General features: G+C 32.8%; 4 protein-coding genes and 1 pseudogene across 4 annotated transcripts; 2 read left to right on the forward strand and 3 right to left on the reverse strand.

Moving 5' to 3' along the window:
• Nucleotides 1-9,239: 9,239 nt before the first annotated feature.
• LOC114425898 (probable membrane-associated kinase regulator 6) lies at nt 9,240-10,807 on the forward strand. Its single transcript, XM_028392877.1, has 2 exons — nt 9,240-10,013; nt 10,283-10,807. The coding sequence occupies exons 1-2, from the start codon at nt 9,356-9,358 to the stop codon at nt 10,294-10,296; spliced, it is 672 nt and encodes a 223-aa protein (XP_028248678.1). The 5' UTR covers nt 9,240-9,355; the 3' UTR covers nt 10,297-10,807.
• Nucleotides 10,808-29,335: 18,528 nt separating this feature from the next.
• On the reverse strand, nt 29,336-36,618 carry LOC114368319 (S-type anion channel SLAH3-like; the record flags this gene model as incomplete). The annotated part of the gene is made up of 4 exons (XM_028325629.1): nt 29,336-29,871; nt 30,261-30,292; nt 31,514-32,284; nt 36,484-36,618. Coding segments are annotated over 4 exons (1,278 nt in total), but the record flags the coding sequence as incomplete, so codon positions are not given.
• Nucleotides 36,619-37,893: 1,275 nt separating this feature from the next.
• On the forward strand, nt 37,894-38,740 carry LOC114425906 (protein spotted leaf 11-like). Its single transcript, XM_028392885.1, has 2 exons — nt 37,894-38,144; nt 38,396-38,740. The coding sequence occupies exons 1-2, from the start codon at nt 37,906-37,908 to the stop codon at nt 38,496-38,498; spliced, it is 342 nt and encodes a 113-aa protein (XP_028248686.1). The 5' UTR covers nt 37,894-37,905; the 3' UTR covers nt 38,499-38,740.
• A 1,100-nt stretch (nt 38,741-39,840) lies between these two features.
• LOC114368320 lies at nt 39,841-45,087 on the reverse strand (annotated as a pseudogene).
• A 9,235-nt stretch (nt 45,088-54,322) lies between these two features.
• LOC114425905 (S-type anion channel SLAH3-like) lies at nt 54,323-58,951 on the reverse strand. The gene is made up of 6 exons (XM_028392884.1): nt 58,697-58,951; nt 57,626-57,767; nt 56,957-57,430; nt 55,525-56,295; nt 55,080-55,111; nt 54,323-54,993 (listed from the first exon to the last, which is right to left on the reverse strand). Exons 2-6 carry the CDS (start codon nt 57,758-57,760, stop codon nt 54,612-54,614), a joined length of 1,794 nt encoding a protein of 597 aa, XP_028248685.1. The 5' UTR covers nt 57,761-57,767; nt 58,697-58,951; the 3' UTR covers nt 54,323-54,611.
• Nucleotides 58,952-60,948: the final 1,997 nt, after the last annotated feature.

The raw sequence follows: 60,948 nt of genomic DNA on the forward strand, positions 1-60,948 counted from the left end.
AGAAATAAATGTACGTGAAATTAAAAATTTAAACAAAATTACAATTTTTCTAAAATGTAAAGATTAAAATCCCATAAAAAAAGTAAGGGGACCAAATCAGACACCTGTACCGACCTGTTAGAGATAACAAATCTACTCCATCTAATAGAGTATTTGCCTAACCTGAATTTTGTTTTTGTTGAATCCTAACCTGATTTTTTTATTCAGTTTCCTAAACTGATTTATAGATAACAAATCTACTCCATCTAATATAATATACAACGCTTGGAACACTTTATCGTTTCCAACACTGAATGAGTTCACGCTGAAAGAGCTTTGAAAACCCTAAAACTAAAACTAAAACTAAAAAGTGGGAGTTTATCACACTTGAAGCATCGTTGGAGGCACACCTCATCTCATACTTAAGCAAACTAACACACAACACAATGTCATTGTCGAGGTTAATTAAGGTTTCCTATCTCTCCCTCTGTTTACATGCCAAAGTTTCTTCCTTCCATTCTTGCAAGGCCCTACTCTAATCCCCAGTCTCAGTCCTTATTTATTCACAATGTTAATGATAGTGTTTGTCTTATTCAACACATGGTTCATATATGCATATTACCCTACCGTACTACTCGGATTTGGCATGCCACCCAAGATGACCTCCTAAATGATGAAGACTTGATCATTTTAAAAGTAAAGATAAAAAAATGTGAGACCCATGTTAGTTTTTAAATTTTTTTTCTTGAATATTAATTTTCTCAATCTAACCAAACCACTCCTTAATAACACTTAAATAAAAAAAGTTAGGCCCACGGGTTGGAAGGTCTCTATTCATCCCCCTCCAATAAGCAAGAGGTAATCCAATATGATTTCTAACCCTAATCTCGATACTGCCGTTTTACGTACCTTGCAGGTACCCCAACTGCCATGCACGTTCTGCCAAATTAACCAGAAACACCACTCATTATCCCAATTAAACAAGATTTTGGGATCCTTGTAAAGTTGAATCGCTACTCAACTGCTATTTTCCTTTTTGAACCTTGTTACCTTGAGCATCTTGATCAATTGTTTAGAAAGGGAAATAGCAGTTGAGTAGTGCTTCAACGAGAAGTTACCGGCTTTAGTATTTATCTTGTTTTCGTGCACTTTGTTTTGCCAGATGAAGGTATGCGATTTTGTCTATGATTCCTAATACAATAACCTACAATTCTATCATTCATGCTTTGTGCAAATCTAATAGAACCTTTTATGTTTGAGTGATGAGATCAATATGCGAATATAATAAGCTACAGTTCTATATTAGATGCTTTGTGCAGAAACGATCATCTATACAAGGCTATTGGATTATTCAAGAAAGTTAAAGACTAGGGAATTCAACCGGCTATGTACACATACATGATACTTATCGATGAGTTGTGTAAATGTGAAAGACTTCAGAATGTAAAATTGGTTTTTCAGGATCTAATGATTAAAGGCAACCGATTAATGTCTGTCTAGAGATATAAGGTTGGCTTAGTGGTAAAAGGAGACGGGAGGGAGGGATAGGTCATGGGTTTGAGTCCTCCCGCTGACAACAAACTAACTTATTAACAACTAATATTTGCGGATCTAAAAAAAACTAAGTGCTTGTCTGTACTCTGTAATGTTATGATTCATGGGCTTTGTAAAGAGGGATTGTTCGATGAAGCATTGGTCTTGCAATCTAAAATGGAAGACAGTGGTTGCATCCCTGATGCCACAACTTTTGATATAAGTATCCGTGCTCTCCTTGTAAAAAACGAGAATGATAAGGCAGAGAAACTTCTTCATGAAATGATTGATATTGGTAGAGGCTTATTGCAAAAGTAAAGAAGATGGACTGTGTAAATGTGTAATGGCTTACTGTCACTCTCATTGTCATTAAATGTTATACATGTTTTAAGATCATTTTTGATTTTGTAATGATAGTAGTGGTCAATTTTTGGATATTACATAACTATTTTTTTCTCTTCTCATTGTACTGTAGATCTGATTCATCTACTTTCAAGGATAGTTTCAGTCACTGGTGTAATTGTTTGTGTTTTAAATATCAAACCTAGCTGAAACGACATGATTATTTGCAAATTTCTCTTTTTAAAGAAACAGGAGATTTAAGATTTAAAACACCAGCGTATTTTGTTTGCACAATCCAAATTGTCTTAGGTGTAAAGTTGCTGACATTTCCCTGGATGTCATTGCTGCATAATTAATTGGAGCCTTTTCAAGTTCTATGGTTTATTTTGTTGGTGATTATTCAAGGAATGTGTCAGTTTCAGGTGTTATTCAAGGAACGTGCTGCACAATGAACTCAAACTATTTTAAAATGCAATTGATGATTCTGCATTCAATTAATTATCATCTGACTTTTAGTCTTTTACCAGATCAAACGACCGAACACATGAGATATAATCACCAGATCAAAAGAATGAAGACGAGATATAAAGAAGTGGTTTTTCTTTTTATTCACGGAAGATTTAGATGATATTATATTAAGTTGTTTGTGGATGCTTTTATATGATTTTGTTTTGCATAAATATGTTTACTTTTTTGTTCTCATTCCTTTCCATGATTTCATCCTGTGATTTAGCAGAAAACGTTTTCCCCTGTTGTCTTTGTCCTAAAGTTTTGGATTCTTAGTTTTTTTATTTTAAAGGAGGTGGACATGTTGTGTAGTGGGAAATTTCTCATTTTGATGATCGAATACAAATCTATCCCCTAATGATCCTTACTCTCAGTCTCTTAATCTGTGATTGTCGATCACTCATTCCCTCAGTTGTTAAGTCTTTAAATCATGGATTCTGTTCAGTTGGTGGAGATCTGTTGATGTGTCTATGCCACTTGTCAATGAAGCATTGCTTGTCATATGCGTAAAGATCCTCGGGTCTTATTGTTGCATGTAGAAACTCTGAGGGGTTTAGTGTTGGCAATTTTCAATAAACCTTATACAATATCAAATGAACATCAAAACACATTACGTCAGATTATCAAGAGATTTTAAGGAATACCTGAATTCATAGAGCTTGATTAACACGCAGCGGAATCTGGCAGTGGTTACGAACAATTGGTTTAATGACCTTCCTCAACTAAATCACCTTCTTTCTTATGGGACCTTGTTTTCTCTTCAGATGGGGAGAGGAGAAACTGTTTGTTGATTTGGTATATTGGGAACCATAACCATCCCTTATGTTTTAAACCTATTAGGATTCCTATTATCCCTTAATGGGTCAAACTGGTTTCCGCAGTTCATATCAATTTTCTGGCCGGGCTCACTTGGCCGGGCTCACTTAAATAGATCACTTTATATTGAACCTAATATAAATGTTATAATATAACATGTAGCCCATATTAATTAATTAGGAATTATAAAATTCCTAACATTTACATCATTGAGGTTGAAGCAATTGATGATTGTTGACCAGTGATCTCCGTAGATATTAGCTAATACCTTCCGTTACCCCTCATTAGGCTTTTAATATGTGGACATTAATTCCTTCAGTCTGCTGGCCATATCATACGTTGATTTGGTCCTCTGTTTTCTTAATATATTTGATATGATGAGTTAAGCTGTTCCAAAGAGAAAAGATTGTCATCAAACAACTAATCTTCACCGGTATTTAATTATGCTGATTGATTTCCCCTTTGCTTGTATATAATTTATTTATAAAATCAAATGATTGTGGTTATTGAAAGGGTTCTAAGGTGTTGAACTATGCATATTAGCTGAAGGGTTCAATGAAGTTTGTATGTGATAGTTTTTATATTTCTGCAAACAGGATGCATCTTGTGTTATTGAATATTTGACAATGGTAGTAATGAAAGTAGGCCTATGCATATAATGTGAGGCATACTTCTAGTACACTGTCAAATAAATGTCAACCCACATTTCACTCAAACACTCATAGGCCCATTATAAAGGTTTTTAGGAGGAAAGCAAAGAGGTTGCGGGGAAATGGAAATGGGCCTAAGGATATAGGCGTGTGAGTGAATGTATGAGAGGAGGAAACATGTTGCACAAGGGAAATTAGTGGGAGAGACACGACATAACAAAATTGACCTGTTGCAAGGAGGGAATGGGTGAGAGGATACAGGAAGATGGAACAAGGAGAATGATTATTTTAGGATGTGAATGTAACTCAGAGGGGGGATTTCATGTTGGTAATGGAGGTTTGGTTAGGCTGTTCAGAGGAGAGATTCCTTTTCTCAATCTATTGGTGTTACTTGTTAGCATTCGTTTTTTTTTTTGTTTGTTTTTGTTTTTCCCTTTTCCATCTTGTAAGGAGTTTGCTCCTTTTTTTTAGTTACTCCATTACCTAAGTTCTAGTGAGTTGAAAATAGACTGGAGCTAAATTGGGTCTAAATTGAAAACCTATGAAAGGAGCTGTTTTTTCCTATTACACAACTTGTATTTTTCCTCCTTCATTCATGATTGACTAACCGGATTGGCTTGAGGATATCAGTATTGGATTTTTCTTTTCCTAATCTTACCGGATGTAGCAGATGTGTGAAATGACATAATTCAAAATTCAAAATCTAATTGAATTCCCTAAATGATGCCAAGTGATAACAATATAAAATTCCTTATCTTTTTGTGTCATTGTATACGAGATAATTTATATGTTAGGTGCCCCTGATTACTCCAGCTTTGAAATTCAGATTTTGGGAAAATTTATTGCATCTGAATGTTATTGTTACAAATGCTGAATAACATGATTCTATTGTTAATAAAGCCCCATTTTTTAATGACAAGGTTCAGTTTTGCTGTTCAATAGTTAGGATTGAGTTTTGGACAGGTTGGTTATGATTAGGATATATATTAAATGGAAAAATTACTGAGTGTAAAAAAAGGTAGAGACACCATATTAAATTTAATGTAAGTCATTTATCAATGAGTAGTAGTATAACACAAAAATGATTGTGAAGCAAGTTACAGATTGTGTTAATGATAGGAAACAGGTAGAGTTATGCATTAATAGTCTTCTAGGAAACAAGGGCATGGTGTTACATTTTTCTAATTTGTATTATTGTTGTTTTATCCTGTTGGTTGATTGCCCAGAATGGCACTATGGCTTGCATCATGTCTACAATTACAAAAACTAAGTTGGTTTGTGCAGGTTGTGCTCCTATGGGTTGCCTCATTTTTGTTGGTCAGATTTTGTGATACTGAGGGCAAACATCAGTGTATGAAAAAGAGTCTTTCATACATAGGGCGAGCTTTGTGCACTAATCGGCTGATGTTGATGAAGGTGTGGCTAGGATTACAACACTTCATCTTTGCCTTGCAAAGTATCAACCCCTTGCATCTAATTGTTTCAAATTTAAACTTGATGTCAAGTGACAGTTTGATGTTAGTTTAGGCAGCTTCATGTTCTCCTTTACAATTAGCTGTCACTAGTGAACCTAAATATTTTGCCGGTTCACTCAACTATTCTGTTACCATCTCAATTGTAGAGCAGCCAGTTGTGGCACACAACCTTTGCAAATTCCCTCTACAGTTTTATGTTTTGGTTCTCTCAGTTTATGTTATGCCATAATAAGGAAAGAGATTGGCTTCATCGGTTTCCTTCCTCCTTTAACTAAGTACTTATCTATGTGCTGTGCTTTGTTAGTTAGCTTAGCAGCTTTTTTTTCCTTGACACATTTTTATAATACTGAGGCTGCTACCTATTGTTTTTCTTAGCATGGTCATGGATTTGTCGTCATTTGGTCTAGGAAACTGTTGCCACCAATGTTGTTTCATAGATGTTAAATGCTTTTGTTTTACTATATCTCATGTAATAATACTTGATTATTTTCTTTTCATGCTGCCATCATCTCTGCCTTCTCAGCCTGCATTGACCATGATTTCATTTATAAAAGCTTACACTTAAGTTACCAAGAAAATTAATGAATTTCCATTTCCCACTACTTGACCAATTAACACGAGGAAGACAAAAGGATTTCCATTTCCCATCACTTTTGACAATATAACTTTCTGGCATCAGGGTAATATTTCCAAAAATGTTTGCAGGGATGGTATAATATGAAACAGCATTCATAATTTGTACTTTCTAGAGTGTCATATAAAATCTCCTAGCAAACTCTCACTCAAGCTGGTTTGATTGGAAATTTAAACACCTATGATTGACATAATTTTTTTAAAAAAAAGAAAAGAAAAAAAGAAGTGGTATGCTCTAAAAGGTTAAGGATATTTCTGAAACTAAAATTTGTGGCTTCATTTATGCAGTACAAAACCATTTAAATATAGGGAATGTCATTGCACTGTGACATATTTTTCCTTGCTGGCCCCAGAGAGTGTGTGACTCGTTGACAAACAGTTCAAGGTGTGCTAGCTGGCTTGATTCTCTTCTCCATTTGAAGTTTATCCTTAACTATATATATTCTTGCAGTTAAATTTTCTTTCGTACTTAGGTTCCTTTGTACTTGCATGAATGGTGTAACGTCTTTTCAGAATTAGACTGCATTAATGAGTGATGGATTTAGCAGCCAATACTCATTGTCTTCAATGGGGACATGGGAAGGGGACCAATTGGTTTCAAGTCACTCTGTAATCCTTGCTTAGTGGCTTTTGTCCCCAAAACATTTGTTGATGTCTACCTCTTTATGCAACATCCCTGGGACCCTTGTCTGCTCCTATTTTAAAATTTTCCATAAATTGTTTTTTTTTAATTTAGCATATCAGGTAGCAGATAATTATATACTAATTTCTCCATATACTGAAATTCATTTAAAAGATTTATATCTCTTAACAGATGTTCTTCTATACATATGGATCTGGGAATAGAACTTCTGACTACACACTTAACAGACATAATTATCTGTCAACTACACCACACCATATTAGTATTTATTGTAAATTGCTTGCCAAATCTAATTAGTTCATTTCTTGATGAAAAGGACAGTTTCACAATCAATGTTTTAAACTAGAGAAGATTTGTATGCAGCACCACACATGGCTTGTAGTGGATGAAAAGGCCTGGAATTTCCTTACCCTGAAAATGATCATGATATTTTTTTAGTTCATATTTCATATTTCTGTTGAACTGATTCAAGGGCAACAATACAGCTACGTGTGTCTCTAGTACTCTAGTGGTAATGGTACCGTGCAATTTATCCATTTCTGCGCATGCCTTGAGAATGAGAACACACCCGTTGTCCTTTTTACATTTGTTTTTATGCTTAAGTTGTAAGTACTATAGAGTTTTGTAATTGGTTTCTAATTCTTATTTGTATGTTTTTATTTGGAAAAAATATACGGAAGATTTTTTGTGTGGAGATATACGTAGTATATGTAGGGATTAAGCAACATCGTTACATATTAACCGCCCTCAACACATCATTAATCGGTTGAAGGGTTTATCGTTTGCAAAATCTTTGAGATAATAGTTTTATTTCCCCAAATATACATGCAAAATTAATTTATTCTTTCGAAGAAATTTGACATTGATTTACTTCTTCAATTAAGGAAAGTGTCATCAAAATCATCTTTCGATGTAGGAGCTTCTAATTGTGGGACTCAATTTATATCATATTCTATGATTAATGAACTAAACTGATGTGCTAACCTTTTTTTTCTTCTTCAGAAGATCATACATTCATGTCAATTTATCATCCATGTGCTGCATTAAATTCAACTTTATTTAAGGCATCAAATTGATTTTCTTTGAATAAAATAATCTGTTTGTTTTGTTTTGTTTTTTTCCACTGTAATTGCGTTTTACTTGAAAGGAATATATATTTTCCTTTTTGAAAAACTTTAGAGTGCATTGAATGTCGAGATGTGGCACGGAAATTTAAATCAAATTGACGCTAAAATGTATGCTTGCACGGATATTTAATCAAATCGACGCTGAAATGTATGCTTAATAATTTTTTTTTTGTTTCTACCAATTTTGTAAATTTTTTTCCTTATTCTCTCTTGTAGCCATGTCATCACTATTCTTATACTGCAGTAATTTCATTCTTTGATACCGTACAAATTTCAAAGTCAGATAAATTTTCAAATAAACTTTTTTTGAAGGAAAACTACAAGAAATTTTCCTATAAACTATTCACACCCGAAAGCGAAATGCGATTTTGACTAGTGACACAATTTACAAGACGCGTTTAACGGGAGTCAATTTTTAACGTTCACCAAACCATGTTTAGTCTGTGATACAATTATTATACAAACGGAGCCTTAATAAATGAAATTGAAAACTTTTCTTTGAATGCTTTGCTTTATAGTTTGGAGACATTTTGCCCCACTAGGCATAGATTTGCCTATGGAATATTTTGACAATAGGGCTTACTTATAGCATAATTTCTAGATATATTAGGTGTCGTGTCTTAATTAAGACTCTAATCTAACGTATAAAAAATTGCATGACTCTTGTAGACATACGGAACACCGCTTTATTTTGCGTCTTCCATGAAACAATTATTTTGTCTAGAATATCTCATCCATATAATAATGGTCCAATAGAATATGGCATATCAATGTCCTTTAGGTTACATGCACGTAATGAATATGGTACCATGGGATATTTTATCACTTGTGCTCAACCTTATGTTGCAGCAGTTGGGATGTGATGATCATCGAAGTGATGAAATCACCCCTTCCAATATGGTCATATCCATCCAACTATAAATAAACACTACACAATAAGACAACAACCAAACAGGGCACACTTTGCAAAATCAACCAACATGGTCCCTATTGTTTTCACGAAATTGGTTTGTAACACAACTTTGGAGGATTTTGAACTAATTATTCTTTTCCTTAAATTCAACATGTGTGGTAACAAAGATTCCCTTTCCTTACTTTTTGATTTTACTGAACAGAAAAAGCTGTAGGGCTACACTACACATTCTAAAGCACAAGACTAGCTAGTTAGTTCTGCTTAATTTTTTTTCTAGATTCTTAATGTGCCACATCTGAATAACATGCATGATTCATGAACCCTCTTCATGCTTTACATAAAATATAGTTTGATATGATAAAAAATTAGTCCCAAGTTCTAGAAACATAACCGTCCAACTCCCTTTGTAAAATTTTTTTAAAGCAGCAAATAATTAAAAAGAAAGGGTGAGGTTAACTACTGATGCAACAAGACATTATGGGTCTAGTGGGGCTCACATTTCTGTTTCTTTTTTTTTCTTTTCTCAATTGCAATTATTAAATTTCATTGTCTCTTGCCAGACAGCCATATACTCAATTGTTGGAGAGAGATGATAGATTAAGGTATACATATATATATACACACACTGAAGTTAGAAGATATGCTGCATAAGAAGAGAGGCTTAAAGCTTTTTCTTTACACTGTCCAAATTGTGAATTATTTCAAGAATTCCTTCCACACCTTCAAAGTTACAAGCCATGGATACTTCTCATCCTCTTTCTATTGAAAGCTTCTCTTACAGCTGGTTAGTGAACCTGAAGCCATCACTAGAAAGCCTTGATGGCTCCCTTAGAACTTCCCTTGATGCTTCTGATGAAGCTTCTTCCTTCATTGAAATGGACCCAAGAATGCCACCTTCTAAAAGATTCTTCAGAAACTCCCAAGATTTCAAATTTGACTTCCCAATTTCACAATCCCCTCTCACTCTTGTTGATGCTGATGAGCTCTTCTCCAATGGCTACCTCATGCCCCTTTTTGTTGAGTCATTGAAGATGGAAGCATTTGAGGCCTCAGATGCCAATCCAACCCTACCTTCCTCATCACATGTGCCAAAAAGTGCGGTTCCAAATGGTCATTCTAGATGCCCTTCATTGAAAAGGTGCAGAACATTATCAAGGAGAATATTTCGCAAGTACCTCAACTTCTTAAGGCCCTTGTGTAGAAGATTGAGGAGTGGCAAATCAGGCTCAAAACCTGAATCTGTTGTTAAGAGAACTGAGTCAGCAAAGAATAGGGGATACTATTCTGAAACATCACCACGGATTAGTGTAGCTTATTCTGCTGATGACTGGCGCAAGTCCTGTGATTCTGAAAGCTCAATTTATGAAGCAGTTCTCCATTGCAAAAGATCCATTGGTATGTACAAATTCATTGTGTATATGAATTAAGCATATGTTGATTTTCAAGGTTTTAAATTGCGGTTGTGGTCGCGGTTTCATCGCGGTCTTTGACACGGGAAATTGTGGCTGCAATTGTGATTGTGATGAGTCAGAAAACTTTTACATTGTAAACAAAATTTCGGTCACAGACCATTTTTTAAAACCTTGATGTTGTGTTCCCTTGGATAACATTTTGTGCCTTTTTTGTGGAACTAACTTGATCAATTGACACTTAATTTATTGCAGAAAGAATGAATTAAGGATGCTGCAAAAGGGTTGCATTTGGAGATCAAAAAATGAAAAAGAAAAGAGAAGATAAAGGGAAAAGAGAGAGATGATCAAGGCTAAACCACCATGAGCAACTCCTCTGCTCCATTGACCATTATCCTCTGCTTGAATGATAAAGGAATGTTAATAGGAAATAAAGATGTGGTTGGCCAGGCATTTTCAAGCTTTATGATCAAATCCTGAAAGAAGAAAAAAACATAGTACAATTTTGTCTGTTCATCTAATTTAATATGAGAAGGAACACTTTTACTACAGATGAGAATCTGCCTCCTATTTCAGTAAAGTTCTTATTCAACTGATTTTGGAATCAGAAATGTGTGCTACAAAACAAATTATGTACATATGATTCTAATAACTTGGTATATATCTTATCTCCTATGTTATTGCCTCCCTATTCCATAAACACGATCTATGACATGCCTTGAAAGAGAGGGTTTTTGATTTTCTCTTTCTCCCTCTCTTTCTGTCTCTCTCTTCTTGTTCTCTTGTGTGTGCTGGGTGTGAATAGACGGTAAGAAAATGGTAAGAGGGAAAAAGTTGAAGAAAGTGAGGAGTTTGAAAAATCCTCTGCAAGCTTGACAGGCTTGTCACTTATGCAAATTTCAAGGTAATGATGAAGAAACGACACTTAAGGAGACAAAATCTGACGACAAATGTGCGGAGCCATTGAATTCTATGTGGACACTTTTAGCACAAATTCATAATAAATCTAATGATGTAGAAATGAGTGATTTTTTTTTAATTTTCTTTTATTTGTATACCCTCAATTATTATTATTATTACAACGTTAATTTGAGAAATTGAGTGTTGTTTCTAGCAAAAAGTTGCAACAGGGAAAATGTGGAGTGAGTGTCTATCAAATTAATAGCCTTACAGAGTGACGGATCCATGCTTTTTCTTGAGGGGTGTACTTGCATCTTTTACTTTTAAAAAGTTAAATATAAATATATTATATTATATATTTTGTTATTCCTAATTTTATATGTTTGGATATCTGATTCTAATTTTTTCCTCTTTTTATGATAATAATAATTATTACTTTTTAAAATAAATTATCTCCCTTCTAGATCCGCCACTAGCCTTGGATAAATTATTAAATTTGTAGATATTTCTTACTATTACAAGTTTAGCTTGGCCTTATAGCTGATAATTTGTGTTACTTAAGCACTTGAAAGTACACATTCACACAAACTGATTCTGAAAAGGTGATAATTTCATATCCACCCGGGTTAAGGATTATCTTTCACAAACTAATAAATCAAGATTTGAATTTCCATTGAAAAGGATATTTACATTGTTTAGTATCGGTCTACAGAGGGAGGAATATTCAAGCATAATCTTTTCTGATCTGCATGTGGTGTACTTGGAGGTACTCTGACATTCAAGTTAATTAGAGTTTGTAGAAAGAGGTTAAGAGCATAGAAATTAGATAATATAGTTGAAACCTCTATGGCTTATATTTATATTCTTCTTCTATAGGTTATGGGAGTGTTTCTTATGTAATTAGACATGAGAAACTTCTCTAAGCTTAAATTCTGTAATTTGCGCTTGGACCGTGTCACATCTCATGTGAAAATCAATGCAGAGTCAAAAGATTCATGACCTCTACAATGCGTTAGACTTTGCAAGCCCATGCTTGGGCTTGCTGGTATTAGAACAATGTATTAACATTATTCTTTATTGAGAGCCTAAATTCTCTTGATGAGATTCAAGACAATATTTAGTATTAATTCTATGTTTTAAATAGGATTATTTTTTTTAGAGATTTTTTGTGGAAAACTAAAAAAAGGACAAATTTTAGGTCTTAATTTATCAAATGTTTAGTAATACCATATAAATAATCTAGTTAGAAACTAATGTAAAATGTCTAAATGATATCATAAAATTATTATTTTTAGCTATCATTTACTGTTAGGAATAAAACAATAAATTAATACTTTTGAAGATCTAAACTCATTTTGAAAGTTTCATATTTGAATTAAAATTAGTTTCAAAATATGTTTATGTAATGGTGACGATAGTAATTTCAGTGGTGGTGACAACAATATCAATGTTAGTGTTGATGATGATAATGATGTTTGTAGTTGTAGTGATTATGATAATGATTATGAAAATGTTAATTGTCAAATGTATGGATAGAATATTTTTTTAAAACTAAAAATCAAATTCATATTTTTTTTATTTTAAAAATGAATATAAAAGTACTTTAAAATTGAGTTAAGAATCACCTTGGTTCATTTTTGCCAAATAAGATTTGTTTTGGATATTGTATTTGAAAATAAAAAATGAAATATTCACAATCACCTCAAACAACCCCTAAGGTTTGAATTAGCCAATTATAATTAGCACCAAATTGGGTAATGAGAAATGCTAACAACATATTTTCTAATACAATCTTTTGAACACTTTTTAATTTTTACTATGAGCTAAAATTTATCAAAAATCTCAAATTTTGATAAGTCTCACTTCTTATTTGATGATTTCTCTCTTAATTTTATAATTTTTTAAATAAATTTAACCAATAATAGAGCTTATATTAGAAAGAGTGTGTTGTTAAAATTCCTCACCGAGAATTTGCCAAGAATGTTTTTAATGCAAATTTTGGTTGAGTGATGCTTTTTTTTCTTGTATATGGAGATATATTATGTAGAAGAGTTTGGTCAATATTTCATTCACTTTTATGATGAAGTTTAAATATATTTTTTTATCTTTAATGAATACTTAATTTTTGCATTTGTTCCTTAATAAATTTTTGTTTTGGGTGCCTATTAAAATAATAATTTTATTTTAGGTCTTTGATATTTTGTTCTGATCCCTGATAAAATAGCGAATTTTGTGTTTGACTTATGATACATTAACAAATTTTGTTTTAGTCTTGACTAATTACAAAAGAATTTTTTTATTAGGAAACAAATACCAAATTTGCTAATTTATCAAGGACCAATAATAAGATTATTATTTTATTATAGACTCAACATAAAACAAATTATTATTAGAAAATAAAAATAAAAATCAAATATTTATTAGGGATAAAAAAATATATTTAAGTCTTATTATAAATTTTTATGTAAATAATATTGTAAAAGTTTTAAACAAATAATAAATTCTTAAAAGATAAACTAAATTATTCTTTTCTAAACTAAAGATAAATATAAATCAGATGTTCTGAACAGTGGGGGATGCTTCGTCTCATTAATGTCTGGTGTCCCCAATTCGCTGACTACTTAGATGAGAGACTTACAAATAATGAGCTCTCACATTTAGCATATTCATGAATTTGAATCCAAGTCATATATTGGCCATGGGTAGATGGCTATGACTTGTGCCAACTTAATTGTTGGACCACTCATGGGAGAATAACGATGTGATGTTGGTAATTAAAAATATGCATGAATTAGTAACAAGTGTTATAAGCGATTGGGGTTGGGGGTGGTGCAAACTTTCATGAATTAGTTTTTAGGTTAAAAACAAGTCTTACAATCTTCCACGATGCGTTTAGGATCGATTTTTCTTCTCTAAAATGTGGGAAAATTAATAAAGGATATTATAGATTAAAAAATTAATTGTAACACTCAACGTTAGAGGAAGAGGTAAAAAAACAAACAAACAAATTTTAATATATATAATTATATTAATAAATTATAAGACTATAAATTCTTTTATATAAAAATTAGAGTTTACATATATTTTCAAAAGATAATTAATGAGAAGGAAAGGCCATGATTCCCTAAACGTGTCCCCCTTTAGATTCATCCCTAGTGCTAGGTTAGGTTTATTGCGTTGGCTTGGCATTTAAGTTAATGTTTTCTTGTGTATAAACGAGCAATCATCTAAGGTTTCAAGAAAGCACTTTGTATTAGTAAGAAATTACAAATTTGAGTAGATAGTGACACTTGAATATACGAAATCAAAAGTACTGCATGATGAATGTAATCCCTAATCAGGAAATGTTTTCTCTTTGGATGTTTTAGGTTTTGCGCGCTAGTTCATATTGTTTTGAATCGTGCTTTTTTAAAATCAAAAGTAGCTAGCTACCATTGTGAAACATAAAGCATGGAACCATGACAAAGCTTTTTATAAGAAAAGGTAAAATTTAATTCCAAATGTATAAGATGGTTTGATGCATGAAATTTGCATTTACTAACTAACTTCTAGTCACAAAATTAAAATAAAAGACATATAAAAAAGTGTGGTCTTTCAAAGATAAACTGTATACTCGTGTTTCGAGCTAAGTTTGAACCTATTTATCTCTTGAGGGCCACGTCTCATCATGTATGTTATGCCTCATTGTGAGTGATTCTCTCATGGACCATATATTGTAGACCCCACCTCATGCATTTATCATCACTTACACTGAGGGTTGTGAACGGACAAAGTATCAGTTTCTTGTGCCCAAATTATTTACAGTTACTCTGCCTCGGAAGCATTATCAGTTTGAGTAATGCTATCAATGGAAAGATGTCCATCCAACAAACTACATAACTGAATTTGATAATACATCCAATTCAAAATCTTGTATACGAATTACTGTTTATAACACTACAAAATAAATTAACATTAATTGCAAAACAATTTATATGTAATTTTTAAAAAGTTGTCACTAAAAATTTGTGCGATAATATTAGGAAAAAGAAAGTCATTTTTGTTATTAAACTTTGTTACTATTGAATTAACTTGTTACAGTAATATAGTATTACTTAATTTGTACTAAGTGTGGATAATTCAGTTAGTTAAACAGGTTGTAATAAACCTTCTAACATCTCTTTCGTAATTCTTATAAATAAAAAAATATATATCTATATCTAATGTGAAACTTCTTTACTCACTTACACTTTAACATTTTGGTTTTTATGTGAAATTAATTTAAGAAAATTTACAACTATTGTATCAGTTTTGTACTATGATGAGAGTGATGAATGGAGATTACAAAGCAGTTGGTACATACAATACTTTGTGTCCTCTGAAAGTTAGTAGCATACTGCCATATAGATCAAGTACAAGCCATTCTTATGTGTTGGGAGCACCATACAAGTATTAGTTACTAGTACTACCTAATGCTGAGATGTAACCAGCAATTATGCTTCTAACAATGAGAGTCATTATTAGAAATGACAATCATAATGGAAAATGCTAGGGAACCCCAAAAGACAGGCAACTTCCACAACCACATCAACATGTCACTGTCTAACTTAAACCTGTATGCATAAAAGGCAGATGCTGCCTCTTTGAAATGTAAAACTGAAACTGTTAAAAGAATAGTGAAAAAAAAAATCATCGTTCATGACTGAGATAGCTAGCTAGCTCCACAGTCAAAAAGGTTATCTAGTATTACTATATATTATGTGAATGCCACTTTAGTATTCTACAAGCTGATCCAATTGGAAAGGTCTAAGTTGTAGGCATCCCTTTTGGTTTAATTTAACTTCACCTTAAAGACTCATTCATTCTTGTGCTGGTGAAAAGACATGATTAAAAACACAAAATGGTCCCAAAAGTTATGGGCCCAACAAAGTGATGGGTCTTGAAGGCTAAGTGTTTCATTGCCATATGGAATCTAACCCAAAGTTTTTGCTGGGACAATGTTAGCCATTGATAGTGGTAAGGGATTTTGGCAAAGAGCTACAAGTTCATCACATGCCAACAGGAGTGAGAAGGGGACATGGACAAGATGTGCTAGGAGAAATGCCAATGCCTGATAACTCTGCCTTTTCTGTTTCTTTCTACTTCTTTTTGTCTTCCTCATTACATTTTATACTTTGCGGTGAGGAAAGCACAACAGTACCATTATCACATTGTTTTTCTATTGTTTCTACATCAGCTTTCTGTGGGGGACCAGAGCTTTTCACATGATGCATGTTCATGATATTGATCCTTCCACTATATATGGCTCTTTGCAAAATTATAGAAATCATATATAGCTGCATCTTTCACTAAATCTAAAACCATAGATTCTCCAATTAATTAAGGCAACAAGTAACAATATTTACTTGCTATATGTAGAACAGTAAAAGTTGATCTAGCCAAACAAAAATTGAAAGGGTCTACTTAGGTTAACTGAATTGATTAATCTGTAAAACATGAATTATAAGTGTCCAAGTTTGATCTCTTACATTTCACTCCTCCCCTTTCTCACTTCCTTTTTCTTTAATCTTTCCTCTTTGAATGGCCTATATATTATGAGCCTCAGGAGAAAAAACAAGGGATAAAATAAAATGCATGTTTTCCTTTTGCCCTACATTTAGGGTAAAAGGGATGAGCAAAAGTTTTATAATTAATCAGAAAGAAAAATTAATTAATTAATTAAAAAAACAACTCTTTGTGCTTCACTTTTACATTTGATCTGTATGTCATGTACTGAGTTTATAATCACCTAGAAAGTTTGAACTGAGTCGATGCTATTATGAGACTTTTAATGATGAATGTCCGAAAAAGTGAGAGATATGGGGCTCAATTTTGAAAACAACCATAAGGATAAAATATGAACATAGGTTAATGAGCTAAAATAGCTCTCCCAATGTTAGTAACAACATCAGCATTGTAACAACATAAATCTAAGAATTTATGCCTACGAGTAGGAGAATGTAGATAAGGATCCTTTTCATTGTTTAGGCATGATGATTACTAGGTAAAAAATTATGTAATAATTAACTCAAACCTAACTTTGAGACATCGAGCCGACACAACTTCAGATTGATGCTGACAGACTACGTTTCTTGTGGCATAAAGATGCTACTGAACATAATATTAGGAATATGATGGTTAATTGCTGCCCCTTCCTTTAAAGTAATAGTTGTATTTTATATATCGTGTCTTTTTTTTTCTTTCTTTCTTTGAAGATTCGTGAATCTTTGTCTAATAGCTAAACAACGTTTTTCATTGAAAGTAGCAAAGTGGATAAGAAAAACCTAACAAATTGTATGCCCAATTTTCATGCATGCAATTAATCGCATAAACATTATCATATTAAGAAAATTGGTTAGTTCATGCTTGCCATTAATCACATATACATATAGAATCTCCAATTAATTAATGCAACAAGTAACAATACTTACCTGCTTTAGACTAAGGCACCTTCCTTTCACTCCATAAAACAATACAAAGAAAAAAATCAGTGTGACTAAGGTCGTATTGTATCATATGACACTGTTCAATTGGTGTATTCCACCACAATTGTAGATTTGTAGTCTAGTGTTGTTATGGTCATTGCTGCAATTGAAATATATGTTAGAGCCAGTGCCAGCCACAATATGTGATGTGATCTGCAACTTAATTAAAAACACTTTTGATTAAATATTCCTGAGAGAAAAATCTCAATAATCTTTAGTATGTGTGATCTATATGCTACATATATACAAAGGTTATGATCATACTCAAGGGTATATAGCATCATTGAAGATCCTTGAAACAAAACATGTCATGAACTTTGGGATTTTAGGGGTTGTATATTTCGAGAAAGATTTTCTTGTTTTTATTTTTAATTACTAAGGTAATACCCTCTTTTCCTTCTGTTTTCTATTTTCAAGGTAGCATATTAGACCTCGGTAATTAAAAAAGAGAAAACTAAAAGTGAAAATATATACAAAGTAATTTTTAAACCGTTCCAAATGATCGATCTCTTAATTTCCTCTCTTTCTTTCTTTCCATTGAAACACGAATTTGACATGTCCTATATATTTGAGGTTTTAAGTATTTTCCATACAAAGAATTGAAAAATAGTAAAAAGATTAAAAATTAAAACACAATGCCCTCTAAAATTTATACTATGTATGTATAAGAGTTTTCTGAGCTATTAAAAATTTCATGTCCAAATCATTCACCATTTCGGACTACTCATGTGGCTTATCTTTAAGCATTGGTAGAGCACAAAGATAGCTAAATTAATAATTACGGATAAAATGTATTTAATTCACTAGTTAGGGGAAGAGCACTATACATCGACCCTTATAATCTGTGGTACGTGACTCAAAATCACTAAAGGCACAAATGAGAAGGATTCTAGTGCTGTTGTCATATCTGAATTCAGTTATTATAACTGAATTCAGTTGTCATAACTGAATTGGTCTTGACACCAAAGTATAACCTTTGTTCCTAGAGCTAGCAACTAGAATATACATACTCTTGATCATGTAATTCAAAGAGAGTTTTTTAGCAGAAAAACAGAGAGGGAGTTCAACAGAAAGAGAGCTAGGAGATTGAGGGAGGTTTTGCTAAGAGAAACTGAGAGAGATCAAGTTAGTTGTTGCCTGTATTGAACTTGGAATATTTCATGATCAATGTGATGATGATGAACTGCATTTCTCGTGGATGTAGGCACATTGTCGAACCATGTAAACTCATGGTATAGATTCTTGCTTGTTGCTTTGCTGTGTTTTCTATTTTTCTTTGATCTTGTGCAGGTTCCAAAGGTAGGAGAAAAGGTAGAAGAACCAACAAGTGGCGCCGTCTGTGGGGACAAGATCAAGAAAGATGGGAACAACAAAATATAATATTGAGAAGTTCTCAGGGGAAAATGACTTCGGGTTATGGAGGATCAAGATGGAAGCAATCTTGATTCAACATGGCTGTGCAGAAGCTCTTAAAGGAGAAGAAAGGATGTCTGAATCTCTAAGCTCAAAGGAGAAATAAAAAATGATTGATAGAGCCAGAAGTGCAATCATTCTATGCCTTGGAGATAAAGCATTAAGAGAAGTTGCAAGAGAAAGGACAACAACCTTAATGTGGCTGAAACTGGAATCCTTGTATATGACAAAGTCTCTTGCAAATCGGTTATGCTTGAAGCAACAACTATATACCTTTAAGATGATAGAATCAAGAACAGTCACTGAGCAATTGGTTGATTTCAATAAGATCCTTGATGATTTGGAAAATATTGAAGTAAAGCTTGAAGAGGAGGATAAAGCTCTTTTGCTTATGAATTCCTTACCAAAATCCTTTGAACATTCAAGGATGCAATCCTTTATGGCAAAGATCAAGACATTACCCTATAAGAAGTCCAGACCTCAATAAGGACCAAGGAGGTGCAAAAAGAACAAGACTCCAAATATGAGGATAATGGTGAAAGCCTGAATATTTCAAGGGGAAGGAGTGAAAAGAAGGGAACAAGAGGAAAAAAGTCCAGATCAAGGTCAAGGGATTCAAAGAATGGCCAAAAAAAAAATTTCAAATGCTTTAATTGTCACAAGACTGGTCATTTCAAGAAAGACTGCCCAGACGGGATTAAGAAAGGATCTATGGACTCTACTGACATAGTTGAAACCTTTGAAGGTTATGAAAGTTCAGGTGTTTTGTAGCTTCAAATACCAAGACACAAACAGAATGGATTATGGATTCTGGATGCTCATATCACAGTAGCCCAAGAAATGACTATTGTGAAACCCTGGAACTAAAACCAGCAAGAACTGTACTGCTAGGAGACAACTACCCTTGCAAGGTACAAGGCATTGGAACTATGAGACTGAAGATGTTTGATAACAGAGAGTATCTATTGAAAAATGTAAGGTACATTCCAGAACTCAAAAGAAATCTTATTTCCATAAACATGTTTGATGATCTAGGATATTCAACTAGAACTTTGGATGGTGTTCTTAAGGTTTCAAATGGATCTTTAGTCATTGCCAAGGGTAACAAGAATAAAAGTAGTGGTTTGTTTATTCTTGAAGGTTCCACTATTATTGGACATGCATCACTAGCTAGTAATACATTAATTGATAAAATAAAACTTTGGCATTTGAGATTAGGTCATGTTAGTGAACGGGGATTACATGAAATTGAGAAATAAAATCTGTTAGGTGGCGATAAACTAGATAAACTTGAATTTTGTGATCATTGTGTGCTTGGTAAATCACATAGAATAAGCTTTGGCACTGGTATTCATGTTTTATCTAGGCCTTTTGAGTATGTGCATTTTGATTTATAGGGACCATTTAGAGTGAAAATTCATGGTGGAAGCTCATACTTTCTCACCATCATAGATGATTTCTCAAGAAGAGTATGACTGTATGTTTTGAAAAATAAATCAGAAGCTTTTCAAATATTCAGAGAGTGGAAGACTCTTATTGGAAATCAACTTGGTACAAAACTAAAAATTTTAAGGACTGACAATGGCCTGTAGTTTGTTTCAGAGCAATTCAATGAGTTTTGCAGGAAAGTAGGTATCAAAAGGCACAAAACAATCCCTCACACACCACAACATAATGGATTAGCAGAAAGAATGAATATGGCCATTTTGGAAAGAGTGAGGTGCATGTTGCTATGTGCAGGACTGCCAAAGACCTTTTGGGGAGAAGTTGCAAACACAACAGCCTATGTGATTAACAGATGTCCATCATCAGCTTTAGACTTCAAGACACCAATGGAAGCTTAGAGTGGTGAACCACCTGATTACTCAGGATTGAAGGTGTTTGGATCACTGACCTTTTCTCATGTTAAACAAGGAAAGCTGAATGCAAGAGTTGTAAAGTGTGTGTTCATTGGCTATCCTGAAGGAGTTAAAGGGTACAAGTTGTGGAAATTGGAACCTGGTGAGACAAGATGAATCATCAGCAGGGATGTAACCTTTGATGAAAGTAGAATGACAATGCTAAGCAAAGAGTAGAAGGATAACAACTCAAGTAGTGAGAGTGCCAAATTTGAGGTGGAGCATTCTGAGATTTCAGATCATGGCAATGGAGATGCTATTGATCACACTGATCAAGCAGAATCTGGAGATAATGAAGAGCTGGGTACTCAGCATGACTTGTCCAATTATTAATTGGCTAGAGATAGAGCAAAAAGGGTGATAAAGCCTACGTATGGTCATGTTGACATTATTTGCTATGCCCTGAATGTTGCTGAGGAGATTCAAAATTCAGACCCAAAGACCTGGAGGGAAGCAATTGACAGTGAAGACAGCCAGCTATGGCTTCATGCAATGAATGAAGAAATAGAATCCTTAAGAAAGAACAAGGCCTGGATACTTGTGGATCGACCCAAGAAGCATAAGGCTGTTGGATGTAAGTGGATTTTCAAGAAGAAAGAAGGTATTCTCGGAGTAGAAAGGCCTAGATTCAAGGCAAGATTGGTAGCAAAAAGCTTTACACGGGTTGAAGGAATTGATTACAATGAGATTTTTTGACCAGTTGTGAAGCATTGCTCAATAAGAATCATGCTAGATCTGGTAAATCAGTATGATTTGGAACTTAAATAGCTAGATGTTAAAATTGCTTTTCTTCATGGAAATCTGAAGGAAACCATTTACATGAATCAGCCTGAAGGTTTTGAAGAAGGGGACAACAAGGTGTGTTTGTTGAAAAAATCTTTGTATGGACTGAAGCAAAACCCTCCAATGTGGTATCTGAAGTTTGATGAGTTCTTGATCAGGTATGGCTTCATCAGAAACAGGTATGACAGCTGTGTATATATCCTGAAAAGGAAGAAAGAGTGTGTTCTCTACCTTCTCTTGTATGTGGATGACATCCTCATAACAAGTGCTAACAAGGAAGAGATTAGACAACTCAAAGAAAGCTTGAACACAAAATTTGAGATGAAAGATCTAGGATCAGCTAGAAGGATACTCGGGATTGATATTCATAGGGATAGGGCAAAGGGTGAACTATTCTTGTCCCAAAGCAATTACCTCAAGAAAGTGGTGGAAAGGTTTAGGATGCATCAAAGCAAACCTGTTAGCACACCACTTGGCCATCATACAAAGCTATATGTTATTCAAGCACCAGAGATAACTGAAGAAAGGTCTAAAATGAATCAAACACCCTATGCCAGTGGTGTTGAAAGCATAATGTATGGAATGGTTTGCAGCAGACCTGACTTGGCTCATGCAGTAAGCATAATAAGTAGGTTCATGGGAAATCCTGGCAGTGCACACTGGGAAGCTTTGAAGTGGACACTAAGGTATCTAAATGGATCTTTGAAAGCTGGATTAAGGTACAAGAAGACATCACACGAGGTAGCAATCACAGGCTATGTAGATGCAGATTTTGTAGGAAATGTAGACACAAGAAAGTCCTTAACTGGATATGTGTTTACTTTGTTTGGTACAACAATCAGTTTGAAAGCAAATCAACAATCAGTTGTTGCTCTTTCAACAACTAAAGCAGATTATATGGCCCTAGTTGAAGGAGTGAAGGAAGCAATCTGGCTAAAAAGAATGGTAAATGAATTTGGAATAGCACAACCTTCTGTTACAATTCACTATGATAGTCAAAGTGCCATTCACTTAGCAAATCACCAAATTTACCATGAGAGGACAAAGCACATAGATGTGAAACTACACTTCATCAAAGATGTGATTGAATCTGAAAAGGTAAAGGTGGAGAAGGTTCCAGTAGAAGAAAACCCTGCTGATATGTTCACAAAGTCGCTATCTAATGTCAAGTTCAAGCACTGTCTGGACTTGATCAATTTTGAAGATGCCTAAGGAGATTTAGTAGAAGTGCAGCCCTGAATCACAAGATAGACACTTGCTGATTTGGAGTCAAGGTGGAGATTTGTGATATGTGACTCAAAATCACTAAAGGCACAAATGAGAAGGATTCTAGTGGTGCTGTCATAACTAAATTCAGTACGTTGTCATAACTGAATTGGTCTTGGCACCAAAGTATAGCCTTTGTTCCTAGAGTTAGCAACTAAAATATACATACTCTTGATCATGTAATTCAGAGAGAGTTTTTTAGCAGAAAAATAGAAATTGAACTTGGAATGTTTCACGATCAATGTGATGATGATGAGCTGCATTTCTCGTGGATGTAGACACATTGCCGAATCACGTAAATTCAAGGTATAGATTCTTACTTGTTGCTTTGGTGTGTTTTCTATTTTTCTTTGATCTTGTGTAGGTTTCAAAGGTAGGAGAAAAGGTAGAAGAACCAACATAATCTCTAAAGACGATTTTAAAAAAATGTTACATATGAATACCCCATGTTCTGTTTGACATCTAGAAAGGGAGAAAAAAAAAAGAATATAGATATAATAAAATTCATGATTTAATTTGATGATAAAAATGATAGAATAATATTTTAAATAATAAAATATTTAAATATCATTATTTTTTTTATAAGTCGTCATACTAGATAGTTCCGTAGCCATAAATTAAACAAAATATCTTTTCAGGGAGAAGTTTTTAATGGATGCATGTAATATAGAACGATACAAGCCAAATGCCAATTACAACTAGTATGGATCATGTTCCAAAACTTTGCCTCTTTATTCCTATAAACGACTTGGTGCATAGATAAGTATGCAGAAAAATATATAGAGGACGGAAATCTGGTTACATATATGCCTGTTGTCGGAAGCAATTTTCCGAAGTATTAGAAATATCTTGATAAGCATAAGGCAATAATATATCTCATATGTAATGCAAAAAGTATATAGCTCTGGTTGTTTTTGGTATGAGCCCTAAGTATAGTCACACTTTATGCCGTGATTAATAGGCATATCCTATCAAAAGGGCACAGCTTCTTCTTCTTCCACCATTGGCACGGGGCTAATGACAACGATACTCCTTTCAGTACTTTCGGTGAGCCATTGGTCTTATATGCATGAAGCCATGCACTCACCTACGGAGGCATGGACCCTTCCCCCTCTTGATCCAGTTTTGTGGATGAATCTGCAATTTCCCTTTTGACAAGTGTGTCACGACGACGTTTTTGCTTGGATTTCTCATTTAAGTACATACATTTGGCTGTAGCATGTAATAAATTAAGCAAAATGTTACTGATGAACTTTTATTTCTTCACGTTGGGAAAACGGAGTTCATTGCATCCAAATTATTTGTTCAATTTTACACGAACTGGTTTCAAATGTAGTCTTGCAAAATCATATCCAACATTGTTAAACGTCGATGGAGACCGTACTAGGGAAAGGAGTGAACAACAATCACGTACTACTCTGATCACGCGTGAGGCAGGATAGTTGACAATCACGTTTTTTGCATTGGAAGTACTATTTGCATTGTTTCGTATATATCATATCCTAAATTGGTGGGAGAAAGGAAAACGAATGAACAACAAAAAGTTCGTAAGCCCCATCGATCCCTTCGAGTTTGCTTTTTGCTTGGAAGGTTGTGTATGAATTTCGAATCAATTTGTCACCCCTTTGGTAAACGTATTTACCCTTAAATGCATAATAATTTGCCACCCGTTTGCATCTGCATAATTATTCTATAATTATTCTATTTGATTCAAATGAGATTATTTTCCATAAATAATACAATTAGATTTTACCATAAAGAAATATTTAATATATAATATTAAGAAAATGCTTAAATTTACAAAGGATGACCGCACAAACACTTACGAATGTTTTTAATTGGTTAGTTATTTAACATTAAATCATCTTTTGATTTTCATCAAATTTAAATAATTTCTTGCTCAACTTAAAAAGATTTACACATGTACTTTCGTGCATAAAGGTCTTCGTACTAAATAGCAGCCCTCATAATATTATTGATGAAATAATTTAAAACAATTTATACATAAGTTATTTGTTCAATACATTCAAAGATGATATTACAAATAAAATAAGTTTAATTGCTTTCATCATTTATACAGAAGTTATTTTTTTTTTTACCTATATGCATAAGTTATTTGTTCTAACCAAATGTAGACGTTAATTTTGTAAAAGAGAACAATTAAATGTGTTTAAATTAAAAATTATTCTTAAAATGCGTATTTTCAATAAAGTGTTATATCTTAATAATTTTAATTATATTATCTACCTTAATTACAGTAAAAGTAAATCGTGATTTTAAATTAAATAATTTTACTTTCAATATAAAGCGTTGAAGAATTGTTATGCTCAAAATATTCCTTTTATAAGATATTTATGTAAAGAAATTAACATTACTATAATCATATTCATCAACAAAATTTTTGTATATGAAGTTATAAAACATAAAATAAAAATTTATTTTATAATCAATATAGTCACTAATTTAAAAAATAGATTTGTTATCTATAATCATCTTATTTCACACTCGAAAAGAACTATCTTTTGATTGTAGATGATATTTGTTGTCTTTATCATTAAAAATTAAAACAATTTTAATTTGTTATATTATTAATAAAGTAATTCATAATTATTTTGTGATGAAAATATGTCAATAAAATAAAAATAATAAATTTATTATATATTTATGAAAAAATTAACATTATTTTAAAAATATTAATAAAAAAATTGACGTGGAAATACTTTTAGGAATATTATATCCACTAAATATTGGACAATCCTTGCACACAAATTTGTTAGCAAATCTTATATGGAGAAAATAAATTTTTTTCCTTTCTAAAATAGCTTTAAAATGAAACTTTTACTGCAACGCATAATATTTTTCAATTTTTTTTTGAAGAAATAAAATTGTTTTAATAAATAAAAATTGAATTAAAATGAAATATAATATAAATTTTCAAAACATTGACACGTGCATTGAGCTGGACAAAATAATAATAATTTTGATAGTTACTAAAGTTCCTATATAATAATAGATTATTGAACTGCTATCCTTTTATGGTGCAGTTGTGTAAGTATTTTTTTTCCTTATAATGTTTGTGTTTTGTAGATTATCACTTACTGATAACTCTATTAGTCTACCTTGACCTTAGGGTGGACACTAATTTGATTAGTCTCTAATTGGTGCCGTGGATTGTGATAGACTAGAAAACAAATGGGATTGTCGACTATACATCTGTGGTTTAAAATATTTTGAAATTGCAATGTAAAAGAGGTTCCGGGTCAGTCCAATGAAATCTATCCTTTCCAGCTATTTATTTATACATTAACACCTTTTTTTTTTATTCTGTCATGCTAAATGACGATAGAAAAGCAAATGAATGCAAGCATGCAACAGAAAAAAGAGTAAAAGCAAATTAATCAGTACTTCAATTGCTGCAATACCCATGACACATGCATGTGTGTGAAACTATCCTAACAAGCATGAAACAAATTTGTACAGTTTTGGCTAAACATATATCTTAGCTAGACAACGAGCTGAGCTTAAGAATAATAGACTACTCTGATCACGCGTGTGGCAGAATAGTTGACAATCACGTTTTTTGCATTTGAAGTACTATTTGCATTGTTTCGTATATATCATATCCTAAATTGGTGGGAGAAAGGAAAACGAATGAACAACAAATTGGTCGTAACTCCCATCCCTTCGAGTTTTCCTATTGCTTGGAAGGTTGTGCATGAATTTGGAATCAATTTGCCACCCATTTGGTAAACATATATACCCTTTTCTTTTTGGAAGGCAAGCATATATTATTAATTAAAATATAAAGTAGGGCATACATCAAAAGCAAAAATGTACAGTGAAAAACTATTCTTTTTGTATCCTATCCAAAAAACCAGATCACCAAAAAGATCAGACTCAAACTACTAATTAGTTAAAAACACTCCAATGGATTAACACACTATGAGGAATAGAATAAGCCCGATTTGACTCCACCTTTGTACAAAAGCCATTGTCACGAAATGTTTTTTATGGAGTTCATTGCACACTCCACCACACTCCACCGTGGTAGAACCTCCCCTAAACACAATATTGTTCCTATAGCTACGGCAATGTCCAAACCGTGACATGCCAATTCAGCCTTGGATATTTTGCGACAATCCTTTACAAAATGTCCCATCTGATCATATAGTTGTCTAATTATATTTGTTGTGGCAATATACCATGTCAATCCCCATCCATCTAAAAACATCAGTCCATACTGAGTCTGCAAATGGACAAGTGAGAAATAGATGTTTTACCTCCTCCACTGCAGAATGGCAAAACATTATGGAATTCATGGTTTTAAATTGGAGCCACAGTTGCGATTGTGTTGTAGTGAGCCCAAAAACCTTTATATTAATATACTGCTGATACGATCATAATTGTAATTGTAGTGCGGTCACGTTATGATTGTAATTGCGGTTGGAGACCACTATTTGAAACCCTGATGGAAGCCTTTCTTTTTGCATGTGGTTACCATTTCTTGCTCCTTTTTCGGCTGATTTATTAGTCGGATATGTTCGATAGGATCAAGAAGGAAACCTTGAAACAAGAAATACTATAGCTAGGTATTAGTCTTAGGTCCGTAAAAGTTCAGACACGTGATAATAATAAATATCCAGAACGGGTTTGTTTCACCACTGTGATGTTCCATTTTGCTTACATATATATGGACGTGAACATTAAACTTTTTCATATATTGACGTGAGGCATGGGCCTAACTTGCATGACAACGATACCTTTTATTTTGGTGCCAATGATCGAATTTGAAGCCATGCAAGCACGGAGGCATGGACCCTTTCCTCTTTCTATCAAGTTTTGCCGATGAATCTTCAATTTTTCCCTTGAGCTTGACAAGCATGTCACGACAAGATTCTTTCTTGGATTTCTCATTTTCATTCATACTTTTGGCTGTAGCATGTAATGAAGCAAAATTTATCTGAAACAGTTGATTTCTTCACATTGGGAAAACAGAATTCATTCTATCCCAATAGTTTGTTCATTATTACAAGAACTGATATTTTAAGATTGTCCAATATATATCCTCGTGCAAAATATATGAAACAATGTTATAAAGGTTGATGGAGACCAGCCATGAGTGTTTTAGTCGATTTCATTGATTTTTATCAGCTTGCTTTGAAATTAATTATTGTTGAAAGACCGGCCGGGGGCTAGACCAGCCATTAGGAAGTTGGAGTTTTTTTTTTCTTCTTACTTAATGATATTATTTATCTTTAGATATATGTGCAATATATATATAATTCTTCAATTATATACACCATGTTAAGCCCTTATCCCTATCTTATAAAAAAAATTATATACAATATTAACATTGATATATTGTGTCAATAATTTGAGCTGACCCAGTTTATGTCCCATATGTTGTTAGATCTTATTTTGATCGAGTTCTAGAATATGCGTTTCTATCAAAATTTCTAGTTGAATTAGGCTGAAGGTTAGCAATAGATTGTTTTAGGTAAACTATAATTTTGATTTCTTATAATTTTAAATATGTAACTTTTTTTAATTTTCAAATTAAGATATTTAATTTTTTTTAAATTTTTTTAAGTCAATAATTTTAGTCATTTATTCAGTTAATTATTCAAAGACAAATGTTGATTTTCACATGAAAAAAGTATAATTTAGTCAAAACTTTATAAAATAAAATAATTATATTATTCTATATTTTTTTTTCTTTTTATGTTATTTTATTTTTATTATATTTTTAATTTCTTTCTTTCGTTTATTTTTTATATTTTTCTTTTTATGCTTCTTGTTTTCTTTCTTTGTTTTGTATTTTTCTTTGTATTTACACTTATAAGACTATTATACTGTTATTATAATATGATATACAAATAATAAAGAAACATCACTAAAAAGATATATAATATTGTAAACAAAAATATTTATTTATATGTAATAACTATAGCTATTCGTTATCTACTGCAAATAGTCTTTAAACAAATGATCTTTCAAAATAATTTAATTTTTTTTGTCTTAGATAACAAATAGTGTAACTTTTTATTTATGAAACTTTAAGTCCAAAAGTATTATAGAATAAAATAATTATTAATTTTGTCTGTCTACTTCTATTAATACGCATACAAATAGCATTTTGACAGTATTTAATATTTTTTTATATAAGAGTATATTATATATTATTGAACAATATGAAACCAATAAGAAGGAATGAGAATGAATAATTATCAAATAAAATGATTTATAATAAAGAAATTATATTATAATAGTATTCAAATTATAATTATAATTGTTAAACAAATAATAACAAATATAAATAATTAAACACTTTTTTTTGGTATTTTAACAGTTAATTACAATAATTATAAAATAAATAAATTTTTTCCACAAAACACATTCTTGAAATGAAATGAGAAACTTTAATTATAATGACTAAGCTTATAGTTAGGAATTAATATAATATAAAAATTATGATTGTACATTGTATTGATAAATTAATATATATCAGCTTATTAGTGTATAAGTAAATCATTTTAAAACATGCATGAAAATCAATGCGATCCGTGCAATTGTACAGATACCTGCTAGTTCTACAAATACATGGTCACCGGAGTTACAGTAAAAACTGCTACTTCTGTTTATGCTTAATGAATGATTATTAATTAGGCAAGCAACTCATAACATTCTTCTGTCTTTTGAAAGACACATTACTATAATATATAACAATTATCCTCTGATAGATTATGGTGAATCCTCTGTGCCATTTGGTAGTGAGGTAGTAGAAGCTTCTAAATCAATTTTATCCGATGAGTTCACAAACTTCAAGTAATTTTCAATCTCTACGGAGTCATGGCTTCTGTTTCCAAGACCTAGCCACTTCTTTTCTGGCCTTCTCTTTCTATGACTTATGGCAATGGCATGGTCATTGGGGAAGAGGTCTTTGAAGACGAAGGCATGCAATATAGTTGATACAAGCATTACTGCTACTATGAGTGTGGAGACGAGACTCAGTATAACACACAGCGTCTTTGTAACTGTATTTGTCACCTCATTTGCGTATCTTACTGTTGCAGATGCTGCACTAGCCATTGGAAATGTATAGGCCCACCATGCAAGCGAGAATCAGTACAATATATAACATCCAAATTATTTTGTCAGAAAAATTCAATAGTACTCTCTATGTTTTTATATATAAACATAAAAAAATGATTAATTTAGTTGATAGTAACATTTTTATCTTAAATTTATATTTATTTTTAAAATTATTATTGTCATTAATCTTCTAAGGATTTATTAATATATTTTTTCTTTGTTTGAATGAAAAACATTTCTAATCTAAAGATAATTAATACAAAGAATAATATAGATTAAATATTATAAAAAATAAATATGATTTTAAATTTAAATCTTATAAATAAAAATAGAGAGTATAAAATAAACAATATAAGATAAACAGGAGATGTAACATACGTGAATCCTCTGAAAAAATTGATCCGGACTGCCTGCAAAAGCATATGATACTACTAATTAGTAATTTGGATATCAGAAATCTCTATTTATTAAGAAAGCATGTGAAATTATAGAAGCCTTGTTGACTTATTTAGAAATGAGTAAATAATTTATGCATTTAGTGTATAAGATTTTCATTCCATCACAAATTATTATTTATAATAAATTTTTTGATTTATATAACAAAATTACGTAAAAATTCATCTCAATAATAATTTTAATTAATTAATAGTATTTTTTTGCAATGATAGTACATAGATATTAAAGTCTTTAAAAGTTTGTCTTAATTATTATTATTATTATTATTATTATTATTATTATTATATGTTGCATTTTTCTTTTAAAATAATTCACGTTCATCATTTATTTTTATGTACAAAACTACAAATAGTTCAATCAGCACCTTTAGAATAACAAAGGGTGTAACAGTAGGGTTCGAAAACGATATTAATGTTAAATCAACTAACCTAGACTTTTTTGTATAAATATTATTTCCAGGGATCGATCTATATGTACATGTGAGAGTCGACAAACGCATCCTCTTGTATTAATAAAATCACATATATTTATTATAAAATTAAATATTTTGCATTTCTTAATTTTATATATTTAAATCCCGTAACTTGTTTTTATGTGAGGACATAAATAAATACACCTTTATTTATAACTATTATAAAGAAATTAACATCATTTGGTGTCTATTTTTTTTTAACATTTTTATCCTTAATTATTAGAAAACATTACACCATTTATTTCCAAGTCCATGAATAAAGTGCCTATTTTGCAGTAATCTTAAACCTTTATATATATATATATATATAATATTTAATCCAGCATGTTAAATTTATCAATTATTTATTATTTTTTTATAAAATTATCATTCATTTCTCTTTTCATTTAATTACTTTTCATCAAAGAGTAACCAATGTCTAAAAATATAATAATTTAATTAACTAAAAATTTTATAAGATAAAAATAATTAATGCACTATACTTTTATAAGATGGTCTTATAAAATATGCAAACAATAAAGTGAAAATGGTTTTATATATAAAGACAAAGGTAACATATTATTAGATTAAATTTTCTAAACAAATAGCCTCCCACTTACCTCGGATCTAGATCCGGCGCTGATTATTTCTAACTTTATAATTACTCAATATATACACTTCTATTTCAAATAAAGAATGATGTAAAAGAAAAAGAAAAACTTACCAACGACAAATAAAGGAAGAGGCCAATGAAATAGGCAATCCGTGACCCATAATCAAAAGAACCCTGAATGGTTGCCCATGCCATGGAAGCAACAATAGGTGGTGCAACAAACATAAAGAACACAGGATGGAGGTCTTTTGGGAGGGTCTCATTTGTTGGAAGTCTCTGGTAGAGAGTTATGAACACGACTACGTAGTGGGCCAGCCCAATAGCAAAGAAGAAAATGGGCCCTTCTTTGAGGCCCATAGAAGCCCCAAGTAATGCCCTCACAAAATTTCCAACAACTGATAAATAGTTTGTAGGATTGGCCACCTTTGAGAGCCTCCTTGAGCCCCCAGACATCCACTGTCCATAGATCTTAAGTTCAAGACACAATATTGGTGTCATTAGAATGTACCAAAGAGCATTGGGCAAGTCTTTGATCACTGATGGTGGAACCCCTTGGGCCAAGAACAAGAGAGCTATCCATGGTGCAAAGAAGTAGTTAACACGGATTGGATGGTAGTACTCACGAAGAGTTGCTTCAAAGTAGAGGATGATTTTCAGAAGATAGGTGGTGAAAACTGCGATAATAAGAGCAATGGATATGAACCAGAATATTAAGTTGATTTTGAGGCTTATGTTAAGAAACTTAGTGGAAGGAGATGTGGCAATTGCTTTCCATAGAATTGTTTGGCTGCCAACTCCAAGGCAAATACCAAAAGATGAAATAGGGAACCGAAGAATAAATGGCCATTGCCTGTCCTGTGGAAGCACCGTCTCTTCTGAAGCCTGTTGGAGTAGAAAAATAAATTTTTACAAATTATATAATCTTCAATAAGCAAAAGCAACATGTTGTGTATGACTACAAGGGTGATAATGTAAATTTGTATCATGGTTTTTTTCTTTATGAACTGATATAATCCTATTTGTCATATCAATAATAGAAATAATCACTCTGATCCTGAAGACATAGTTACAATTGTCGAACTTGTTAAATCTCGTATTTGTGTGTGCGCGTGCAATTACTCTGTTTTAGAATTTCGATTGATATTGCTAACACAACCATTGATGAGGACATGACCAAGAGCAAGGGCAAGGATCCACTTGAAGGACTTGGAGGACCTATGACAAGGGCTAGAGCAAGGAAAGCCAAGGAAGCTCTTCAACAAATGCTGTCCATACTATTTGAATACAAGCCCAAGTTTCAAGGAGAAAAGTCCAAGGTTGTGAGTTGTATCATGGCCCAAATGGAGGGGGACTAAATGACACCACTTTGTTTCAATTTTAGAGTGTTTAGTTTGTCTAAATAATGACCCAATCCTTGTAAAGTTGGCTGACCAAAAATATGTTTTGGGTTAATCAACTAAAAGGGCTTTAGTTAGGTTTAGTTCAAGTTGTAATAAGGGCCCAATTGGCAACCTAGGCATCAGCCTTTTGGGAGACCAAATGGTGGCTGACTTGTTGGCTGTTGGGGGTGACTTTTGGTTGCCACAATTTCAGTTACACTCAGCCATTAAGTTTTTTTTTTTAATTTCCTAGGTTAATGGCATTAAGTTATTTTAATTCTAGGTTAGTGGGTCATTACTAAAATTTGCTGTAAAGCTTCTATATAAGCTGAACCATTTTATCAATAAACACAAGTTGAGTTTTATTCAGAAAATTAGAGTTTATCTCTTTTATCTTAGTGAGAGTGATTCTCCTAAATTCTTGAGTGATTCAAGAACACCCTGGCTGTGTCAAAGGACTTTTACAACCTTTGTGTGTTGCCCTCACTGGAAAGAGTGATTCTTTCCTTCCTTTCATCTTCACCCTTGTTCTTTTAAACCACAATTCCAGAAAATCCACCTCTGCCCAGAATTATCTCGTGGCCATAACTCCCATTTTACGTACTCAAATTAAGTGATTCTTGAGCCTAAATTGACTTTCAAAACGAGACCTTTCACCTCGTTTTGGAATCACCTCATTTGGAGCCCTGTAGCTTCCGTTATTGCCATTTCTATATTTCTGTCCATCCACCACTTAACCTACATTTTACCATCCCATTCATCCATTTTATGCCAAGAACCACCTTATTAAGACCCACGAAATTAACCACCTTATTTTCCATCCTTTCCTTAATCAATTTCCGCATTTTCCATCAAGGTTTAATCCTAGACGATCCTAAGTCAGCCCTTGTGTCATGAGGGTTCATATCAACCATACTATGAAATTATTTGGAAGAGGAAAACAAAAGTCAATAAAATTAGGATGTTCAATAAGTAAATGTTGTGTTTGATGCAAATGAAACATGTCTACCAAAAGCTTGTTAGTTCAAATTGCATGACATTTGAATTGATAGAAAGAAGGTATGCACATACCCTGAGAGTTTCTAACTCTGGACCTTCCAATGCATCGTAATACCGATGAATAGGTAAAGGCCTATCAGTGCTCCTGGAGATGTTGTTACCATCTTGTGGAGTTTCTCTTTGTCACTTTCTTCGTAGAATTAATAGTTTTCTGTTTAAACTCCCAGACCATGTTTTGAAAGAGTCAAACCTCTTGTCCTTGAATGCTTTGATTTCAGGATGGTTGTTTGTTTCATCTCCATTCTCTGCCTCTTGGTGCTTATGGTCATGGCTTTCTGGCATTGGTTGAGAGTAACATTTTGATGGCTGTGGATGGCTAGAGCTAGCAGTTCCAGATTGAGAAGAGGAAATGGGAATACCATCTGTAATTGTGTCCAGTGGTTGAAGCTGAGCTTCTTCAGAACAAAGTGGCATGCTGATAGAAATAGATAACTTCCTTTGATGATGGATGACTGCAGATTCATCATGTTGTCTTTCTGGTGAGATTGCTTCATTTCCCTATTGCAAACATGGGAACAGTTTGATTTTACTAATCTCTTGAAATATAAACATATAAATAGCAATTGTAATAAATTGCTTCGAATTTAAAATAATATAGAGTTGTAGACACTCTAAATCCTACATGCCATAAATTAAAAGGAACTCAATTTTGTAGGTGAAGTACTAAAAAAGTGTTAGGGAACTAGTATCGGAAGCTAGAATTCGAGGTCTAGCACCTCCAGAATTAAGGAAGAAGCAGAGCACACACAAAGAGGAAGAAGCTTGTAATTTTTCTTATTGCCTTTGCTTGTTATTACATGGTTTTTATAGAATTCCTAATATGGAATAATCCTAGGAATATTACAATAACCGTTTTATTGATAAGAATTGCTCAGCAAGATCACAATTCCAAGCAAGGCGATCTGGGAAAGGATTTGCAGAAGCTTCTGTTTTGGCAGGATTCTTCAAACGAAGTCGTGAAGGTAAGTGGGCCTCTTCACCTTACGTTTGGGCTTTACTTCGTTATGCACCCCCTGTTTTGTAATTCCCACCTCCGAGCTCATCTAAGAGCTCATCTATTGTGGGAATTGGGAACTGGTCTTGGACCATGACAGCATTGAGGGCCCTGTAGTCCATACAGAACCTTCAGCTCCCATCATGTTTCCTTACAAGGAGGACGAGTGAGGAGAAAGGGCTTGTACTAGGTTGGATCAGTCCTTTTTGAAGCATGAGGTTGACCTGGTGTTCAATCTCATTTTTCTAATAATGGGGATATCAGTAGAGGCGCATATTCACGGGTTCTGATTAGGGTAGTAAGTGTATGTGATGATCGGTTTCTCGAGCTGGTGGAAGGCCCTGAGGCTATTGGAACAAGGCTGAGAATTGGTCTAGTAAGTGTTGTATGGGTTGGGGTAATGGTGGTGAGCTCGTGGGTGATGTGTTTTCAGTGAGGATGGCTATATGAAAGTAAGTGACAGGTTCGTGTGTCTGGTGAAGACGACGAAGCTGATGATGGTTCAAAAGGCCCAATTGAGCTTCACTTTCCCCTTTTAATTGGACCAAGCGGTGCTGATAGAAAAATTGCATGCTTAAGGAATTATAGTCCACGAGAATGGGGCCCAATGTTTTGAGCCATTGCACACCCAACACGATGTTGGCTCCGACAATAGGTAGAACATAAAGATGCACCAAGAATTCAATGTTCTGAATTGAAATAGGAATAGCTTCACAGATTGTAGTGCATTTCAGGTGATGACCGTTGCCCACCATAACTCGCAGTGGCGGTGTGGAACGGCAAGGTAGTCCCAATTGAGAGACCAGTGGCTGCTGAACGAAGTTATGGGTGCTTCCTCCGTCAACGAGGAACACCAGAGGATGAGCTCGTATGATACCTTCAAAACACAGCATTTCGGGAGCAAGCATATGATACCTTTTGAAAATTAAAATGAAAATTTCAAGGACTAAAACATCTACTTATTAATTATAAATTATAAAGACTTTAAAGAATAAATTTAAAAATTATAATAACTAAATCAGTAATTAAACCTATTTTTTTTTCATAGAAACTATGTCCCTCGTAGGTACAAAAATCCAAAAGGCATTGCGAAATATGTAGGCCCTAGGCAGTCATATACAAAATAAATTTTTCTCTAATAGAGAAGCCTCCCCTCTTCATGAAAGGTACTGGGCTATGTTTGGTTTTCCGTTCGAAGTGCTTCAAATTCAGTTCGGAGAGTAAATTCAGTTTGTTTGGTTACACTCCATAGTACGTTTACATATTAAAAATTTGCATAAACTCAGTTTGTAAAATTTCAATCCCTTCCATCTTCTCTGAAGCTGTTAACATTAGTCTATTTTGGATGAAGCCATAAATGCAACACTGCCCAGCTATTAATTCAATTCAATTCCTATTGGTCATGGATTCATATTCCACGTGATAGGGCCATCACTGAATTATGGTGACATGAAAATCATACAAGTCTTTGAAGAAAAGAAATCAAAGGCTAATGCAACCTCAAAAATTCCAACACTATACACAATGCATACTTCAAGTTTGTACTACTACAACTATATGTACATAGTACATAGCTGGATGATGAGGAAGTTCATTGTGCATGGGAAGGAAACACAAGAATTAAAAGAAAAAGGAACAAGAGTCATAACCTTAAAGCCTTTTTCTCTTATCTGCCAGAGGACTGGTTGTAGAAAGCTTGGACACGCTTTGTTAGTTGATGAGCAAAAAGATAGAACTTGAATATGAACAAAACTATAGAATTTGAATATGAACAAAATTAGAATTCACGAGACAAAATGCACCACATGCTTAAAACAAATGACGGTGGTCCAAGATATGGCCTAAAGTCCATAGGATCGGGAAGATGATATATATATATATATATATATATATATATATATATATATATATATATATATATATATATTAAGGCTTTGGTAGGGCAAATGTACTTTGCAGCCGTAACCTTGAAAGGTTGGGTCCTCATTTTTTATAATCATAGCTATTCATTTGATTGAAAATGACGAATCCAAGGAAAAGGGAAAAGAACCATTAAATATTATTGTAGGACAGGTAAGAAGGTATATTAACTTTGGAATTACTTCAAATCATTAATTAATTGCCCGAGTTATCATTTTCTGGATGAACAACAGTGTTTGACAAGATATATAAAAAGATATTAAGTGGTGCATTCCAGGGTGCATGGTGAACGACGATGATAATATTGTTAAAAAGAGAAATCCTAGCACATTTTAATTTGAAACGCACTTTTTTAAATGTGTTTTTGAGTTCAAAATTATCGTTGTGACACTTAATATGTAGAGAAACTAGCATCACTTCATGTGTTTTCAATAAATTGTGTTAAAGATTATTTTTATAGTATTGGTTGTAAAATGTATATCTATAAATTTATAAGTTATAAGTGAGCCAACATATATGTATGTATACATGTAATAATTTACTTGTGAATTAGACAATAAAAAATAAAGATGTTTCTGGGTGGTTGATCATTAACAGCCTCTATCGTGAAAAGAAAAGAGTTGAAGTTCTTTTAACGTACGACCACAAAAATTTGGCACTAGATTTTCCCGTAAACTACAAACAAGTCCTTGGATGGAACAATATTGTAAACCATTAACTACATAAAATATTAGAAGACAAAAGAGTAGGGTGATATTCTCTCCCCGATTTCCCTCCCCAAACCAAAACAAGTGGACAAGAAGAAATGATGCCAAAAGTTAAAGGAATGGAGATTTTAAAACGTTGTTTCCGCGTGTTACCACTACTGCAAAAGCGCCTTTTCACGTCCTGGTATCTACATCGGTTATCAAAAACCGATGTAATACATAATGCGGTGCTATTTTCATAATTTACGCCAATTATATTATGCCGTCAACGACGGTTTTAGTGAAACCGCCTTTGATTTTAATCTTACTAAGGCGATTTTATAAAGACCATCTTAGATTCAAGTGATTCTTAATTATTTTATTTACTGAAAAATTATTTTTAATTATAAAAACTCGTGTTGGACACTGTTCCCATCTTCGTAAACCCTAAATCCCCTTTTATATATGCAGTTGGCGAAGAAGCGAGCCGACAACCTCGCTCTGATCGACGAGTCCGGAGCGGTGGCGGCTCTGATTCCGCTGCTCTGGTGCAGCGATTCGTGGACGCAGGAACACGCGGTGACGGCGTTGCTGAACCTGTCTCTTTTGGAAGAGAACAAGGCGCTTATAACGAATGCGGGTGCGGTGAAGTCGCTAATATACGTGCTGAAAAGAGGGACGAAGACTTCGAAGCAGAACGCGGTGTTAGTTTCTTGTTGATTAATCTCTCATTTTTCTCTTAATCTTTTTTTTTTTTGAAAACTTTCAGTTTTTTCATAAAAGGCTTGGTCTTGGTGTTAGTTTCTGTTGATCATTAGTCTCTTTTATTTTTCTCATTTTTTTTTGTTTTGAAAACTTCCCGTTTTTGCAAGGAGGTGGTTCATCAAATAGGAAGCCATATTTTAAGCTGAAAATATTGCTTTAACTAATTATAATTACCTTCAATTTTTGCAAGGAGGAATGACAAAAGCATAAGAGAGACCACAAAAGAGGGCTTCATTTTGAAAGAAAAATCTTGGGAAGAAATGAGCAGGTTAATCCTTAAACAAAGAGGGTAGAGTTTTCTTCAGGTTTTTCTTCAGGTTTTTCTGAATAAATTTGTAAATCCTGGAAGGTATCGATTATTGTCTGTATGTTGGTTTCATCTAACAAAGTTGTTGGGTATTGCAACGGTTTCTAATTCTATTTAGTTGTTCATAAGTTCTCGAGGGAGTTGTGTCGTATTGTAAATTTTCTGATGGAATGATGGAACAAAGACAGCTGATAATATTTCTTTCTCAAATTGAAGAAATTCAAGCATATAATGGCCATTATCCCGGATAACTTTTATTTTGTCTTTTGATTTTAGATATACTTTTAAGATGCAAGTATATAAGAAAGATAAAGAGTAAAAGATACAAATAATTATATACAATCACATAAGATGCCAACTATTAGATTTCCAAATAATGAAAGCGTAGATTTTATGGAATGAGCTATTAGCAAATAGCAAGCATATTAAAAGATGGAGAAAGTTTGAAGTAAGCTAGCTCCAGCAGCCAAAGTCAAAGGATTAGCACGATTTTGATTTTCACATTCAGTCCTTAATCTTATGAGTACTGCAAATACACGGCTGCAATTGTTGCTAAATTTGAATTGCAGGGGTTTTAGGTTTGAATCTTAGGATTTTTATCTATAACGGAAGACATGTTTTAGCACGAAATTGAAGGTCTCTTTTATAGTGTCTCTCAAATTCACTTCAAGGTGTTGGAATTTTCTATTCCAATAATTAATGTGGACTAATATTATAAGACAATTATATTAGTTATTTATCATTAGTGTGTTTTATTTTATGTGATCAAATTAAGTGAGCAGATATCAGTATTGCCTCATTAGGGGATAATGAGAACCTTATTAGGTTAACACACTATAAGAAGACTATGGTCCCCAATATACCGAGCCGTCACATATAGTTTCTTTTCTCCCAATTTGAAGAGAAAACAAAGGTCGCATAAGGAAGATGTGATTTGGTTGAGAAAGGTCATTCAACCAATTGTTCGTGACCGCACTGCGTGTTGATCAAGCTCTATGGAACCAAGTAATCCTTAAAACCTATTGATAAATATGTTTTGATGCTCATTTGGTATTTTATAAGGTTTATTAAAAATTCCAACACAAGGTCCCTTCCTAATCACAATTTTTCATCTACAATCATATATAGAACTCAAGATCACTTTAAAAATGCGAGATTTATTTATATTTTTATTTATTTATTTATTGCTATTTATTTCCATTTTTATTATACATGTCAGCAGCGACGGATCCAGACAATAAATATCAGTGTGGCTAAAATATAAAAGAAATTATAGACTAAAATATATTGAAAATAAGAAATAATGTTGTTTAATTAAGGAAATGTATTTACAATAAAAATCGTCTACTATCCATTTTTTGAAAATGAGCTAAAATAACATCATTGTTGATTGTTCCAAGAACATCTCTTTCTATAAAAGTTACAAGACGATTATTTAACCATTGATCATCCATTTTGTTACATAGCTGACTCTTCATAAACTTCATAGCTGAAAAAACACGTTTCACACTTGCAGTTGCTACCGGCAAGACTAAAGCCAACTTCAGAAGCCTATAAACTATATCAAATGTGTTGCACTTTTTTGTTTTCACAAGCTTTGCACAAAGGTCTGAAAGTCTTTTTAACTTTGCAAATTTTGGATCACATCAAACATTTCTAACATAATTATGAAGCTGATGTCGCACCACCACTTCCGGCACATCTACAAAATCATTAGGATAAAGTTCAATCATCCTCAACAATTTTTTCACATCAAAAGCTTCAAATGATGATGAGGGACTCAAACATGAAACACATTGTAAAAGTTCAATATTATCTTCATCAAACCTATCATTGAGCTCATGCAACTGCAAATCTAAAACACTAAATAAATAATCATGCTTATAATGATGCAAATCAGAAACACTAGAAGTGGTAGCATGTCGTCTAGATTTCTTCCCTTGCACATACAGTGCATCCAAATCAGACACATCAATATTATGCTTATTGCAAATTTCCATAACCTTAGATATAAGTTCTTCCCATCCATCATTCCTCATTTCTTGTAATTCTTCTTTGGTGGCTTTGACAAGTGATAAAGCATTCAAAAGATCTTGATCACGCTTTTGTAGCACTACACTTAAATCATTTGTAAATCCTAAAATCTCAACCATCAGGTATAACATGAAAATAAAATCAAAGGACTGAAGCACATCTAGCAAAAGCATAGTTTCACCATATTTTTCAAATGACGTATCTTTCCTGACTTCTTCAAGTACCTCAATAATGACATCATATATAATCATCAAACTAGTGAAAGTCCTAAAGTGGGAACCCCAACGAGTGTCACCCGCTTTAGTAATAGATGATTCTTGATTTAATCCACTATCAGTCTCTATCTGACCCTCTTCAATCAATTTAGCAAATTGAGATACTTGTTTGTCCCGAAGCAATTCTTGTCTCTATCCTTTTGAATCGTAGGAGCATTCATAAAGTTATTACCCGAAGCACAACCTATTACATTAGCTATCTCTGGGTTATATATTTATTTCATTAAAATTTTATTATAATACTATATGTTTATTATTTTAATATCATAACTTAGTGCTGATTTATAACTACGAACATGTAGCCTTTGTAAAAAAAACAAACTAAGAACGTGTAATTATAAAAAAAAATGTTATTTTTAACATTATATTATTTAACATTAGTAAATATTTAATATTTAAACAAAAATAATAAGTATAAAAAATTATCTTAAAAATTAAAACTAATGATTTTTGTTATAATTACATGTTCTTTAGGTTATTTTTTTATTTATCAATTAGCATAATAGTTAATTTTACTAAATATCTTTAATTTAATAAACTAACTTAAAAAGTTTTAAGTTAAAATTATAATTTCAAAAATTCTAGTGTGGCTATAGCCACACTCTGCCTCAACGTGCGCCCGCCCCTACATGTCAGGGGAAAAAGGATTGGATTATTTGTTCGACTTGAAATAAAAGAGTCAATAGTTTAATTTAGGTATAATTTTTAAAATAATAATTAAGAAAAAGTCAATAATTTTCAATTATATGTAATCTATAATTTTATGATAGTAAAATAAAAAATTATATTATACTAAATGAAATTTCAAACACGGTCACATCAGTTAGTGCATATTTGTTTAAGCGTTAGAACATCCATTGAGCGATGTTTCATGCTTTCCTATGTACCAAACTAGTTTAGTATCCTTGCATACGCTCGGGTAAGCCGTGAAAATTGACAGTATAATTAGATTCGTGTGACTATAACACTCGACAATATTATGAAATATTTAATTGGAAACTAAGTAAATGAGAACAAAAATGAATATGACTCAAAAAATTTATGATCAACACGTGTAAACTAAATTGAAGGTCTACCATAATAAAACAAATATTAGATAAGAAACAGTCAATTAACAAAGTCATAATGTTAGAGACATTGTTTGTAGGAAAAACACGCCCACAAAATAAAGTGTCAATTTACAAATATTTACAAAAGTCAGAATAATATTGTTCTTAATTTATAAACATGACCAAAATAAAACATAGTTAACTGTTGGATAAGGGAATTTGAAGACAATTTCCATGCCAGGTTCGAAAGATTGTGTTTCACAAAATATTTTCCATCCGGCTCCAATTTTAACTATCTTTCTCCAATGATTGTAAACAATGCGGCATTCCGGAATGTCTTTCAGATTCAAATGAGTGAACAATTTGTCTTTCATAAAATAATACATTCTACTTGGAACATCCAGATATTAATAATAACATTATGTGAGAAATAGAAGAAATTTAAAAGTTGGCAGATAAAGGTTGGCTGATTGATTAAGTAAATTACTAAGTAACTTACCAAGCTGTTGCAGGTAATTTTGTACTAATTTAGAAGCACGTTGGAAGTGGCAAAATTCGGCACTTGATGGTATAATGAGTGCCATTTTGGGAACGATTTTGGATGGCTACTGGTTTTGAATATAGTCAGCAAGAACAGACTTTGACCATAATGGGTTAACATCACTTTATGATCTCCGGTCAGTTGATAGAAATCCCTCAGCGCTGTCCACCTTGATACAATGGCTTGCCATTTATAAAATATCACAATTGTAAATTGATGATACCTTGCAGATAATAGCCTCAGAAGTCGATTATCATGTCTAAAAATGAAAAGCTACACCATTACAATGCCATAACACAAAGAGGATTTGATACAAAGTCAACTTTAACTTACACCACACCTGCTTAAGACACTAAGTATAAACATTGCATGAAGCATACATGCATTCAATGTAAAACTGAAACCTCGTGGTTGAATGATCTTGCTGCATCAAAATATTAGTTGATTTTAATTAGTCATACAACAATGATGTTTTAATTCAATGAGCAACAACAAACTCTTACACTGTCAATACAATATTGAACATAGTAATTAAAAAACATAATTATTCTTAAACTGAAACCAAGTAAATAAACCATATCTAAAGAACTCATGTTGCAAGCTTAGGATAATGAAGTTGTGACAAATTTTGTCTTCAATGAAATTGTACAAAAAGTAGATGTCATGAAGTTGTTACAACATATAATGTAGTTAATAATCATGCAATTAACTTCAAACAATCTTAATCTGATTGCTTTGGAAATGTACTAATGTCAGGACAAATGGTCATCACATACGCAACAGAGGTATAACCATCCTAATTTACTCACTTACATGAAGCTTGTCATGTTCAAAATATCACATATGCAAATTGATGATACCTTGCAGATAATAGCCTCAAAAGTTGATTATTATGACTTAAAATTAAAGGTTGCACCATTACACTGTCATACCATTTAACCACAACACAAAATCTAATACAAAGTCACACTAAACTTGAGTTACACAACATTTGCTTAAGACACTAAGTATAAACATTGCATGAAGTATAGATGCATTCAGTGTAAAACTGAAACCTCGTGGTTGATAAGCATTAATGCATCAAAATATCTGTTGAATTTACTTAGCCATACAACAATCAAGTATTTATTCAATGAGTAACACCTAACTCTTACACTATCAATACAATTTTGCACACAGTAACTAACAAACACATGTAGTCTTAAACTGGAACTGCAGTAAATAAATCATATCTAAAGAACTCATGTTGCAAGGTTAGCAAGATGAAGTTGAGGTGAATTTTGTTATGTATGAAATTATGCAAAAAGTATATGTCATGAAGCTGTTACAACTTGCAGATTTGTTAATAACCTTGCAGTTAACTACACATGATCTTAATATGATTGCTTTAGAAATGTATTCATATCATCACAATTGGTCATCATATACGCAACAGAGATATAGCCATGCTAATTTACTGGGTTACATGAAGCTTGTCATGTTCAAAATATCACATATGTAAATTGATGATACCTTGTAGATAATAGCCTCAGAAGTTGATTATCAGGACTCAAAATTAAAAGCAACACTTTACATTAGCACAAGTTTTGTCGTTAATAACCCTGCAGTTAACTACAAATTTTGTAGTACTTCCTTGAAAACCATATTGGTTGTTGTATTTAGTGGTTTTCGTTCTTTATCGTGAATAAGAATTTTCAATCCAATTTTGCTCTGAACTCTTAGGAATGCCACATAAAGCTGACCATGGCTGAAAACTGGTTGAGGAAGATATAATCCAACACACTGAAGAGATTGGCCTTGAGATTTATTGATTGTCATGGCATATGACACAATAAATGGGAACCGTATTTTAGTCATCTTGATAGGCCAAGGAGATTGAAATAGTGATAATGAAATTCGTTGAATGTAAATCAAACTTCCTACACTTTTTGCTAAAATTATTCGTGCCCCAATAACATGGTTGGCCATTCTAGAGATAATCAGCCTTGTCCTATTGCATAGGCTTTCAACTTGATCTAAATTCTGAATCAAACTTACAGGTGTGCCTGTTTTCAGCCTAATTTTATGATTAGGTATTCCTGATGTCATCAATGAATGCAAAAATTCTGGTGAAACTGATTCAAAGCATTTAGTTGTTGCAACATTTGTCATGTCAATTGAGTCACAACTAAAATATTCTTTCTCTTCACCTGGGATGATGTTTAAAATATAGTCATTAATTTGGTCTACCACCTCATTTGTTGCAGTAAGTATAACTCTGAATTTGAGAAATTCCTCATCTTTATACTTCTTCTGGATATCTGGGTAGGTATGGTTGACAATTGCTTCAATAGGATCGATGAAGTTTGTTATTAAAAGATCAGGTGGAATTTCTATCTCATAACACCCATCATCACCTTTGCCAAGTTTCCCATCACCAACATATATTAGCCATTGGGAAAAGCTCTTGATTTCTTGTGCATTTCTCAATGTGAGGTTGGATTGCAAACACATATTTTTTGTCAGCTTTAAGATAGTACAGTAGTCCCACAGGTATAAGGCATTTATAATAGCATGCACTATGTTTGATATACTTCCTCTAGGTATGATAGGAAGAATTTTCCTAAAACCACCTCCAAATACAACAACTTTTCCACCAAATGGAACATTGTCAGAATTAGACACACATGATGTCATTCAATGTTTTATCTAATGCTTCAAAACAATACCTACGAGCCATAGGAGCCTCATCCCATATAATCAACTTGGTGGCCTTTAACAATTCAGCTTGTTATGTACCTTGGTGGATATTACAGGTTGAGTTTTCTAATGCAGGCACATGAATAACAAATTTTTTATGTGCAGTTCTGTCATTTGGTAATAACAATGAGGCTATGCCACTTGAGGCAACAATTAACACAATATCACCTTTTGAACATAATGCAAAAGCTAATGTCTTCCACATAAAGGTCTTCCCAGTACCTCCATACCCATACAAGAAAAACATTCCACCAGCCTATCTGTTGACAACATTGATGATACTATCAAAGATATGTCTCTGTTCATCTATATTTGCATACAACAAAAAAAGGAATGTAGCTACTACATGAACCATCATTGTTTCTATTGTATTGATATTACATAGTCAATTAAAAAGAGCACTAGTTTTTGCTAACCTATTAGAGAAGCAAAGTATATTTCAAAATCATGTTGTAATTGAGTCTTGTCATAATTTTGTTCAGCATATATATATATATATATATATATATATATATATATATATATATATATATATATATATATATATAACCAAAATGTGACAACACCACATGTCTTGGAAAAGGCATGGTTGGATAATCCTTTAATGATTTTTTGTTGATTGTAATATCTCTTCAATCTCTAGCAATGCCAAATTCTGTAACTCTTTTGTTTCCCGCTATAAATCTTTGGACACAAAAAAGAAATTGAATTTTTAAGTTTTCAACAATAATTGTAATTGAAAAGAGAAGTCATGGTTTAATCTTTGTTACCTGGTATGTTTCTTATCCTTCTCTGATGATGAAGGATACCATCCATTAGGCACTCCCATGTTTCAGACCATACATGATTTGGTCTCTCAATGATGTTTGATAACAACATTGTTACAAACAATATCATAAGGAATTTGCCATAACCTCAATGGCATGCTTTTCTTAAAGCCTCAATATATTCCTTATCATCAACCAAGAATCCCATAACAAAGCAAGCTTCTCTAAATGTATAATATAGTTGACCATTGATTGTACAAATTTTTTCATAAGTGGTTGGTCCTTTAACCACAACCAACATCATCCTAAGATAATACAATTCTCTAGTACTTGGAGGCACTCAGTTAAGCTTTCCAATTGTATAGCCTCTTTTACGTGGCTTCCAACATCTTATTTTGCTGGTGTATGTAAATTGTTATGAATTGCAGATATGTAAGATCTTTTGCTTGTTGGGAAATGTTGTTAGCTTGCAGCCAAGAGGTAAACATGGACTCTTTAATGGTTGGCTTGGACAACAAAGCCTCAATGTCATCACCATCTTCAAATATTACTGAATTATCGCTAGGCAAATGAAAGTACAACCTTTCAACAGCAGGTGATCTCTTGTGAATCTGGAATGAAAATATTCTCCATCAAGCTTCACAAGGAGAAATATACATACCATCAAGATAGTGCTTAATCTCATCAACATTTTGTTCAGTTGTTCCATCGTCATTTTGGATAGGCACAAGAGTCGCGGTTATGTGATCATAACCTTTATTAATGTACTTGAATAAATACTTGATGGACATTAATTGATTGCACCATTCTATGTTGAGGTGAGCCTCATATTTCAACAATAGGTATGAATTGTATGGTACCACATATATATTGTCTAGTGCTATGTCATTATTGTCAATATATTTACCATCATTACACCTTCTATAAATAGGATAGCCCTCTTGGTCAACAACAGTTTCAGCTTGCCTTTTTTTTGGGAAATATCTAGAACACTTTCCATCTTTCATGCATGGCAACTTTCTGTTTGCATGACCACATGGACCATACATCATATGTTTCTTGACATACTCATAGAGTTGTGGTTGTTCAATAGGATCTGGCATCTCAACTGATATGACGCCATCAATATCTGCAGGAGATGGATACTTGCTGGCAACATCCAGAAACAACAAGATATAGGCATATGGAAAACCTCTCTTTTGGAATTCAATCATGTAAATATCTATAATTGTAAGATGGTTAGATTAACCACAACTATACACACAATGGTCAGTTTAGTACTAAAAGCATTAGGAATGAACAACTTACATGCAAGCACATTGCCTAAAACTTTTCTATCTTTTAAGTTAGACATTAGTTGTTCTAGATTGAGTTTAGAATCTCTTGTTACTATGTCTGGCCAATCCTCTGCAGTTAATTTAAGAGCTGAAATAGACCATTGAATCTCAGGCCAATACGGATTGCAAGTGAATGTTAAGAAAAAATCCAGAAATCCAACCATGCTACATATGGCCATTCCATCAAAGAACAATTGATCCATATACCTATGGCTACCAATAAAAGATGAAGGTAAGATAATACGCTTTCCATAACTGGCATGCTGATTTTCAACTGGATGTTGTGAGTTTTTCAAAGTATTATATTTAACACAACACAACTTCTTCATATGAGTTTTGATAAACAACAATCGTTATGCTTCCATCATTGTGTAACCATTAACAATAAATTGCTGAAACAATCTTCTAGACCTCGATAAAGTTTGTGTTTCACCTTTTCTAGACTACAACCTAAAACACTAGAACTCTCTAATAGTTAGCGTGTTTCTCTTCCTTTGATGAGAATCATCCATATCTCTATGTTTGATATCACTACAGTACCTATCTTCATCATAAGAAAATAATAGAGGATATTACAATCCAAGATAACTTGGATAAAGCTTGTTGATTTTTTGTAATCATTCACTTTGCTTTTCAAGTATTATGTCTCGATTGATAGGTTGACTTGCATCACCAACAATAACTGGAGCCACCTCTCAAACTATGGGCAAATTATAAATCCTTCCATCCTTCTTCTTGTTTACAAGCAATTGTAGGTTAAGATTCTCTGTCTGATAGTTATCATATCTGTCTTTTGCCATCATAAAAGACTTAGCATACACATTGTATTCATCAAGCATATCTTTTAACTTCGACACAAGTTCTGAATCAAGTATATTTTGCCTTGCACAAATACAGAAAATGTCATGAGTGATATAAACTAAATAATTGGGTCCATCATTTACCTGTGTGACAACTGAATAAAAGCAGACATATAGCCATTCAAAGCAAAAAAAAAGTCAAAAAACAAAATTTTGCTAACTGCACAAATTTTGTTTTCAATTTCATTTTCTGTATCATATATATACAACTGGGCAAATTTTAGTGGTATCCCAGGCATTGGTAATAGGCTTCCAATCAAATGACATGATTGTCCATGAATTTTGTAAATTGTTGGACCTTTTCCTTTGAGTAGATTTGTACCTATCTTGGCCCCAGGCGAGCTGAATGCAAACATAGTAGTTGTTGCAAAAGCATTGCAGGATTCTTGAGAAAAGGAAGTTGTATCCTTCCCATGCTGCAACAAAGACTATATTTGGGATTAGCTTGCTTTCTATTTTTCCTCGTCCTTTCTTGATACCACATAGCAGCTTGGCAATATGCACATGTTTCAGAAGGGTCGCCTAGATCAACATATCCTAAAAAATAAATGTTATTTAGTTTGACATAAATAACATTGTGGTTAAGCTAAAATTTCTGCATGTTGACAGTAAAACCTGTGTTAATGTCATTAGCATAATTATCAACACAATCTGATAGTTCATTCTCATAATCTAGTACACTGTCATTTATTTCTACATAACCACAAACAGTTACATGATTCTGATTATTACTTTATGTGTAATTTATTTGGTATAGTATTTCAAATTATTGTCACCTGCATTTTCAGTACTGTTATCTGAAGAGGCTTCATTAGTATGATGAAGTGGATCATTTGTGTGTTGAGGTACAAAGGAATGATCATGGATTTCATTATCTAGTAGTCCAGTAGAAGTTGAAGATGCAACCACAAAGTCATTGTACAAATTACTACGAAGCCTACATATGTTATTGATAGTTTTCCTCTGTCTGGTTGACACGTGTTTACTGTTTGGCTAAGTATTAGTGATATCTGCTAATGCTATTTGAAAAGTTCGTTGGTCGCTTCCACTTGTTCCAGATGCATTAATAGTTCCTGTGACATTCATAACAGAAGCTTAGTCTTCATAGCATATGTAGCAATACCACTTATAACAACAGTGCAACTTGAGGATATTAGTATACACATGCAAAACCTATATTTTCATTGAATATGTATGCCTTTTTGGCTCTTTCATTCTGACTTCTTCTTAAACGCTTTCCTTGCAATATTAGTTTTCTTTTTAATCTTGCAGATTTAACAGAATCTCTTGTGTTAGAACCCTCTTCTTCCATGAATCATTAACTGGATATGAAAGTGCTTCAATAATAACCTGAAGATATCTTAGCAGAATATGATAAAATGAAAATGTTAATTCGTATTTGAAGATTGCCAAATTTTTTTGAAGTTATAATACTTTAATAATGAGCTGAAGATGTTAGAAGAAAATCACTATTACATCAAGTCTAATTCACCTACCAACTGTGACAGTGATTTAAAAAAATTGCCGGGAAAAATGATACACGAACTCTACTAATTAGAAAATATTGTGCTTTTCATTAGGATTTTTGATGATACAATGGTTAGAATAGAAAAAGGTGACTTAGTGGAAGACTTAATACTCTTGATTGTTATGCTTTCGTAGGTAACAACACCTTTTTGGTAGATGGTAGACATAGTATAGCTTATACCTACCTTGTAGCCACTTGTTGGCAGATTATGACTATTTTTTTATTGCCTACAAAATACTATAATCACATCATAGCAAATTTTAGACATATCCCATCCAATTGGTAATAGGCTGCCAGAATACTTAAAAACAAACCTTCTATTGCTTTTGATAATAGCCTCCCACGAGTCAACTCCTAACTCTTTCATGATTTCTATTGGACACTCATCTACTTTGCTGTGATTTGTTTAAGACCATTATGTTGAAATTGATTTGGTTTTGTCCAAAAATTACTTCATACAAAAAATGAGTTTTTTATGCTTCTATAAGATCTGCAACACATGTTTTAGAACAGAGGCTAAAATGTATATAGGCTACAAACAATTGGAAAATTATGCTCTTTTATTTTTGTGGAATTGACAAAGTTCAATTTAAAGCCATGCTTTGTTGACCTAAATTGTCCAGTATTCTTTTCAACTTCAAGATTTTGGTTCATATATGTCTTACCCACTTTAACAACATCATTCCACTTACCAGGATCAACATTTTTAATTTAAGAAACAATCTTATGAGTCTATGCAAATATTAAAAACTGTCATATTAGATGGAAATTATTTGATAGTGACTCATTTTGAACATATCAAATTGCCAAGGATTTCGAATTTCCTTTTTCATATTGTTTAGGAACACTGCATTACATTTGATTTGAACAAAAAACAAAAGTAATATCCCAAAATTTACAAAACAAAGCCCGAGTTTGAGCACAACACAATTTACAATACTTAAGAAGATGTCGATTCATCATAATAATCTTTTGTAGCCTGGGGTGCAGCACTGCTACTTTAGCCAAAACCTTCATATCTTAGGTCCTTCTTTTGCTTTTTAATCCATTCAATTAACACTATAGGTTGTGCAATAATCATCTTAGTATTTTCAATTGATGATATTTGTGCAAACCATAAAGATTATAAATTATATTGACCTTATATGTAGGAAGTCTCTTTGATAATAACATAATTAGATCTTCATCCTCTGATATTTGTGACACAAAATACCGGGTATTGTTCGGCATAACCTTAAATCTAAAAGCCAATTTTTTGCCCAGTATCCTATCAATAGCCTTCGGAATGTCCTTTGGATCAAATTCACCTTCCTGCCAAGGATTAACATCAAGTTAAAATTCAAATATATAAAAACCACAAGTTGACTATGATGATTAACTAAAGCTATTAGATTATAGTTTAGACCTGAGCAATCATCTGTTGTTTAATCTCACTTGCACTTTCATTAATGAGTGCATTGCACTCACGATCCCATAAAGTAAAGTTAGCAATTTCATTTAGTTGTCCAACTCTCACTTCCAACCAAAACCTATATAATATAACATAATTTAACTTAAGTTATCATAAATCATTTAATGACACATCAATTGGAAACATATACATAACATATCTAACATAAGAAACATAAGGTTTAAACACATAACCTGACCATAGTTGTTGCATTTTCATTTCCACAACCTTGACAAGTGTATGGAAATTTCTCACATTCCACTTTCTTGTTACATTTAGGACAACTCTCATATATACAACCATTGCCCACTAAGAACTTGGTTATTGTGGCAACAATCAAACAAACACATTCCTAGCAAACACAATATATAAAATTTTTAACATCACATTATTCTTAATCGTGAAAGATACTGAGTCTTCAAAATCAATCCTAGCAACCTTTAACATGTACCTTTTTCAACTCACAAAGTTCACTCAATGATTTAACTTGAGCATTATAAAGAAATCTATCCTCTAAAGTAGTTTGGGAAGAATAAGAGATTTGACTCAACCTTTGACTGCAAGTCATAAGGCTTAGCTGACTCTGATCTAATCTACAATAGAGAAAGAAAAAGGATGTATAAATATTGAACAAAGAAAGAGGAAACATAATCACTACCCATTTTTATTTTTATTGAAGAAAGAAGTATGATTCATAATCACTACCCATTTTTATAATCTTCAATGTCCTTTAAATCTTCATGAATAAATAGTCTAGAACCATACATTGAATTTTGAATGGACATTGCATAAGCCCCTACATATGTATTATGATTATTAAGGCAATCACAATATAATCTATAATTCATCTACATATATCATAAGTGAAATAATGACCTCGTGCTTCCTTAATTTTTGCCAAATGAAGCAAAAGTATAATTGGTCCATTTTGATGTTTGTCCAAATAATCTTTCAGCATGAATGCAAAATCCTCCCATAGAATACAATTGACAATGGTGCCACTACTAGAATAAAAAAAAACATAACTATAGTCAATGAAATGGATAATTATAAATATTTCTATTTAAGATTAAAATAACAATGATAGAAAGTACCACTTATCCTTCATAGTGAAGACCACCTTTTTGGGGTTTCCATCCAGGTTCCATTGCAATACATCAACTAACCACCGATAACATCTGTCCATAAGCTTAGTTTTATTAACTTTTGAATACATGACAATGGGTGGACTGAATAAGAAGTAAGTAATAAACATACCTATTAAGTAGTTAGGAGTGACATTGCCAGTAAAAACATCATCAAATTAATAGTGTAAAATCATACACCATTTCTGGTATCATTAGAAAATCCTGCTCTTTTACTTTTGTGGAATTGACAAAGTTCAATTTGAAGGTATGCTTTGTTGGCCTAAACTATCTAGTATTCTTTTCAACTTCAAAATTTTGTACCATATATGTCTTACCCACTTTAACAACATCATTCCACTTACCATGATCAACATTTTTAATTTGAGCAACAATCTTATTAGCCTATGCAAATATTAAAAACTGTGATATCAGATGACAATTATTTGACAATAAACATGAATAATATATATTATACCTTCTCATCCATCAAAATCATTTCAATGTTAATCCTTACAGCCCTTTGAATAACCCACAAGTTAATCACACGTACACTAATTTTCCAAGTCTCATTTTGAGCGGTAATGTCCATAATGGAGTTGAGCTTACGTTCCATGATGAACTACTAACATAGATAACCATTAAAACATCAACCATGCATGCAAATAAAACGAACTTTTTAAAAGGAACAAAGACATGAAGATGAACACTAAGATAGTGGATAAGCTACTGCAAATAGAAAGGTGGCAACATAGAAACTAAAAAAGAAGGTTGTGCATAGAGCATGAGCAAAGATATATAGAAAGAAACTTACCAAGTGAAGTCAATTTCTTCAACCAACACAGGTGGACAACCTCTGTACACTGGAGAATGAAAATGCAGGATTTTGGTTAGGTTGCGGAACATGCAACTGGAATGCAAAAATGAGAAAGAACCTTACCAAGTGAAGTGAACTTCTTCAACCAACATAGGTAGAAGTGAGGTAAAACCGGAAGCTTGCGGTTAATGCAACTGGAATGCAGGAATGAGGGGAAATCAAAAGCTTGCGGTTTATGCAAAAGGAATGCATAAATGAGGTGAAATCAGAAGCTACTCACATTTGTCGGAAATCAAAAGATATTGAACAATGTTTCATAGGCTTGTGTCTGTGACAATAGCTCGGTGATGTGAATCAATCAACTCAGACTACAAAATTGGCATAGCCTGGAACCTAGACGAACCGTAGCCTAGGCTTTTGAATTTGAATTTGAAACTAGCGAGAAGCCCATGCCGATGCACAGGCTCAGAAAGGGTGGAACGAAGAAGCAGCAAAAGCAGAATGCGATAACCTTGTGCAGAAGTTGATGGAAGATTGAGGAAGTGTTAACACGTGTCACGAAAAAATAAAAAATTGGTAGAAATGGATAGTGTTGGACACGTGGAGGAAGCGATCGTTCTTTTACTTTTAACATATAGATATTAGAGGAGGAAAATAAAATTTTCCGGTCAACATAAAATTAACATGTATTCAAACACTCCAAGTGACCTGGTACCAAATTTGTTTTTATTGTACAACAGTTTTTCTTAGTAAACTACATTAATCATCTTTTAGATTTCGTGAAATTAAACAAATTTTCAGTACTTTTTTAGTAACAAAGTAAAGTTTTTCATACCAAGGGAATTAGTATAATATATAAAAATCTATTAGTGTATATCTTTTAAAAATTAAGAGTGTAAGAATAGATATGAGTAGGGACAGGAATTTGTGTAATTTTACGAAAATTAAAAGAGTAGTTAATATTATTTATTTATTTATTTATTTTGAGGAATTGATTCGTAATTTGATAAACCCCATATGTTATATCTGAAAAGTGTGAGAAAATATGCTTCGATCATGCTATACATGCATTGAAAGCATTTTTGGTCCAATCTGATTATATCCAAAAGATACCACATATGTCCTAAGTGGATATGCAAAGATCATCCTTTGCCATTCATTGGCCCTTTGGTCCCGTTTGGAATAAAAGAAAAATCTTCTGCCATTCATTTTCTTTGACTCAATCATACTGATTATTTACTCATTTAGTAAAACAACTCAATTATTTTACAAAATAAAAAAGTGGGAACTGTTTCTAATGATACTGATTATTTACTCATATAGTAAAACAACCCACTCATTTTACAAAATAAAAAGGTGGGAACTGTTTCTAGTTTCTACAAAAAAATGCTCTTCCTAAACCCTAAACACACTCATTTATACACAAACCTTCATATTCTACTAAATACTATGCATGGTCACCGGAACAGTCAAACGCCTACTTCTGTTCCTCACATGTGTGACTAATGAAGATTATTAGCCAAACAACTCATAATATTCTCTTTCGAAGGACACATTACGATATAATAACAAATATACTCAGATAGATGGTGAATCCTCTGTGCCATCTGGTAGTGGGGTAGAAGCTTCTAAATCAATTTTATCCGAGTTCACACACTTCAGGTAATTTTCGATCTCTTTGGAGTCATGGCTCCTGTATCTAAGACCTAGCCACTTCTTTTGTGGCCTTCTCTTTCTGTAACTTATGGCAATGGCAAGGTCATTGGGGAATAGGTTTTTGAAGACAAAGGCATGCAATATAGTTGATACAAGCAGTGCTATTACTATGAGTGTGGATATGAGACTCAGTATGACACACAGGGTCTTGGTAACTGGATTTGTGACCTGATTTGAGTATCTTACGGTTGCAATTGCTGCACCAGTCATTGGAAAAGTATAGGCCCACCATGCAAGAGAGAATCTGCGGAATAACATCCAAAAAAAATTGTCAGAAAAGTTCTATAGTATAAAGCAAACATTATAAGAGAAAGAGTAGATGTAGCATACATGAATCCTCTGAAAAAATTGATCCGGACAGCCTGCAAAACATGTGAAACTACTAAGTAATTTTGATAACAGAAATCTGTTAAGTGTCTCGGATGTCAAATTTATACAAGGCCATGTTTAAGAATATACATGAAAACTTAGAAAAAATGATTATGAACATTTGAAAGGGCTAATAACATTGATTTCTGTTGAGATTAGTACTAATTAATTAAGTATACTAAGAAATTTAATTGAAATATACTGACATGTAAAGTTGTTTACAGTATCATCTATATCTAGTCATGATTTATTATATAACTAAAACATGTTGACTTTTGTAATAATTTATTACTTTAAAAATCATATCGTAGGTGAAGTTTAATTTTCTAACCAACTAAGGTATACGTGTGATTAAATAGCCATTCCTATTTCAATACAAGGGTGAAAAAATGATAAAATAACTTACCAATGAGAAATAAAGAAAGAGGGCAATGAAATAGGCAATCCGAGATCCATAATCGAAGGAACCCTGAATGTTGGCCCAAGCCATGGAAGCAACACTTGGTGCTGCAACAAACAGAAAGAACACAGGATGGAGTTCTTTTGGGAGTGTCTCATTTGTTGGAAGTCTCTGGTAGAGGGTCACAAACATGACTATGTAGTGGGCCAGCCCAATAGCAAAGAAGAAAATGGGCCCTTCTTTGAGGCCCATAGAGGCCCCAAGTAATGCCCCCACAAAGTTTCCAACAATTGATAAATGGTTGGTAGGATTAGCCACCTTTGAGAGCCTCCTTTGACCCCCAGACATCCACTGTCCATAGATCTTAAGTTCAAGACACAATATTGGTGTCATTAGAATGTACCAAGGAGCATGGTGCAGGTCTTTGGTAACTGATGGTGGAACTCCAATAGCCAAGAACAAGAGAGCTATCCATGGTGCAAAGAAGAAGTTGACACGGATCGGATGGTAGTACTCCCGATGAACTGCTTCAAAGTAGAGAATGATTTTGAGAAGATAGATGGTGAAAACTGTGATAACAAGAGCAATGGATATGAACCATAAGATTAAGTTGACTTTGAGGCTTATGTGAAGAAATTGAGTGGAAGGAGATGTTGCCAGTGCTTTCCAAAGAATTGCTTGGCTGCTAACTCCAAGGCAAATACCAAAGGATGAAATAGGAAACCGTAGAAGAAATGGCCATTGCTTGTCCTGTGGAAGCACTGTCTCTTCTGATGCCTGTTGGAGTAGGAAAACAAAATATGTTATAATCTTCAATATGCACAAACAAACATAATTAGGAAATTCTGGGGAAAAGAAAGAAAAATTCAGTAGAATTAGGATATTCAATCAGGAAATTATGGTGTTGTTGAGTTTGGTGCAAATGAAGTGTCTACCAAAAGGTTATTAGTTAAAGTTGAAAGAAATTTGATTACTCGATATGAGACTTAAGCACTCCATAATACCTAATACTTATCATAGCACCGACCCTGAGTGCCAATGTCTTATCAGATGCATTCTACAGCCTTTCTAGTCAATCCATCCATTGGTACCTTTTTCCAAGACACTAACAACCAGTTCTGATACCAATTGATAACAAGCCTAGAAAATGAAAATAGCAAGCACCGGGAGCGCGTAACCCTTAAGCAGTCTCTATCTAGCTATATTCCTGGTTAGTCATGGATCAAAGTGGTTTTCACTTATGTCTAAATAAATATACTTGCATCTTAGACTAAGTTTCATTTAAGATTAAGACACAAGACATAAATGAAGAAAATATTTAGGATCTTTTGGAAGTGGGGGCTAATTTTTTAGTACCAAAAATTGTATGGCCTGTGTTATGGATTATTTTAGTTAAATCACACAACTAGATTTGAATTGATAGAATGTAATCACATACCTTGAGAGTTTCTAACTCTGGACCTTCCAATGCATCAAAGTACCGATCCACAGGTAAAGGCCTATCAGTGCTCTTGGAGTTGTTGTTACCATCTTGTGCAGTTGCTCTTGGTGACTTTCCACGTAGAATTGTTAATTGTCTCTCAAGTCTCCCAGACCATGTTTTAAAAGAGTCAAACCTCTTATCCTTGAAATCTTTGATGCCCGGATGGTTATTTATTTTGACTCCATTATCAGCCTCTTGGGGCACATGGCATTTTGGCATTGGTTGAGAGTAACATTTTGATGCCTGCGGATGGTTAGAGCTAGCAGTTCCTGATTGAGAAGAGGAAATGGGAATACCATCTTTTTTGGTGTCCATTGGTTGAAGCTGAACTTCTTCAGAAGAAAGTGGCATGCTGATAGAATACTTCCTTTGATGATTGATGACTATAGGTTCATCATGTTGTCTTGTTGGTGAGTTTGCTTCACTTCCCTATTACAAACATGGGAAAAGTTGGATTTAATTAATTTCTTAAATTAGAAACATTAAAAAGGTATATTGTAATTCATTATAAATTTAGAATAATATAAGTATTCTAAATCCTACACGCCACGAAGAAAACTCAATTTTTGGTAATTGGCTTGTGGTATTCAATTATGCAGGTCAAGTACTAAAAAGGAGTCTTACTTGGGCAGATGCGCTGGGAAGTTGAGAATCAGCAGTGTCAAAGCCAGCAACTTCACTTGATGATATATACCTTATGAGTGATGGAACTTCTGGAGAGCCTTGTTCTGAAATTTCAATGTTTATGTTGTTTTCCATGCTAGACCTGAGAAAGGTATTGTTAGACTCCCTTTGTACTTGTATATTCATGAAAGGTTAGATCAGATAAGATCAAATAAAATCTAATATATAGCTTTGCCATTAATTCAGAGGATCTCATTGGTAAGCATAGATGTAGAAACAAGTAGAGGTGGCAAAATCCAGATCCAAATTAGACAGTGAAGAAAAAGATGAGATGAGTTGACAAAGAATTATGCATCGGCTATTAATTATATCTTGCTCTCTTTATAGACACGAAGTCACAAAGGCAATCGTGTACATGTAAATAGGATGATCACATTCATCCACCTAGTTCACATTTTTTTTTTCATAAAAACTATGTCCCTGATAGGTACAGCAAATCCAAAGGGCATTCATTGCTAAAGTCAAAATCAGTGAATATGCGAATATCTTTTTTTCTACTAATTGAGGAGCCTTCCCTCTTCATGAAAGGTTCCTGTCTGCTAAATTAATAAAACAGGGAAAGGTCTTTTTTCCATCCCCACAAAAAATGGACAAGAGAGTTGACGAGTAACAGCAAACATTTTAGGATAATGACTGCAGAGATGTCAAATTTCTGTCCCTTCCATCTTCTCCGAAACACTATGTTAACATTAATCTATTATGGATGAAGCCATAAATGCTACACACCCCAGCTATTAATTCAATCCAATTCCTATAGGCCATGGATTCATATTCCATATGATGATGCCAATGTTGAATAATGGTGACATGAAAATCAGATCAGTCTCTAAAGAAAAGAAATCAAAGGGGCGCGAATGCAACCTCAAAAAATTTCAACACTAAACACATGCAGACTTCAAGTTTGGATTAGTATAACTATATGAACATAATACATAGCTGGATAATGAAGAAGTTCATTGTGCAAGGGAAGGAAACAAAAGAATTAAAAGAAAAAAGAATAAGAGTCATAACCTTTAGCCTTTTCTGATCTTCTCTGCCACAGGACTACTTGAAATCTTGGACAAACCTCCTTGTGAATTGATGATCGAGAAGAGAGAATTTAAATATGAACAAGATTAGAATTCACCGCAGAAAATGCATGCACCCTATGCTTAAAAAAAATGACGATGGACAAAGATGTAGCTTAAAGTCATAGGATTAGGAAGATGATTCTTTATGGTCTAAGGCTGTGGTAGGTCAAGTGTACTTTGCAGCCGAAACCTTGAAAGGTCCTCATTTTTTTATAACCACAGCTACTTATATTTGTTTGCAAAAGAAGCATCCAAGGAAGAGGACAAAGCAGCATAATATATTATTGTAGTATAGGACAGGTAAGTAAGAAGATATTAAGTTATTAACTACAAAATGACTTCAAATTATTTTTTTTATGGGCAAATGCTAATTTGTTAGAATGTTAGTTTTTGTTAGCATTCAACACGTCTTATATATTTTTCCTTTTTCTTTTTTTCTTAACCATCGAACACATCTTATATCTCTGAAATGACTTCAAATCATTAATTAATTGCCCCGGTTATTTTCTGGATGAACCACTGTGTTTGACAAGATATATTAAAAATATATATTGAGTGGTTGGCCTACAATTGAATACAGTGGTGATGGTGCATTCCGATTTTATGGTAACATGTATTAGCAAGCAGAACAAAAGTTTGAGTTAGTTTGAAGTAAGCGCCAGCAGCCAAAGTCAAAAGGATTGGCACGGTTTCGATTTTCACATTCAGTCCTTATCAGTACAGCAAAGACACGGCTACAATTAATGTTGCTAAATTTGAATGGAGCCATTTCAGGTTTCAACTTTTAACCTTAAGAATTTATCTATAAAGGAACACACGTTTAGCACGGAAGATCAAAGATGTCACATCTACTCACATTTTGTGAACTAAATTGAAATCTACTAAAATTCACAATATTAGCAAAACAAATAAATAAAAAATCAAGGATACTTTACTATTCGTCTTCGGTTACAAGGAAAATATTTTTCAATCTTCTTTTTACTTTGAGATGACATGTATGTTCTCTCTGAGATCATATTATTTGACCTGAGCTGGATTATTGTGAGCATCAAAGCTCTCATTTTACCTATTTAACACAATTGCATTCGAAGCTTAAACTTGACACTAGTTAAGTTGCAACAACTTCAAACTAGCTTCAAACTAGTTGATTTATTCATTTGGTAGTTATGTTTCAATCTTCTTTGAGAGTATTCCTTCCATTAAAATCCTAACACTTATCATATATAGTATTTTTTTTAAAACTTTTAAGTTTTAAAAAAAATGTGAGAAAACTTGCAAATTGAAATAGAAATCTTTGAAGCACAAACACTAACACCTGACATGAACACAGACATGATAGAAAAACAGAGATTTTGACACCATTAATATCTAAAAGATAGGACATTGAGACATCATATACACATATAAAAAAATATTCTAATAAAATGAAATATGAATAACACATGGTCATGTTTAACGATTAGGCCTAAGGAAAAATTTACATTTAAGTTTTAATTTATTATCATCATTTTATTTATTTTTTCTATATTCATCAAAATTTAATATTTAAATATTTTTAATATATAAACGACAGATTCAATCAACCTATTTTTGAAATAGGTAATGTTATATAAGATTTAAATAATTTTAGTTTTATTTTTTTTCAACAATAATTATAATTACAAGTGCTATTTATAATATTTTAGAAACAATGCATGTTTTAGAAAAAGTAATCTTTTGATATAATGTAATATTTTAATTAGAGTATAATTTTTTAGTATGCACGTTTGCAATTTTTAAAAATAAATCAAGAGTAATATACCATTTTTTCAAATTTTAGAATTCAAATAAAAATTCATGATGATTTAATATTTGAAAATGTATTCAAATTGACTTCCAATTAAAATGAACTTTTAAATACAAAATATTTTATGCAAATAGAATATTAGTTAAATGTACATGGTCTTGACATCAACATTTGCACCAAAATATTTTTTTCATATATATCAATTATAAATTTAAACTCTATACTGATTTCAATAAGTTTTAGGAAAGGAAAGAGGTAGAGTCCAAAATAGATGTAAATAATTTTCTTAACTTTCTTAAATAAATAATAAAATTACACTTAAATTATTTATAATAATATTTACATCTATATTTAATATTTGTGGTCTTTTTTGAAGTAATAATATTTGTGGTCTTATAAATAAAAAT

The sequence above is a fragment of the Glycine soja genome, chromosome 9 (assembly GCF_004193775.1).
Source record: "Glycine soja cultivar W05 chromosome 9, ASM419377v2, whole genome shotgun sequence".
Taxonomy (NCBI): domain Eukaryota; kingdom Viridiplantae; phylum Streptophyta; class Magnoliopsida; order Fabales; family Fabaceae; genus Glycine; species Glycine soja.

Bases quoted from the DNA above. Each gene is read 5' to 3' on its own strand.
- LOC114425898 (XM_028392877.1), top strand. From the start codon at position 9,356: ATGGATACTTCTCATCCTCTTTCTATTGAAAGCTTCTCTTACAGCTGG.
- LOC114425906 (XM_028392885.1), top strand. From the start codon at position 37,906: ATGCAGTTGGCGAAGAAGCGAGCCGACAACCTCGCTCTGATCGACGAG. The intron at 38,145-38,395 runs GTTAGTTTCTTG...AATTTTTGCAAG, and splicing joins ACTTCGAAGCAGAACGCGGT to GAGGAATGACAAAAGCATAA.
- LOC114425905 (XM_028392884.1), bottom strand. From the start codon at position 57,760: ATGGAAAACAACATAAACATTGAAATTTCAGAACAAGGCTCTCCAGAA. The intron at 57,431-57,625 runs GTAAGACTCCTT...TGTTTGTAATAG, and splicing joins TTCCCAGCGCATCTGCCCAA to GGAAGTGAAGCAAACTCACC. The intron at 55,112-55,524 runs GTAAGTTATTTT...CATGTTTTGCAG, and splicing joins TCTTTCTTTATTTCTCATTG to GCTGTCCGGATCAATTTTTT.